General features: G+C 43.3%; 1 long non-coding RNA gene across 1 annotated transcript; it reads right to left on the reverse strand.

Moving 5' to 3' along the window:
• Positions 1–24244: 24244 nt before the first annotated feature.
• Positions 24245–32067, reverse strand: LOC126940356 (uncharacterized). The gene is made up of 3 exons (XR_007720724.1): positions 29703–32067; positions 25875–25969; positions 24245–24489 (listed from the first exon to the last, which is right to left on the reverse strand). It is a non-coding gene; the product is annotated as an uncharacterized LOC126940356 (long non-coding RNA).
• Positions 32068–72089: the final 40022 nt, after the last annotated feature.

Raw genomic sequence — 72089 nt, forward strand, 5'->3', positions numbered from 1 at the left:
GAGCTGGTGAACAGTCTCTAACCTTGGAGTTACCGTGCCTCCCCATTTCCATACAGATGTCCAAATCCTCCGCAGCCACTGTTAGGAACAGTGAGAGGTTCCTTTTTGAAGGAAAACCTGGCAGCAGCAGAATAGGCAAAAGGAAAACTTTAAGAACTAGGGTCTTCTAGGGCACATAACCCTGGTAGATAACTCTGTATTATAGTTTCTGTGCCTAAGGAACGAGACATAAGGCAAAGTTGTTATGTGATTTCTTTTTAGGAAGACTTCCACCCAGTATGACAGAAGGAGAATTAAAAGTGTCTGCGCTGAAAGAGGTGAGCATCAGCCGTTTGACAATGCATGCCTGGCAACCGCACTAGTGGGTTCATTGATGGTGCGCAAGTACTTGGTACCTTTCTGCAGGCCTCGTCAATGAAATGTGATGAATCTGCACACAATGCAATTTTGTCCTTCTGCCTATGGATTCATTACTGGCTTTATGAAAAGACACTCAGTATTTCTGAATTGTCAGGTCTTACCCCAGAAAAGGCTAAAGGAAAAGCTGTTCACAGGAGGTCCAGGGAAGGTGGTCGCTGCCAGTGAATAAAAAGGGTTTCTCCCGGAACCCAGAGAAGTGGTACATTTAACTCTTTCCATTAAAAAAAAAAAAAGAAAAAGAAAAAATCCTCCTGTCATTCAGCTCAGCAGAGCTTTGAAATCTATTCAGAAGAGTTTTTTTCCCAGGAGTTCTTCAAGCTTTTATCCAGTCCCCAATCTTTGAAAGATTTGAGTATGTTTCCTATTTTTCATTTTTAATGTCTGACCAAGATGCTACTGATGTTCCTGCCTCGAGTTTAGCTTGTCCTTTAGGTTATTACCATTTTCACTTTCATTGTCACTTTTTGAGAGGTAAATATTTGCAGAGGAAATCAAGAAACATCATAAAAATCTCTGGATCACTATTAAAAGGGAACCAAATCTCTGATAAAATTTGGTTTTTCTTACTGGAGAAGGAGACCTCTTGTGCCTTAGGCATCTTTTGATTTTTTCCTATGCATAAAGGTACTTAAAGCACCATTGAGGAGTGAGTTTACCCATTCCCCGTGCTCATGGTCAATGTCACAATTGAAACAATGCTGATGTAACAGCCCTCGCCCAGGGAATGGAAGACAATGTGGCTGATGGAGAGTGTGCCCACGGGTCCCAAGATGACTGCAAGAGACAGATGTGTGCCCATAGACGTTTCTCAATGTGATGTCTGTATTACTTGCAAGGCTAAATGTTACATGCCATTCTCTCAGTCTTGTAAAAAAAGAAAAAGAAAAAATTCCACTCTCCTCATCCCTCCCTGCTGGCCCATTTGGTTGGGACTATAGATTCCCAGCTGTCTGGCAGCTGCTATTCTGCTTGTTTACAAATGCATCAGCTTTTAAGCAAGGTTCCATGGCGCCAGAGCTTCCTATAAAGCCACTCTCGAGGCGCCCTCCAGAGCAGGGGCTGTGCAGCCATTCCCTGCTATGCCAAGAGATGGCCAGTGGAGCGTGGAAGCAGTATGGAAGGCTGCCATGGCTGCAGACCATTTCAAAACTGCATCCCTGATCCTGCTGCACCTCGATTAAAACGCGCTGCAGCCTTGGGACTTCCCTACCAGGCAGGAATCAGACTCTCAAGCCCCAGCTCTGCCAAGCATTTGATTTGCAGTCATGGACTGTTACGTGCCTGTCATACCACTAAATCTTACTTAGCTTGTCTCTATCACGGAGGTAAAAGTAGCAGAGGGCTACACGGGGAACGGCTCCTTTAAGCGTTTGCGATTGTGTTTGGTGGTTTGTTGGTTTGTCTTTACGCAAAGTTCCCAAGGCAGAGAGGTGTGACGGGAAGATAAAGCGGCTACAGGGAAGGAGAATGGGCTTTGGGATCAGCTGAAGGTGGGCTAGAATCCCTGCTCTCTCAGTTACTGGCCGTGGAAGCTTGAATTCCATCCTTAACCTTCACCTGTAAATTCAAAGATGAGTTCTTCTGAGAATGTAATTAGAAAGCACATGTAAGGCAATGGTTCTTCACACATGATCCCTGGACCAGCAGCTTCAGCCTACCTGGTAACATGCTGGAAATGCAAATTCTCAGGTCCCACTCCAGACCTGTTGAATCTAAAACTGTGAGGATGGAGCCCAGTGATCTGCATTTTAACAAGCCCTCCCAGTGATTCTGACATAGTTTGAGAAGCACTAATATAAGGCCTCTAGAACGGTGCCTGGAGAACAATCATTGTTAGTTCATCCTTGTAGAGATTTTGAGCATATGTGAGGGATTATTGACTTGGAGCCTTATATGTCAACTGAGCACATTGCTGGGCCCCGATAGCATCTCCACTCTCAGGCTTAGAATTCAGCCATGACTGTGCGTGCCCCCCTGTCAATTTGTACTTGGTATAAATCAGATGATGCACAGGTCTGAAGTATACCTAAGTGTATAGCAGTATGGGTGAAAGGACCTAAAGGAGCAGCTTTCCAGACCCTGCCCACACTCCCCCTCCTATCCCCACTCAAACCTTCTCTATGCCAAGCGCAGGAAAGTTCTCCTGGCCCTGGGGAGACACAGGGGATGCAGCCAGCACCTCTGAAGCAGCAAATGTGAAAATTCCAAGGTTCTATGGGAAGCTGTATGACCTCCTGCTTCTCTTTGAGTTGGAAGGAAAGACGAAGCCTCAGATGAAGCCGCCAATGCTTGCCATTTTTTTGTTGGTTATTTGGTTTTTTCTTTTCTTTCCTTTTTTTGTTTTTGGCCGTAAGTTGTAAAATAATTTTTTTATTCTTTGGATGAGACTGATATCCATGTTTTGTCATGGATGCCTGGAGTGCAGAGAACATTATGTGACAAATCTATGATATGCTAACTCCAGTGAAACATTCTCTGGGCTGGGGACTCATCCAGACACTGGGGGTGCTGGACCCTGCCTGGGTCAATGGGTGTGGAAGGAAGCCTTCTTGATAAGTTATCTCAGGGTGTATGAAACCTGTTTATCCTGGAAAAAAAATTAAAAAGAAGATACCAAGTTCCTCCAGACAAGGGATATCCAAGACTTTTGTTAATGGGGAAAAAACAGGTCTGCTTGGAGGTGATAAAGGCAGAAAATCACATGTGGCAAATATGAAAACGTCAAGTACCAGGTGTTATTTGTCTGGTCTCATGCTGCTAATAAAGACATACCAAGACTGGGTAATTTATGAAGGAAAGAGGTTTAACTGACTCACAGTTCAGCATGGCTGGGGAGGCCTCAGGAAATTTACAGACACATCCTTCTTCACGTGGCAACAGCAAAGTGCCAAGCAAAAGGGGGAAAAGCCCCTTATAAAACCATCAGATCTCATGAGAACTCACTCACTATCACAAGAACAGCATGAGTGTAACCGCCCCCACGATTAAATTACCTCCCACTAGGTCCCTCCCACGACACGTGGGGATTATGGGAACTGCAATTCAAAATGAGATTTGGGTGGGGACACAGCCAAACCACATCACCAGGCCAGAAGGAAGACAGTGAATACCACAGATGTGGCCTGGAACCATGAGCCAGGAAATATCATCCAGTAGAGTAACAAAATAATCCATTTAACACAAACTGAACACCAAACAGCAGTCATCCATTCACTACACAAATATTAATTCAGCACACACTCTGTCTTAGGCCTGTGCTGTGCCCTGGGCACACATGCAGCTGGAGAAACACTGTGGACAGTCAGCAAGGAGCATGAGAGCACAGCTGTCAGCAGGGGAGCCCAGAGGAGGTGAAGAAAGCTGTGGTCTGAAAGATCAGGGTCCCTTAACCAGGGAGACAGACAGGCTGGACAGACAGGTGTCCTCATGCAGATCTGGACCCCAAAGGGAAACAGAGCAAGGCACCTCGGGGATGTTGAGAGAAGTGAATGGCCGTGGAGTTGATGGACGAAGTGAGAGGGACCAAGCCTGTGAAATATGCAGGGACCAGCCTGGAGGGCTCCCAGGCGTGCTCAGGTGCTAGCAATGTGTCCCAGGGGCTCTGGGAAGGCACTGGAGCTCTGAGCCAACTGTATCAGCACAGGTCAGCACAGGGGTGACAGACCGAGGCCACGGATTCAGAACCGGGTCTGAACCTCGGTTCTATCACTTCTTAGCTTATATCCTTAGGCAAATTTCTCAATGTCTTTATGCTTCAACTTCCTCGTCTCTAAAAGGGCACTTTCATTATCTCACAGGGTTTCAGTAAGGAATAAATGACATAAACGTACATAAAAGGCCTAGTGGCCAGGTGCGGTGGCTCACACCTGTAATCCCAGCACTTTGGGAGGCCGAGGCAGGTGGATCAACTGAGGTCCGGAGTTCGAGACCCGCCTGGCCAACATGGTGAAACCCCATCTCTACTAAAAATACAAAAATTAGCCTGGCATGGTGGCACACGCTTGTAATCCCAGCTGCTCGGAAAGCTGAGGCAGTAGAATCACTTGAACCCGGGAGGCGGAAGTTGCAGTGAGCCGAGATCGTGCCATTGCATTCCAGCCTGGGCAACACAGCAAGACTCCATCTCAAAAAAAAAAAAAAAAAAAAAGGCTTAGCATAGTGTTTGGAACATAAATGCATAATAAATATTAGCGACTATTATTACTACTGTAACGGTAAATATTAACGTGGGGTTGACACAGCCTTTGCCCCTCCCTCCCACTGCCCATCAGTGAGAATTCTACCAGCCTGATTTCCCCTCTTCTTTCTTATTTCAGCAGAAGATTCTTGCTTGCTGGGATCAGAGCTGACCAAGTCATCTAGTCTGTCCTAGGAGATGTTGGGGGCTGGACCCTAGTGCAGTGGTGTGGAACGGAGGCTCTTCGGGGGGTGCAAAACCTGCCTATCCTGAAAACCAGCAGATATTGAGTTCTCCAGAGAAGGAGTATCCAAGCTCTTTGTAAATGGAAAAAAAAAAAAAATGGTCTGCTTTGGTGAGGGAAGGAGAGAAAAGCAATAAGGAGCTCAGACAGGGGAGAAGTCGGGGACATTTGTGTCAGGCTGGGGAGCAGCTGGGGGTGAAAGAAAAGTGGTTGGGAGGGCAGAGGGAATTCAATTGAGAGCTACATTTGGACTCTTTTTTCTAAAGATGTAAGAATAAAATTCCCTTGTAATTAGTTTGGCTCTTGTCCTGTGTTTCTTTAAAGTTGACTCTACATACAGGCTGAGCCGCACAGACTCCTCCTCCAGGATTTAGAAGAGTTATAGTATTAATGTTGAAAATGGGTATATGAATACCTGCCCTCCAGGGTTATTCTTAGGATTAGATGTGGTAATGCAGGTTGTATCCACCAGCTTTTGATAGATTATGCTGCAAACAACCCTCAAATCATAGTGGCTTACAACAACAAAGGTTGATGTCCTGCTCCCGTTCCATGTTCGGTGCGGCTTGGCTGCCTGTCTGTACTCTGGGAACCAGACAGAGGAACCCGCCCCTATCAGCGCCAGGCGGGGCTGATGTGGAGGGAAGACAGGCAGAACTGCAGTGGCTCTTGGAACTTCTACCCAGAAGCATGTCACTTCCAATTCCATTCCATTTGCCAAACAAGTCACACATGTTGTCAACAGGGTGGAGCGCATGATGGCCCCACTGGGAGGGGGAGCAAAGGCTCGGGAACAAGAACACAATCTGTCACAGATATAAAGTGCTTAGGACAGTGCCTGGCACGTGGAAAACCCTCAACAAATGATTGCAATCATTCGTATCCATGTGCAAAATGGGAAAAATAACAGTATCAGTCTCACAGGGAGTTTGATGGTGAAGGGCAGAGATAGGCAGGAATCCCTTAGCACAGGGCCTGGCACCTTGGAAGCTGCTCAACAAAAAGCAGCTATCGGTGAGTTGTTAAGGGAACGGCACTCCCAGGGACCAGGATAGGCAGTGAGAGAAGGCTGCGGCAAGGAAGCATGTGGTGATCTGAAGCTATAAAAGCTCTTAGGGTCCTCATGGGAAAAGATGCTCCTGTCTCAGGGGTTGTGGGGGGTCAGAAGCCAGACCATGACCCCAGAGAGCCAAGACCTGCATGGGAGCAGGAAGCCAGTTAAACTCCCATCTGGCTGAGCAACCCACGGCCCAACTGCAGAGCAACCTCTAGAGACCTCACCTTTTATCCAGTCTTTCCCAGGCTGCAAGGCCAAGCTGTGGCTCTAGCAGGAAGCTTCTGCTGCCTGTGTCAAGGCCCAGCTGCCAAGGCACCTGCTCCCTGGTCTTGGGCATTGCAGCTGGCAACTGTCTTCCCTCCCTTTCTGCACACCAGAGAGGCAACCCCAGGCCCCCCAAACCCCAAACCCATGCCGTCCTCCACCCAGGCCAGCAAGGCTGCTCTCCCGGTCAGGAAAGCAGGGCCAGAGTAGAAGGAGGGTCTGGGGACTTCAATAGGCTTTCAATAAAAATAGATTAAGATCAGGTTTGTTTGGAGAGGGTCCCTCTCATCCTTTTACCCCCTGTCTCTACCACCCCCTACCATGCTGCTCTCCATGGAGATCCTTACCCCCCTCCCCAGTGCCCCTTCCTTCTTCATCATTCCACCAGCAAATGCTTATTGGAGGCCCTCCACATGGCAGGCATGTGCTAGGTGCTGGGGATAGAGCAGCGAACACGTCTTACCTCTGTCCAGTTTATGCTCCAACACAGGAGAAAGCGAGAATCAAGAGGGAGACATAAAGTACTTCCTATGTTGGGCAATGGTGAGCGCTAAGTGGCATAGGAGGGGGTGCAACTGTAGTGTGCGGCACAGAAGGTCTCTCTGGAACGATGCAGTAAGGAACAAGCAAGCCTAAAGGCAAGTGTAAGGAATTAGAAAAAGAGCCAGGGACCATGTTGGCTGCTGCAAAGCAGTTTTTTCAAGGTTTCCTCTTCCCCTCAGTTAATCCTCCCCTTCTCAAAACGATTCAGACTAGGAAAGCAGCCAGGGAACTCCCTCTTGGACTCAGTTTCCAGAGCCATGCTCTGCACTCCTCAGATGGGTCGGTGGATGATGACGCAAGAGATTCTTGAGTTCAAATCTTGATTCTGCTCCATTTATCAACTTTAATGGTCGTCTACATCCCTGTGACCCACTGCCGGCAGTCCCAGGACAAGCTAGCAGCTTCCTGCACCTCTGCCTGGGGTTTTCTTTGGCCCCAGAAATGCATCTGGTCCTCCCCCAGGACAAACTAGAAGTGTTGAGGAGAGCCCCTCGTGCAATCATGAAGACCCCCCGCCCCAGCCCTCGGTGGTCTGTTCTGCATTGTCTCAGCAGGTCCTCAGCAGGACAAAGCCCAGGTCCCACAGTATAGCTGTCCTCAACACACGTGACTGGCTTTCCTCCCATCTTGCACTAATGCTCACACCCCCATTCCCTCCCGAATAAGCCACCTGCAACTAAATCCTTGTTCATCTGCTCTGGGGGAATCCCAAATTGAGATGCCAGCCATGAGAATCTGAGAAAATGCTGTAAAGTCTCTGAGCCTGTTTCTTCATCTGTGTCATGGAGACCATGAAGAGTAATGAACAGTCGTCAGTGGGCATGGTGGAGGGAATGAGTCATGGGGGGTGAACAGTTCAGCGTGAACGGGCTGAACTGTAAGGCAGTTAGCCTTGGGCTGGGCACAGAGGGGCAGACAGTAACCCCTCTGAGAAACAAATGTGATGATGTATGTGAATCTGCTCTGTAAACTACAGGCAATGCCACCATTGCACACAGGCTGCACTGAATGGGGTTAAGAGCATGAGCCCCACAGTCAGAACACCTGGGTTAGATTCCCTATTCTGCCTCATAGCAGCAGTGTGACCTTAGGCAATGATGTACTTTGGATATTTGTCCCCACCCAAATCTCCTGTTGACTTGGAATGCCCAATGCTGGGCAGAGGGGTGTCCTGGTGGAAGGTGTTTGGATCATGGGGGAGGATCCCTCATGGCTTGGTGCTGGCTTCATGATAGTGAGTTCCCCTGCAATCTGGTCATTTAAAAATGTGTGGCACCTCCTCCCCACCCTGTCTCTCTTGCTCCTGCTCTGGCCAGGTGATGTGCCTGCTCCCCTTCCACCCCTGCCATGATTGGAAGCTTCCTGAGGCCTTCCCAGAAGCTGAGCAGATGCCAGCACCATGCTTCCTGTACAGCCTGCAGAACCATGAGCCAATTAAACCTCTTTTCTTTATACATTACTCGCTCTCAGGTATTTCTTTATAGCAATGCAAAAACAGCCTAAAACAGGCAACTTACTTCACCTCCCTGTTCCTTGGTTCCTTAATTTGTCAAAGAGAAATAAAAATATTTAATAATAACATGAATCTCATTGAGTTATCATGAAGATTAAATAAATGAATGTATGTAGTGTGTCTAGAACTGTCCATCTTCATAACAAGAACTACATAAGTTTGCTGTGTCATTTATGTTATTATTATAGGTTTATTGACATTCATTTTAGTATTACATTATTTTTATGCTGTACTGAAAATGCAACAGTCTTTTACCTACCACTCCCGATGTGTCTCTCCAGCTGCCTGCTCCAACAGACTCTACAGTTTGTCAACATGAGTTTTTTAATTGCATAAATAATTCATGAATACATTTTGATTGAAAGAGTTAAGCAGTATATAGAACAAAGCTTCTAAGTTCCTTCAACATTCGCCCCTACTACCTTCCCACTGTCAACAATGTGAGGTTCTCTCCTAGTTCCCTTTTATATACTGGCATATATATGTATACACATTTTTTTTACAGTAATATACTAAATTTGCATTCCAATTGTTATTCAATTTGCATATTTTCCTTCAACTATATTTTGTAGATTTTTTTCCTGTGATGATACAATAAGCCTGCTTCATTCTTTTAATTCTTCAGAATGGATATATCCTAATTTGGTTCAACAAATCCCCTACTGATAGATATTCATGTGGTTTCTAATTTTCCCCCTTTTAAAACCGCACTACAATCAACATCTTTGTGCTCACATCTTCACACAGGCAAATGAATATTTCTTAGGGTAGACTCCAGGAAGTGGATTTGCTGGGTCAAACAGTGTGTGAATTTTCTGTTTTGCTGAATACTGCCAAATTGCCTTCCAATTTAAACTTCTACCAGCTTTGGGGGAAGGTTTCGTTTTTATTTTATTTATCTATTCTTGTTCTAAACAGGGGTTTGTTTTTATTTAAAGGAGGGGTTTTCTTAAGGCAGTTGGTCTCAGCAGAGGGAAGTGTCATGTTTTTCCCCAACAACCAGAAATAGGAATCTGTTCCTTCTTTTCTTTCTGGAGATCCAACATCCCAACTGTATAACCCCTGCCACTCCATCCACCCTTCTCCTTCCCAAACCCCACACACACACACACACACACACACACACACACACACACACATACAGTCAGCTACTATAATGGGGAAGAAGAATTATCTTCCCCCAATATGTTGCTGACTTAATTTGAGATGTTATTCACACTAAAGTGTGAGAGGTTGAGCCTCTTCCACTGTAGCTACCATAGAGTTTGCTCTTCTGAGAAGGGGCCAATGATCGCCTGCTCAACACCCCTGCTTCCTTAGAGAAAGAACCTTAAATGGTTGGAAATATAGGACACCTTATTAGCACAGAACTACATTTCCCAGCTTGCATTGCAGGTGTGGCAGTCAAAGAACCTTAAATGAAAGCTGGTGGAGGTCTTCTAGGAAAGGCTCCGCCAAGGAGACCAACTCCCCTGGGAAGTGAGCCTTTTGCTTGCCCCTCCTGCCTCCCTAGCTGGATATGGGGGTGATTTTGATCAGGTTCAACCATTCCAATGGACATCAGCCTTAGGGCTGAGCAATCTTGGAGGGTCCTGCTGGAGCCTATGTTAACTCTTTAGTTGCTGGATCTTCGAGATGATCAGGCATGCCAAGAGGCAGTGGCTTTTTGCCCAGCTGTTCAGAAGTACCTTGATGTTAAAACAACTAATTGGCCAAACCTATGCATTCTGTGTGAATACCAGCACTGCCTGAGACAAAGATGTGATGGCTAGGGATGTCTGGAGCCCAGCTGTCACATAGGACCATGAGGTAATCATCAAGATGGAAGCCAGGCACTAAGGATGATGGACAAGACAAAGCCTTGGACTGTGATGAACATGGGGTCATCACACTTGCCCTCTAGAGTTCTTTTACAGAAAGCTGCAGGGCTTCAACCGAATCAGTTGCTGGCATTCCATCTTCAACGTTTTGGTCCGTTATGACTGAAAAAGCTCAAATCCACACATTTTGTGGCCAAATGGGTACCCCCAAGTCTACAAACTTGGAAGTGCTCTGAGGGCTCCCTCGAAGAACCCTCCACCACCCTGTGTCCTTCTCTAGACAAACTCCCATTTGCCAATTCCCCTGTTATAGTTATCATCAGACCTTTTCACAGTTCTCCAGTCAGGGCCTGACACTTTCTCTTCTGGACATTGTTTTATTAATCCAAATAAAAGTTTGGTTAATTTGCGAAGTTGCCATGTCACTCCATTGGCTCCGAGATCCCAGCCCTGACTCCTGCAGGCAGCGAAGCTCCCACATGCAAATCATAATTCTTCCAACCTATGATTCAGAAATTCAAAGGTCCCCCCACAACTAACTTTGCACCCGTTATAAAACAGAATGTGGAGAGGTTTTCTATAAGCATGTACAGTTCAGGCTTGTTTCTAATAGTGAAAAAGTGGAGACAATCTATGTCCCACAATAGTGAATTAATTTTTAAAATTACTGTCCATCCATCCATCCAATGGACTACTAAGCAGCCATTTAAACATAACGATATAAAATAAAAACTTAGCAATGTTCAAAATATATTAAGAGAAGTTTGTATTGTACAACTCCTTTTGTAAAAATAACGTATAAATATGTGTTCATGTATTTATATGTATTTGCACAAATGCATAAAGTTCATCCCAGAGGGCTAAATACCAAAAATCTTTCTGGTGGTTCTCTCTAAATTTATGGGTGATTCTAAATTTTCCCCTCTGTGACTTTGTATATCTTTGTAATTTTCTAAAATACATATTATTTTTATAATCAGAAAAATAATACCAATATCTATCTCTATGTCTATTGATCTCATGATCACACCTATTAATCTATGTATCTTAATAAGTTGGGAATAAGCAAAGGATTAGCTAATGAGGAAACCCCAGCCTGGAGCTTCAAGTGTTTTGAGTGATTTTTTTTTTTTTTTTTTTTTTTTTTTTTTTTTTTGAGACGGAGTTTCACTCTCTTGCAAAGGATGGCGTGCAGTGGCACAATCTCGGCCCACTGCAACCTCCGCCTCCCGGGTTCAAATGATTCTCTTGCCTCAACCTCCCGAGTAGCTGGGATTACAGGCATGCGTCACCACGCCCGGCTCATTTTTTGTATTTTTAGTAGAGACGGGGTTTCGCCATATTGGCCAGGCTGGTCTCGAACTCCTGACCTAGTGATCTGCCCGCCTCGGTGTCCCAAAGTGCTGGATTAAGTGCTCGGTGTCCCAGACTTAAATCTATTATGCAAAGCTCAGGCTGCCTGGATTTTGGAAACCTAAACTTGTTGAACTTCCCTGTTTCCTGAGTTGTGTCACATGCTCCAGTGATGTGCCCCGAGTGACAAGCTGTCGAGTTCTTAGTTCTTCACAAACAAAGGCTAGAAAAGTCCACTGGATGACCTTCCACATCTGGGACTGTCGGTGGCCAGGCCTGGAGTGGCTCCTCCCCTCCTACTCCCCTCAGCAGCAGCTTCCCTCCCACGAACTTGGCATCAGCCGCCACCTCTGACCCAGATCCTTCCGCTCCCCTCCCCAGGGAGAATGTGTCCTGCCAGCTCTTGCCCCACCAAATGAGGAACGGGGACTTTGCCGCTGTCCCATTCTGAGAGGTTTGCTCATGCAACCAACCCTCCCCTGGGGCCTCAGACCAAGGCTGTCTCGGCCCAGCCCTGGACCTCAGCCCCAGCTAGGACACAGGAGCGGGCCGCCTGCTCTGTCGGTCCTCGCAGCTGCCTCCGAGTCCAGCACCCCAGTTCTCAGGCCCAGCCCCGTCTCCTCTTGTCCTTTTGGGTTCTGTGGGTGGCAGAGGCCAGGCAGCGTTTTGGGTTGGGAGCACTGGAGGAGTCCAGGTGAAGTAGGATCTGCCCATCTGTTCTGAGCTCTGGGCTAAGCAGGTTGTCTCCGAGCAGCCCGCCCTGGGCTGGGAGGCCTTAGCCCAACCCTCCTACCTGACCCAGGGCCGCGGTGACTGCCTGCCGCTCTCCCCGCCTCGCCTACGCCTGTTAGGCCTGGGAGAAACCGAAACCCTCCTCTGCAGACCATCAATCGGGGTGATGGCAGCAATCTCACCGCCTAGGGTCTAACACATTTAAAACATTAAAGCACCTGCCTCTCCCCCTGCCTTTTCTACCAACAGCCCCGAGTTATGTTGTTGTTGGTTGTTGTTGTTGTTGTTGTTTTTGAGACAGAGTTTCACTCTTGTCACCCAGGCTGGAGTGCAATGGTGCGATCTTGGCTCACTGCAACCTCTGCCTCCCGGGTTCAAGCGATTCTCCTGCCTCAGCCTCCTGAGTAGCTGAGATCACAGGAATGTGCCACCAGGCCTGGCTAAATTTTTATTTTTGGTAGAGATGAGGTTTCTCCATGTTGATCAGGGTGGTCTTGAACTCCCAACTTCAGGTGATCCGCCCGCCTCGGCCTCCCAAAGTGCTGGGATTACAGGTGTGAGCCTCCATGCCCAACAAGTTATGCCTTTTCTTTCTTTCTTTCTTTCTTTCTTTCTTTTCTTTCTTTCTTTCTTTCTTTCTTTCTTTCTTTCTTTCTTTCTTTTCTTTTCTTTTCTTTTCTTTTCTTTTCTTTTCTTTTTTTGAGTGAATAAAACCAGAAAAATGGTTCACTTGTGTAGTTACAAGTAAACCAAGTTACTCACTTGGAGATTAACATACTTGTGCCTGCCCTCTCCTGCCCTGGCCGGCACATGGGTCTCCCTGAGGGAATCGGGCAGAAGGCACAAGAGCAGCCCCTAGACAGTGACTCTTCCAGGGAGGCCTTGGCCAAACCACCGGACAGCCCTTGCCCAGGATCTTGATGAGCAGGCAGGGCTCTAGGCTGAGCAGGGAGTCCCACAGGAGAGCCGACCGGGCTGTGCTTCCAGGAGAGGGCTGCAGCCTACAGAGCTATGCTCCCGTGGAGGGCCAGACCAACCAGCCTGCCCCAGAGGTGGGGAAGGGAAGGCCTTTGTCTTACCAGATGCTCTAGTTTTGCTATTTATTTGCTGAGTGACTGTCAGTAGCTTAGTCTTTAAGGAGAGACACCTCAGACCCTTCTCTGTAAAACGGGCATAATATCCGTAGTTACCTAATAAACAGGTTGTACAGATTAAATGAGTTAATGCTTTCCAGCTGCTTATCACAGTGCACAACACAGAGCAAGTGCCTAGAAAACCGTTAGGGGTGCAGCGACAGCAGTGGGAGTCACTGTGACCACCACTAGCGCCTTCTAGAACTCCCACAAAAAAGCACTAAGTCATCCACAAGCCGATCCCCCACCCCACAATGTCGTCCCTGTCACCCAGGCTACACAGTGATCACAGCCGAAAAAGGAACACTTCTGAGGACAAGCGGAAAGTGTGCCTGGAACATAAACGTTTGCTGAACGCATGCTGGAATCAAGAGATTGCAAATAAATCAGGGCTCATACGCTCCTCACAAAAAGAAACTGAAACTCACAGCCCACTCACAGAGGGCAGTTCAGTCCCCTCAGTAGCTGACAGCACCAGAGGGCTTAGCTATGCTGGCTGAGTGTGATGCTGGCTCCTCTCTCCCTCTGCCTAAGGGAGCATGTGTTCAGCGAACATTAACTTCTCTGTGCCTCTGTTTGCTCATCTCTAAGCTGGGTAGCATACAAATAGCAACTACTTTGTAGGATTGCTGTAAGAATTAGATGTGACACTGTACATGTAAAGCACCTAAGTCGGTGCATTTGCACACTGTAAGTGTTCAATGATACTAGTTTTTATCATTTGTTTTCAGAAGATAAGAATTTGATCCCTGCTTATACTATACTCTCCTAATACTCTGAGCAAATTTTAGTCATCTCTGAAGTTTGTTCACCTCCTATAAAATGGGAGTATTATCCATTCAAACTCATTAGACTGTTGTGATGAGTAAATGAAAGAAAATCAGTGAAAGTGCTCTCTGCCCCCTCCCATCTTGTTTTGTTGTTGTTTTTTCATTGCGTGTGTGTGTGTGTGTGTGTGTGTGTGTGTGTGTGTGTGTTTAAGATGGAGTCTCTCTCTGTTACTAGGCTGGAGTGCTGTGGCACAATAGGCTCACTGCAACCTCCGCCTCCCAGGTTCAAGTGACCCTCCTGCCTCAGCCTCCCAAATAGCTGGGACTGCAGGTGCACACCACCATGCCCAGCTAATTTTTTGTATTTTTTAGTAGAGATGGGGTTTCACCATGTTGGCCAGGATGGTCTCGATCTCTTGACCTCGTGATTCACCTGCCTTGGCCTCCCAAAGTGCTGGGATTACAGGCATGAGCCTCTGCGCCTGGCCTCCCATCTTTATATGACTTACATCTCTTCCAGTGCCTGGTATATAAATGCCTGTCAAATGAATGAATATAAAACTCTAGGATATGGCGGCTATTTAACTGTTCGCTGAACATTTGAATTAAAATGGAAGTACTTTTATGTGGCTTTAGCAATGGTGGCTCAACAGATGGGATGGTTTCAAGAGAGATTACAGACCAGCAACCACCCTTGGTTCTGTCTGTTGCTTCCTTTTTTTCCTTTTTTAGGAACATGGGCTGTTACAATCAAGTCAAACACATCCCAGCAACTTTGATCCTTTGGGTCCTGCCTCCCAAAGGGAGGACCAAAGGTCACCTTCTTTGTTCATCTAACAGATGAGTAAAAGATACACTGCAGCCACCAGATGATCTCTGCCTCATTCCAGAATCAAGATCAACTTTGAAACAATTAACAAATTGTTGTCTCTTAGTCCTAGAGGACTTGGAGTCTACTCCAGTTCTAGTTTAGCTTTTTCCAAGGTCGTGCCCTAATTTTATGCCTGCAGTTCTTCTTCTTAACCAATCTCATTCTAAAGAGTTGTCCATTTTAATGGCCCTGGGCCAACAGCCTGCCAAAGAAATAAAAATAAAATAGCAGAAGGAAGAGAGAAAAGAGAGGGAAAAGAAGAGGAAAAGGGAGAGGAGGAAAAGAAACAGAAGAAGGGGAAGGAAGAGGAGGAGAAAGGATGGAAGGGAAGGAGGAGGAGGAGAAAGGATGGAAAGGAAGGAGGAGGAGGAGAAAGAGGAAGAGGAGAAGGAGGAAAAAGAGGGAGAAGAGAAGGAGGAGGAGAAGGAAAAGCAAAAGGAGCAGGAAAGAAAAACAATAGTTTTTTGATTCCGTGGATTAGTCAGAAACCATTAACACTGAGTAGGCATTTCTCAACTTGCCCTCTTGGAACTCTGGAATGAAGCAAATCCCCTCGTGGGCTCTACTAGAGCACGTTAATTCTAACAAGATGAAGTTGCTGTTCCAGTAATTCATTTCAAGAAAACTTTCCTGGAAAGCTGTACTTTCCCCATAAGAAACCACTGCTTTATTAAGGTGCTTAAGATTACGGGGACTTGGCATGCAGGCATGCTGAAGGCATCACTTAGTTTCTGGCCAGGCCCTGATTGCTATGTGGGCTCACAAAACAGTACCGAGCAGGGAACAGAGGGAGCATAGAGACCAGGTATGTCTCTAGTCCTTCCCAGGTCTCCGTCCCCTTTTGAAAATGGAGATTCCAGTGTCTGCCCAGGGATTCCACCAGGGTCGATGAGATCATGTGTGTAAAACTTGTTTGAACTCCTTGGAGAAATAGTGTTCTTTAAATATCATTTCATTATCTGGTATGATTTTTAAATCTGTGCTTGTGTAACCAAGCAACAATACTTGAGGGGCATCTCCAACCCCATTAGCCAGTGTTCCCTAGAAAGTCACCCACTCTCAGTTCTTGCTCTCACCCCTTTTATCCTTTCCCTCTGACCAGCCTGAAAAGAAAAACAAGAAAAAGACCAAAAAAAAGTAAAGGACACAAACATCCATGGTACACCTCCTGTGTGTCAGGTATGAGGCTAGGCGCTTTGTGAAAATCTGCACAGCACCCGGTAAGAAAGGGATTATCATCATCATATCCCTGAAGAAATAGGCTCAGAAAGGTTAAGTAATTTGTAGAACCAAGATGCTAACCAAGGTGTTCCTGGCTTACTCTTTCTATTCGACAGTGCCATCGTCCCTCAAAGAGCTCTAAAAAGATTCTCCTACCCCATCACATTTGAGAGCTGCTGGCATGGACCTGGTTAATGAGCTCAACTCATAAATAAATACTGGGGGCTCATTATTATGAAAGATGACCACTGCTAATCGGATTACAATCTCATTTAAACAGAAGTCCTGAACCCATTTTTTTCAATAGAGTTCAGTCTAGCTGAGTTAATGACTTGTCTACCAGCCCCTCTTAACCTAGTTCTGACCTGCCTCCCACTGATTGGCAATAAGCCCATCTAATCCTTCCATCTAATCCTTCGTACCCTGTGGATAGGTAGATAGAGTGAGACAGTGGAGGAATGCAACCAGTGATGGAAAATTGTTTTGACACCTTGCCTCTCTCCTCCCTCATCTCACACACTACTTCTTTCGTGTTCCACCAACCTTCGATCTCTTTTTTACCCCACACATTCTACAAACATCAAGGATCCTTGCTAAAGCTCAGACAGATCTATGTTTAAATCCAAGACCCTGATCCTTGGGCATGTCCTTAACTTCTCTCAATCTCACTTTCTCCAACTGAAAACTGTGGGAGAATAGGGTTGCTGTGAAGATTCAATAAGATAATATATCCATAAAAGGTACTTAGCATAGCACCTGCACATGTAAATAGTAGCTGCATATTATTATTTCTTTTTTCAAAAGTCTATCCCTTTTAATTTGAGGGATCATAGTCATTGTCCCACAATGACTATGACCAAAAGGGATCACAGTCATTGAGTCATAGTCAAATTAAAACTCCTTAATTGTGGTTTAAGCTCCTCAATAGTTATACCTATTTTTCATATTTATTTATTCTTTCATACATCAAATATTTACTGAAGATCTACCACATACCCAGCCAGGACAATGTACATCACAGATGCAAACACCTGCCTCCCTGTTATGTATTAGTCTGTTTTCACGCTGCTATAAAGACACTACCCAAGACTGGGCGATTTATAAACAAAGGAGGTTTAATTGACTCAGTTCCGTATGACTGGGGAGGCCTCAGGCAACTTACAATCATGGTGGAAGGGGAAGCAGGCACCTTCTTCACAAGGCAGCAGGAACGAGTGTGAGCCCAGGGGGAAGAGCCTCTTATAAACCATCAGATCTCATAAGAACTCAGTCACTATCAGGAGAATAGCAAGGGGAAACTGCCTCCATGATCCAATCACCTCCCTCCCTCAACACATGGGGATTACAATTTGAGATGAGATTTGGTGGGGACACAGAGCCAAATCATAGTATTTACACTATAGAGGACAGAAAAAAAAGCAGCCAATTAACCAACCAAGACTTAAAGGAGATTTGAGAAGGAGCCACACAAATATGAGAAAGGGAGAGCCAGGAAAAGAGTGTGGCTTGTGCAAAGGCCCTGAGGCTAACAGGTAGCTGGCAGGCTTCAACCACAAGGGCAGTGGACATTCTGGCTGGAGGAGGGAGGCAGGGGTGGAGGGACATGAGGTCAGGCAGAGCAGACATTTGCCATGGGTACAAAATTAAGGGGCAGGCTGGGAGCCATGGCTCACGCCTGTAATCCCAACACTTTGGGAGGCCGAGATAGGCAGATCACCTGAGGTCAGGAGTTCAAGACCAGCCTGGTCAACATGGAAAAACCCTGTCTCTACTAAAAATACAAAAAATTGGCCGGGCATGGTGGCACATGCCTGTAGCCTTCCTAGCGACTCGGAAGGCTGAGGCAAGAGAATCACTTGAACCCGGGAGGCGGAGGTTGCAGTGAGCCAAGATCATGCCACTGCACTCCAACCTGGGTGACAGAATGAGACTCTGTCTCAAAAAAAGAAAAAAAAAACACAACAAAATTAAAGGGCAGCAAAAAGCTCAGTAATCAAGATGAATAATATTTTAATTAATCGTATTTAATACAAAAAATCATGATAAAACATCAATATTTTAGATAAAGACAGGATCAGTATGAGTGATTCTCCATTTTGCCTCAGGCTCTGCCACGGCCCAGCACAGTGTCCATCTTGAGAATGGAGAGCCCCCTTACATTTTGCTCCTGGAGCCAGTGCCTCACTTGCCTCACCCTCCTCCCAGCCCTGAGTCCGAGAGGAGCAGGGACAGGCAATGCAGGGCCCTGAGGCCACTGCATTTTTGGAACATGACCTGACGTGCACCCGACTCCTCCAACCACTGTCCTCTGTGTGCCGCGTCCTCTCCGCTGCAGTCATGCACATGCCATCATGGCCCGTGGCCACCATCCTCCTCCTTGACACTCTAGAAGCTGCTCTGTCTGAGCGAGGCGGCAGAATTTACAACAGGATGTGGTTATTGGCGCTGCACAGATATGTGAGGGGAGCCTAGACGTCCGGTGTATTCATTCAGCAGGGTGGCTAAGGACCTTCTCTGTGCCAGTCACCAGGCTAGATGAGAGGATGTGACAGGGAGCAAGAAGCCCGTGGAGCCTGGGCTGCCAGCCCACTCATGACCCTAGGAGTCCTCGCACAAGATCAAGGAGACCTGAAATAAACAGCCAGAAACAAACCCTCAGATGATACAGTCAGCCAGCAGCCTCAGCTTCAGAGGCAAGGTAGGAAACGGCCATGAAGATGTTCTTCAGCCCAGACAGATGTGGGTAGGAGGCTGGCTGTATCACCTCGAAGCTGTGGGATCTTGGACAGTTTACGGGGTCGTTCCAAGGGTCAATTTTCTCATCTGTGGAGTGGAAACAGACTCCCTTCAGAGGCCCCCTGTGAGCAGCAGAGAATGACTGTGAGGTGTGTGACGCGCTTGACGAGCACCGTCTGTCAGGATTATGATGGCAGCACTGAAGTGCTTTCTGTTTCTATTCTGACCTACAACGGTGCCTCCTTCTGTCACCAAGTATAGGTAAGAGTTGGGAGAAGAATGGCAGACTCCTCCGGTGGCTCCCATGGGGTTCCCGCAGGGAGGCAGCCGGCAGCAGATGTAAGGAAGCCCTGCCGGTCAGACGCTTGGAGAAGGAACGAGATGTTGCCAGCACCACTCACGGGGTTTGCAAATAAACTGTCACCTCTCAGCTCTCACCAGTGTGCGGCTGTGACAGACAGGTTCATGTGTGTGCAACACCCTCTTCCCTGCCACCCCCAACTTGAACACTTTCTGTTGAAAAATGCCAGGCTGCGCAGCTTTCAAGTAGATGGAGGAATCTGTGAGCATCAGGCCTTCCCGGCAGGGGAGTGAGGACAGCCGGTGCCTGCGTCCTTAGCCTGATTGTCGGCTGAATTGCGGAATTTGCAGCAAGGTTTCTAAGGATCGCCAGCCTGGGTGGTTCAAACTGGCAAGGTCCAGTGCCCATGCATGGAGCCCAAGCTACCTGCCAGTTTGATGACAGTCAGGTTTGTAGGGCTCCATCTTGGAATTTTAGGCCAGAGAGAAAAGGTCGGAGCCCCTCTCTGTGGTACCTTTGGGGAAAGCCAGAAACAAGGATGTCAAGAAGAGTTCGGAGTTTTGAGCTGGAAGGTATCTCAAAAATCGGGTAGTCCAGTCATTTTCACATGTCCACTTTTACAGGAAAAACTTTGTTTATCTCAAATATAATCATATTATAAACTTAATATGTATTTTTAAAAGAAAAAAATATGCTCTTCTGTGTTGCTCGACAGGGATGCTATTGAACATTCCAGAAAGAATTTGTTTTGTGGAACAGTCCTGTTGTACAAAATATTTAGTATTCCTGGCCCCCATCCCCAATATCAGTGGTGCCCCCTCCGCCACCTCAAGTGACTGAAACTAAAAAGCGCCACATATTCCTCCATGCCCTCTGTGGTTACCATTCCCACTGGGAACTCATCTAATTAAGTGGGGTTGCAAGGGAGAGGGCAGCCACTGAGCCTGAGATGGCGCCCTTGAACCTGGCCTTTGCAGAGCATCCCCTCTAAAAACCACCGTGGAGTTGCCTGACAACACCGGAAGCAGCACATTCTCACTGTATTGCCTGGAATAAGCCCTTTAGCCTCTGGGGGCCTCCATTTTCTCCTCTGCAAAACAGAAATGATAATCCTTGCCTATTCCATAGCACTTTTGTGGAGACCAAATGAGGCCTTGCGCACAGCATACTTTGTAAACTCCCGAGCCCTTGCTGATGTACAGCATCCTTCATCATATTACTCTCCTGTGTATATAAAGACACTGTTATCCAAGTCTTTTGAAAAGACTTACCATGGAAACCAAATAATAAAAGCAAAAAGCTCAGTCATAAGGCTTTCACTGAAACCTGCTTCTATTCGCGTCCGTTGCACACACAGCCCCTGGAGACGACGGCTGTGCTCCACTCCCACTGAGACACCTACTTCGGCTTTTGTTAGCTGCCAAGACAGTCAACCAACCTCGACCTGCAGCAGAGGCTCAGCCGGCACGACTGGGAAGCCCACAACTTAGAGAAAACTGCTTAGTGGGCCTCAGTCCTTTCCCTGCTACCCAAATGGTGCTTTTGACTTGAAAATATATCAGGAAAAAAGTTATGAACAGACATTTCACCCAACTTCACACCTGTACCAGATCCAGATGTCACCATTTTGACAATGTCTGCATCATTTTCAGTGTTTTGACAGGTTGGAACCTAATTCGTTAACAAAAGTTGAGATTTTCATTGAAAGGAGAATCAAGATGACATCACATCATTGAGGTCTCTCTTTCCCCTGGATTATTTGAAAAGTAGTCCTCAAGTCATAAAAGAAAAGGCTGTGCAGGTATGTTTTTCAGAATGAATGCAGGCAAAAAAGTCCATTTTAACTTCACTGTAAGCTACAGCCAATGTTTTTCCAAGTTCCAAATCTTAGTAGGTGAAATAGCTGGGTTTATTTCTTTCTTTTCCTCTGTTCCTCATTCCTGTGTTCGTGGTATGCATTACCCTGAAATGAGAGTCCTTCTAACATTCCCAAGTAAGCCCCAGGAGCCAGGTGGAATTGCTTTAGTAGGCTTAGGATCAGCTTTGCAGGATAAAATCTCACAATATGTCCACTTACTCCCAACCCTTGGCCATTGTTTTCTCTAGTTTGGCTAAATACAACTTATGGTTCAAAGAGAAAATGCATGGCGTGGTTTTGCTGGCTTCCTCAAAATATCCAAGGGATTCCACATGGGTAAATCTAATATAAATAAGAAGGAGATGATTCCATTTCTCCGTAAACATGCCTGGGCTAAAGATACATGGAAAGGGTGCCTGGCTTGAAACATTCTACTTTCTCCACTTCAGAAAAAAATAGCATGAACAAATAAAGCGGATCCAAAACACTAGCCCAGGATCACCAAACACAAAGGAGGAAAATACTGAAATGGCAAAAGAAAACGTAAGTGAAACTTTCCATCTTCATTCACACTGGGGAGCACAGAGAAGCTAAACCAGTAACTGAATTTTTAAGGATCATGTGTGGCTTTATTGTCATCCCTGGCAGTAGAGGTCAGGCCATCTTACCCACTGACCTGGAGCAGCTGCACTTTGGCTGTGTTCGTCTTTGCTGGTGTATCTCAGTTTGTTGCCAAGGAAAAATGAAATAGAAGCCCAGGAGCAAAAGGTCAATAATGGCAGCAGAAGAAAGGAAACCTGTTAAATTGTCTCTGCCTCTCCATCACCTTTGCTTCTTTTTGAACACTTACTCTTCTAGACCAGACGCTTGTGCGAATAAAGGCCTATTATATAAGCAATTCAAAAACGATACAGGGGCAAGTTTTCCCATGATAAATGTCGATTAACCCATAATGGGCAGTGCACCTTCAAACGGAGGATCTGGGTGCTAAGCAGCAATACAGCTAGTTAGTAAGCACATGACTCCTCATTCAGTCGAACCAGCTTTGCCACTTGCTTTCTGTGTGACATGGGACAAGTCAATCTCTTTAATTTTCAGATTTGGCATTCGTCTAATGGGATTAATAACTATGACTATCTCATGATTTTTGTGTGCCTTAAAGAAATGATCCAGATAAACTCTTAACACATTGCCTGGTACAAAATTCTTACAAATGTTAGTCATTGTTATTGTTTTTGTTAGAGATTTGAAAATATGCCATATGAGAGGCAAGTGAAATACCTTCTCTAAACCGCTTCACTCCACAATTCTGCATTACTCACAGCTACGCAGCGCTCACCAGTTACAGTGCTTAATTCAAATTTTAAAATTTCTGTTCCCATTGCTTAGGCACCATTAAATCTGACAGAGTTGGAATTCCTCTGGGTACCTCGCCAGGCCCCTGCCTGCATCCAGACCCACCTGGATATTGCATGGATATAAAGAGCACAGCCTGGAGTTTTCACCTGCAAAGAAACAGTCTCACTCCGGCCAGTACTGCCTATGCGAAAAGCTGGCCAGTCTCTAAGAGAAATACTTTGTCTCAGAGAGCAGGCACAAGGCTGTTCCACAGACTCCCTATCCAAGAGGAACTTCCTGGTGGTGAACCATACAGTGTGCTCAGATTTACACATTAGGCGTACCTGATGTCCAAATTAAAGGCAGCCTGTAGCATTCAGGATGACACCAATAAAGGGGGTGGCAGCAGCATCCCAGAGCATTGAAACTGCCAAAGGATTATAAATCATTCTACTGTAAAGACACACGCACACATATGTTTATTGCAGCACTATTCACAATAGCAAAGACTTGGAACCAACCCAAATGCCCATCAATGACAGACTGGAAAAAGAAAATGTGGCACATATACACCATGGAATACTATGCAGCCATAAAAAAGAATGAGTTCATGTCCTTTGCAGGGACATGGATGAAGCTGGAAACCATCATTCTCAGCAGATTAAAACAAAACCAGAAAACCAAGCACCACATGTGGGAGTTGAATAATGAGAATACATAGACACAGGGAGGGGAACATCACACACCGGGGCCTATTGAGGGGTGGGGGGCAAGGGGAGGGAGAGAATTAGGATAAATACCTAATGTATGCAGGGCTTAAAACCTAGGTGATGGGTTGATGTTGCAGCAAACCATATGGCACATGTATACCTATGCAACAAACCTGCACATTCTGCACATGTATCCCAGAACTTAAACTAAAATAAAAAATAAAAAATATACACATATGCAAACCAGTACAGGAGAAAGAAAGAAAGAAAGAAAGAAAGAAAGAAAGAAAGAAAGAAAGAAAGAAAGAAAGAAAGAAAGAAAGGAAGGAAGGAAGGAAGGAAGGAAGGAAGGAAGGAAGGAAGGAAGGAAGGAAGGAAGGAAGGAAGGAAGGAAGGAAGGAAGGAAAAAGAAAGGAAAGGAAAGGAAAAGAAAAGAAAAGAAAAGAAAGAGAAAGAGAAAGAAAGAAAGAAGGAGAGAGAGAGAGGAAGGAAGGAAGGAAGGAAGGAAGGAAGGAAGGAAGGAAGGAAGGAAGGAAGGAAGGAAGGAAGGAAGAGAAAGGAAAGAAGGAAAGAAGGAAGGAAGGAAAGAGAGAGAGAAAGAAAGAAAGAGAGAGAGAGAAAGAAAGAAAGAAAGAAAGAAAGAAAGAAAGAAAGAAAGAAAGAAAGAAAGAAAGAAAGAAAGAAAGAAAGAAAGAAAGAAAGAAAGAAAGAAAGAAAGAGAGAGAGAGAATGCCATCCATGGGCTAAGGGACGTATGCAAGTCTGAAGAGAAGCACTCACTGATGTAGGGTACCAGGACAGTGCCCAAGTAGCGCTGATGGAGGCAGGCACAAAACAAGATGCCTTGCCTTCCTCCATCTCCCACAGATGGAATCTCTTTGCTCTAACAGGGTTGTTGTGGGTCTGCTACATTATCCAGTTTTTACATTTACTTTTATTTGTGAGACTGAGTTGGTAGTGTCATTTACCCACTCAGAATAAGGAAATGTGAAATTCCCACTTACAACCAAAACTTTTTGGCTGGGTATAGAGCAAGAAATCTGTCCATCCATCAGCAACTCCATCCAATCAGTCAGTGCATCAAAGCAGGAGAGTAGTTGAAAAAGCTCCAATAAGATGATGAGTTAATGAATGCACTTTGCTGCTTCTTACCCTGAACCAAATTCTGAGATACCCAGGAGCAAAAAGAAATGTGGTGAACCCCAAAACCCAGTGTTACTGCTGTGAGACTCACCTGAGAACACAGAAGGTAGCTGGGTTGCTATGCGGACACGGCATCCTAGGCTGGAGGAGGGTCAGGCTACCGATGAGCATGGAGGCCAGGGAGAGCTGTCAGTCTCTGCCCTTTTCTTTCCTCAGCATGAACCTGGGAAGATCCATATCCGCCCATCATCTAAATGCAGCAATGCCAGCCCAGCCCAGTGCCTGCTGGAAATGAAGGGACACATTGGAGCAGCTCAAAGCAGAGTTAAGAAGGTCTCTGAGAAGCAAAGTCACCCTGTTATGGAAAAGGTACAAACAGAGAAAGGGTCCCTAATACAGTTCCAAGGCAATATGATTCAGGAGGAAAAATGAGTCATTAAACAAGAACAGCAGCTCATTTAACAATGTCTGCCAGAGGGAGCAGATATCATGGACACAGAAAAAGAACCTAAAAGAAAAGAAGCCCTATAGTCCCAATGATTTTGGAGGCTGAGGCAGGAGGATTGCTTGAGGCTAGGAGTTTGAGACCAGCCTGGGCAATATAGGGAGACTCCATCTCTACAAAAAATAAAGAATATAACAGGAATTGTACAAATGTAAATGAGTTGAACTCACCAATCAGATTAGATTTTTTTTTAGATTTTTTTATTTATACAGCATTATGCATTTGCAGGGCACCCTTTTAATAATCATTAAAAATGTAATAAAGATAATCAGAAAAAACTGAACCAAAAATAAGCCAACATAATTAATTGTCACACAAAGATTTGTAAGAAACATAATAATAGACAAAGAGGAATATGAAAAATTGGTAAAACACTCAAGAAGAATATGAAGATAAATGAATATCTATGTACTTAACAATGTGGTCTCAAAACATAAAACAAATCTGAAGAGAATGCAACAAGACAACTGTGGTTAGATTTTAATAAGCCCCTTTCAGGAACTGATGGAGCAAAGAGACAAATAAAAGTAGAGAAATATAAATAGTTGTTAAGCTCAAGTGTTAGGTATATACACTTCTGCATGAAAGAAATAAAACATTCTTTTAAAACAATCATGAAATCATGAAATGTTCACCAAAATCTGCCATTTACAATCTTACAAAGGAACCTCAATAAATTTCCTAAAGTCATACACACTGTGCTCTTTGAATATCAGGAATAATTTATGCCAGAAAATTAGATAACCTAGAACAGTGGCTCCCAACATTTTTGGCACCATGGAAGACAATTTTTCCATGAACCAGGGTTGGGGGATGGTTTCAGGATGATTCAAGGGCATTACATTTATTGAGTACTTCATTTCTATTATGATTACATTGTAATATATAATGAAATAATTATACAATTCACCATAATGTAGAACAAGTGGGAGCCCTGAGCTTGTTTTCGTGCAACTAGACGGTGCCATCTGGGGATGATGGGAGACAGTGACAGATCATCAGGCATTAGATTCTCATAAGGAGTGCCCAGCCTAGATGCCTGGCATGCACTGTTCACAAAAGAGTTCGCGCTCCTAATCTAATGCTGCCACTGATCTGACAGGAGGTGGAGCTCAGGCAGTAAGGCGAGAGATGGGAGCAGCTGTAAATACAGATGAAACTTTACCTGCTCTCCCAGCACTCATTTCCTGCTGTGTGGTCCAGTTCCTAACAGGCGATAGTCCAGTACTGGTCCATGGCCCAGGGGTTGGGACCCCTGACCTAGAAGAAATGGGCAAATTATTTGAAACACACAAATTACCTAAACTAACTCAAGAGGACAGAAAATATCAGCAGACCCATAACAAGAAATTGAATCAGTAATCAAAAAAATATCCAACAAAAAAAAAATGTTCTACACCAGAAGGCTTACTGGTGAATTCTACTGAACATTTTAAAAAGAATTAACATCAGTCTTTTTCAAACTCTTCCAAATGCTTGAAGAGGAAGAACACTCCCTAAGCCATTGTATAAGGCCAGCATTACTCTAATACCAAAGTCAAAGACACTACAAGAAAAGAAAACTACAGACCAATAATCCTTTATGAATATAAATACAAAACTCCTCAACAAATTAAACAGTCTTCACTTAAGGTCATGGATAGGTTATTGGAAACTGTGACTTTTAAGCAAAATGACATACAGCAAGTCCTTCAATAATGCTTCCTGTTCTATTTCATTTTATGTTAATTTTAATGAAAAAAACCTGTTTTTGTTTTAGGTAATTTTGCTTAAAGTCACGGTTTCCAAGGACGTGTTGATGATGTTGAGAAGTTACTGTACTAGCAAGCAGAGTTCAGCAGCATGTTGAAAGGATTACACACAATGACTAAATGGGATTTATCCCAGGAATGGAAGGGTGGTCCAACATATAAAAAACTAACCAATAATAAATAATTATCAAAATCCCAATGGCATTTGTTGCATAAACAGAAAAACTCATTCTAAAATTCATATGGAATTTCAAGGGACCCCAATTAGCTGAAAGTATGCTGAAAAAGAAGAACAAAGTTGAAGAACTCATACTTCTCAATATAAAAACTTGATTGACATAGCTTCAGTAATCCAAACAATTTGGTACTAGCATAAGGATAGACATGTAGACAAATGGAGTAGAACTGAGAGCCTAGAAATAAACTCTCACATCTATGGCCAATTTATTGTTGATCATCCAATGGGGAAAGAACAGGTTCTTCAAAAAATGCTACTCCAAAAACTGGATATTCACATGCAAAAGAATAAAGTTGGACCCTTCCCTTACACCATATACAGACATTAACTGAAAATGGACCAAGCACCTAAACGTAAGAGCTAAAACGATAAAACTCTTAGGAAAAAAAAAAAAAAAAACATAGGGACAAATCTTCATGGCCTTGGATTTGGCAATGATTTCTTAAATATGACACTAAAAGTATAAGTAACAAAAGAAAAAGAATGACAAACTGGATTTGATGAAAATTTAAAACTTTTGTTCATCAAAGGACACTATCAACAGAATGAAAAGACAATCCACTGATGGGAGAAAATATTTACAAATCACATATTTAAAAGGTCTAATATCTAGAATATATAAAGAACTCCTATAACTCAACAACTAATAGACAACCCATTGTAAAAAAAAAAAAAAAAAAAAAAAAAAAAAAAGGAAAAAGACCTGAGTAGACATCTCTGCAAAGAAGACATACAAATAGCCAGTAAGCACATGAAAAGATCTTTAACATCATTAGCCATTACGGAAATGCAAATCATAACCACAATGAGATACCACTTAATACCTACTAGGATGGCTATAATTGAAAACACACACACACACACACACAGAAAGAGAGAGAAAATAGCATGTGGACAATAATGTGAAGAAATTGGAACCCTCCTACATTTCTGGTAGGAATGTAAAACTGTGTAGGCATTGCAGAAAACAGTTGGCAATTCCTACAAAAAAAAAAAATGTAGAATTATCATGTGGCCCAGCAATTGAACTCTTAAATATATACCCCAAAAAACTGAAAACAGGAATTCAAACAAATATGTGAACACCAATGTTCAAGGCAACATTATTCACAGTAGTCCAAAGGTGGAAACAACCAAGGTATCCATCAACAGATGAATAGATAAACAAAACGTGATATACACATACAATGGAATATTATTTCATCATGAAAAGATATGAAGTTCCGATACATGCTACAACATGGATGAACCTTGTAAACATTATTCCAAGTGAAATAGGCCAGACACAAGAGAACAAATATTGTATGATACCACTTATATGAAATATCTACAATAAGCCAATACGTAGAGACAGAAAGTATATTAGAGGTTACCTGGGGCCAAGGGAAAGCAAGAATAGAGGGTAATTGCTCAACAGGGGTAGAATTTCTGGTTGGGTGATGAAAATGTTTTGATGATGGTTGCACAACATTTTGAATGTAAATAATGCCACCGAATTGTACACTTAAAATGGTTAAGATGGCAAATGTTGTCTTATCTGTTTTAGCACACACACAAACACACCTTCAAATAACCAAGCAAATGAGAAGAAAATACTTATTAGGAAGCCAAGAAGTGGGAAAAAAGAAATAACTAGAGGAAATTCAGACAATGGAATTGTCAGTCATTGAATTTAAATTAACTATTTAACTATGCTTAATATGTTTGCAGACATTTTTTTTTCTTTTTCTTCTTTTTTTTTTTTTTTTTTTTTTTTGAGACAGAGTCTCACTCTATTGCCCAAGCTGGAGTGCAGTGGCGCAATCTTGGCTCACTGCAACTTCTGCCTCCTGGGTTCAAGAAATTCTCATGCCTCAGCCTCTCAAGTAACTGGGACTACAGGCTCCTGCCACCATGCCCAGCTAATTTTTGTATTTTTAGTACAGATGAACCGAAATATACCTGTAATGACAATAAATGCAAACCAATTAAACACTCCATTTGAAAGACTGAGAAATCAAGCCAAACTCAACTATACACTGCTGACAAAAGACTCACCTTAAATATAAAGAAATAGAAATGCTGCAAGTAAAAGGATGACAAAGATATATCATACAAATCCTAACCCAAAGAAAGCTGATGTAGCTATACTAATATTAGATAGTGTAGACTTTAAGGCAAGAAGCACTCCTAGAAATAGAGACACTTCATAAGTGTAAAAGCTTCTACCAAGAAGATATAGCAATTTTAAATTTCTAAGCACTTAACATCATAGACTCAAAACATATAAAACAAAAAGACAAAACTAAAAAAAAGTAAAAATGCATAATCTTTGTGGAGTATTTTAATACATTAATATATTTAATATATTTCTCAAAGCAGACATAAAGTCAATATATAAAATATATGAACCACACAATAACCTAACTGAGATATATTAGTCACTACAGCCCAAAATTAAATAATATGCACTCTTTTGAAATTTGCATGAGAAACTTACCAAAACAGAACATATCCTAGTCCATACCCTGGGAACATTTCAAAAGGCTGAAATCTTACAGTGTCTATTCTTTAATCAATAACAGAAAGGTAATTAGAAAATCTGTCAATGCTTGGAAATTAAGCACCACAAATGCTTGGACATTAAGCACTACACGTACACAGTCCAAACACTATACAGCCTCCAAAGATATACATATCTAAGGACTCATACAATGAATTAGAGTGGCTGTCAGTGGAGAGAGAATAGTAAATAAGGAAATTAAAAAAAATAAAATGTAACCAACAGACAGGCCATGCACAGCATGATAATTTTGGTGACTCATGACCCCAAAAGTATGTTGAATTCAACCCTGTACACCTGAGGTCAAAAATTAAATAAATAAATAATTTTATAAAGAACTTCTAGAAATCAGAAAATCTAAATTCTAGCATATTCCAAATATACTGTCAATTCCACGTCTTTGGGCTTCATGTTTGGTATCTACAGAGAATGCATACTAATATTAACGAACAGTCTTTGTACCTCATACGTCAATTCAACAAGCAGCCATTGAATTTGTTATGTGGCAGACACTGCACCAGTTGGTGGGGACACAGTTCCAGCTCTCAAGAGTCTTATTCCTCAAGGGCGCTGACGTCATACAAAGCAAAAGGAGGAAATTTTGTAAGAACCACCACAAAGCAAAATTGCACAGAAGCCACGGGTTACACAACGAAGTTCCAGGTATTTGATAACTGATTTTGACCTGGCTGAGGAGGACCTACCTTTTTTTTTGAGACAGGCTCTCACCTTGTCACCCAGGTTGGAATGCAGTGGTGCAGTCATGATTCACTGCAGCCTCCACCTCCCTGGGCTAAGTTGATCCTCCTACCTCAGCCCCCCAAGTAGCTGAGACTACAGGCACACACCACCATGCCCAGCTAACTACAGGCACACATCACCATGCCCGGCCAATTCAGTATTGTAACTTTTGCATTTTTGTTTCACCATGTTGCCTAGGCTGCTCTCAAACTCCTGGTCTCAGGCGATTCACCGGCCTTGGCCTCCCAAAGTGCTGGGATTACAGGCATGAGCCACCGCGACCAGCCAGGACCTATCTTTTGATCCTGGGAATGCTATGCAACATGTGAGCTCCTTCAGGGCAGGGGCAAAGGATTTTCGATTCTGCAATTCCAGTGTTTAGCCAAACAAGAGCGTATTACATTTTTGTTGAGTGAATGAATGTAGAATGGATGTCAGTTTGAGCTAGTATTCCATGTTCTATATTTCTACATCAAGACCCAGGTATAGAAAGAACTGGGACCTGTGACTGGAGGCAGACTTTACTGCATCCACAAGCAGGTAAACATCCTTCAGTGCTGAACTCGAGACAATGTCCAACCCCACACGCAGTCATAATTCCAGGGCTTACATCAGAGTACTGGAAAATTTCATTATCTGTCGGCCAACTGTGAATCAAATGCACACAATGCTGAGAAAGAACCACCCATCATAAAACCTTAAAGAATAACCTGCTTTCCAATGCATATGCAGGAATAAATGAGCACCTACCAGAGTGCTCACTGACAATATGAGCAGGACGATACCCTCCCAGTAAGGTTCTTGGAAGAATGACATGAAATGTTCAAAGGCCCAACAATTAGAGGTGCTCAATAAATATTTGCTATTAAATACACAGTGGGTATTCTGTAAATATGAGTTTTTCTTCTCCCTCCTTTCTCCCACTCTTCCACCTTTCCAAGAGAGGTAGGTAACCATGAAATAGAGAAATACTTTGAGGAATTTTCCTGCACAATTCTAGGTATACTGAACTGCAGAAAAACATAGCCACTGTTGTAGCATCGAAAGGCCAGGGATACTGGGTGCCACAGGGGGATTCTGGAAGAAGGAAATACTAGATATGGGGAAAGAACCATCTGTCTCTGCAAAAGGCCCCAACTTACCTTCAAAAACTTATTTTCCATTAGTCCTTTGCCCAAACTTAACAACAGATATTTATATAAAACTGCCTACGTGCTAGGCACTCTTCTAAGTGCTTTACACGGATTCCTAACAACAGTCCAATTAAATAAGTACCATTATCATCCCCATTTTATAGATGCAGATGCTAAGAACTAGAAGGATGAAGAAGTCCAGAGGGTCTCAAAACTGCTCGGGATTTATATCAGTACCTCTAGGAAATCCTCCAGGATTAGGCAAAGTAGCTAAGAAAAAAAAGAAAATTGAGGACTGACAAGAAGACCAAAGGTGGAACCCTGAGAAACAACAGCTACATTTATGGGACAGAAGGAGGAGGAATTGACCTCAGGGTGTGGTGTGAGAGGTAGTAGGAGAGCCAAGGCAGGGTGCTGTCTTGGCCATTCAGGGAAGGGTGTTCAAATAACGAGGTCACATCAACCATTTCAGGAAGGTATTGGGAAGTGTTTGCTGGGATTGGCAATTAGCAGGTCACTGACAACTTGGTTGAGAAGAGTTTTAGTGTTGTGCTGGGGAAAGAATAATGGCCTCATCCTCAAATCCCTTGAAAGAATCTCTCTCTCTCTCTCTCTCTCTCTCTCTCTCGCACGCGCATGCTCTCTTTCTCTCTCTCTCTCTGCATCTGTTACCTTTGACCAGGCTTATACATAGTAAGTGCTCATTTTGCTGGTTTTGCCATTGCTGATAAAGATAATGACATGCTACTATTGCTGTTATGAAGTCAAGAGCAAAAGATGGTGTGTATGTGAGTTGAGATTTCGAAAATATGGGTGCAGGAGGCAATTACCCCTCAATTTCAGTTAGGTAGGAAAGGGGTCAGGAAGACAGAGCTTCCTTCATTGCAGAGAGATGACCACAGGATGCCCCATAGTCAGTGACCAACTCTACTTAGCCAGAGAGAGAAACTGCAGTTCTCAGACAGTAAATGCAGTTGCCCCTTCTTATGGAGACTCAGCTGCCAGAAACAAAGGTGAGTGTTCAAGGTCACTGTGAACCCCGGGCCCACCCTTGAAATACTGTCCATTTGTCTGCCTCTAGTCCTTTTTTGGCTCCTGAAGTCCAATCATTCTTTGCCCTTTTAACCACTCTGGTGTGTCTTGGAGAAAACACAGTTCTTCGTGGTCTGCCAGTAGTCGAGGGAGGAATCTGAAAGCTGACTGTTTCTCCCACAGCTTCAGGAGCATTAAAACTTCAAAAGAGGAACTATTTATGCTGTCATTACCACAGCGGTCACTTCTGCAGGATTTCTTTCTCTGATGCAGCACTGGTTGGACAGGCTTGGCTCACGGCCCGCCGAGAGGGGAGAGGAGGGCGTTGCAGAGACACTGAGTCATCCTACCTCCTCCACGCCCTCCGCAGCTGCCCCTCACTGCACTTCCTCCTCCTCCTCAAGCTAAAGGTCAGCTCTCATGCTCATGCCAAGTTTTGAGAAACACACATACGCCAAAAAAAAAAAAAAAAAAAAGGCTTCAGAGAGGGTACATTTTTTAACATGAAAAGAAATAAGGAAAGCCTCCTTCAAAAATAAATGTAAAAATAAGTAACTCTTCCCCCACACTACTTAATAACTCCAGAATGATAAAAATTTTCCAATTGTGAATATGTAAGGAATAAAATAAAAGGAATGAATGCCCCACTGTGTTAATGCAGGCCTCTTTAAAATGATTCTAATTTCTTCCAGAAGGCTCTGGAGGGTAGATTGCAAGGTTTGTCTTAATATAGAATTATTCCCTTCTCTCTACATGTCTTTAGAACCAGTGTGAACATCGTGATATTTTACAGTTGGCAACCTGTACATCGCTGCTCAAAAATCCTGCATTCCAAGGGCTACAATCATGCATTGTGCATTTGAAATGCCTGTTGCTAAGAACAAATATCAACCCCAGGACGACCCCACTCAGCAGATCCAGCCAACTCCCGCACAGAGCTGTTTCCCGACCTCTGGTCAGAGACAGGAAGCCCATTGGACCTCAGGCCCAGGCAAGTGCGGAGGGTTCCTAGGCAGGTGACGTGGTAAAACATTGACGACTAGCTCTCTGTCTCTCTTCAGGATAACGTCTGCCTCCCACCCTTCCTGGTTCCAGCTTAGGAATCTATGCAACCCTTTTATATGCATTGCCAGGAGGCCTGGGAAGTAGATTCGACAGAGGTTTTACAGCATTGTTCCTATTTAACTGATCAAGGACTGAGCCTCGTAGTTTAACAACATGAAGTTGTACCGGAACGACTAAGCAGTTGCTGGAGTAAAACCCTCAGCTTCCAAATCGCACCCCCATTAAATTCACTTCCAGCCCCGTTGTACCCTCTTTCCCCATGAGGCCTCCCCAGTGGTGCTGAAAACAGGGACTGACCTGGTTGCGGCTGGAGGCTGGGGTCCTGTTCTTCACATGTTGCCACGCTGCCCTCGAAGGCCAACTGCCCCGTGGGCACTGTCCGTCTGCAGATCACTCGCTGTCGACACTCAGACCTCCATCTCACGGCAGGGTTGCCCGTGTCCACACCTCCCGCTTCTCCCATGCCACTTACAGCCTGTTTCAGATTAGTTTTAATTTTCTGGAGATTTTCCAAACTCTCCTCAGCCAAACAATCAGGGAGAGGGAGAGGCCTGGCGCCGGGCAAAGGAACAGAGCCCTTCCCGCCCTGGAGCTGCCTCCAGCAGAGGCAACTCCGTGTAGGGTGAACATGGCCACAACGGGGGAAAGCGATGATGTTCAATTATGTTATACGTTATGTGCTTTTGTTTTACGCACTTCTCCGTAAATGACCTCCTTCCTAGTGAGTGGAGGAGTGTTGGGGGTGGAGTGCTAGGATGTGAAAGTAAACACCAAGAGAAAGGTACAGGTTCAACGTGAGCATCTACAATAGGATTATCAAAGCTACAGAAAGGCTTTGTTAGGAGAGAAAGCGTTTTCCTCAATCCCTCTTCCTACCTTTCTTTAGCATTTCAGAAGGCAAGTCTGGCAAACCTGCTCCCGGAGTCCTGCCTGAAAGAGGTCTCACCCATTCGCCTGATGAATGGAGAGAAGAAGGAAGACAGAGAGAGGGAGAAATTTGGGGGCAAGGAGTATGATCCCCACCGCCTAAGTCCCGCATCTCTCAAAGCGGGCCTCAGGGGCTTTAGAGGCACTGGGTTAGGTATGGAGAGCCCAAACCATCAGCTGAGCGCACGCTGCTGGGACCTTTCAGGGCAGTCTGCCATCTGCAACATGAAGCAGGAACAGTGGTGCCCAGGAGGCATGGGATGCAAGGAGTTGGATCATTGGAGGACATGGCCTGGGTCTCCATGGCCGGTGGGCTGCAGGTCGGGGCCCAGAAGTTCCCCCATGGCTCCGTGAAGACAAGTAAAGTGGTGAGAGGCAGCTGGGTTGGCATCGACCTGGACGGGAGCGAAGAGGCCATGGGGCAGGCTGTGAGATCAAACACGTGGCCACCACGTTACTGGAAAATCACAGTATTAACTACAATCACCTTTGGGCGCTAACTTCAAGTAATAAGCAGAATCACACCGCTCCCCCACCTCCACCAATATCACACTGGCCCAAGTCAATTGCGTCTCCAATCCTGACTTCCTTTCTCGCTACATCGGCCTCCTTACTGGCCATCTTGTTTCCACTCTTGGCCCTTGCGGTCTATTTTTCACCTAGGAGCCAGAGTGACTCCTTTAAAAATGTAGCAAAGACCGTGACACTTCTCAAGTCAAAACTCTCCAATGACTTCCCAATTGATTTGAACTATAAAGTCCTCACCATAGCCAATAGGATGATACATGATCTGGCCTCTGTCTCCCTCTCAAACTCCATTTCCTACTGGCTCATCCTCTCCCACTCCACTGCAGTCCAGGACGACCTGGCTGGCCCACAGACATGCCAAGCATGCTCCCAGCTCAGGCTCTTTGCCTGGAATGTTCTCTCAAGATCCTTCTTCTCTCAAGATCCTCTTGGCTTGCACCCTCATTTCACTCAGGTCTCTTCTGTCACCTCCTAGGCCAGGCTGTGCTTAAACCACTCTTCCCAAAGTAGCACCCTGCCTGGGTCACTCCCTATTTCTTTATACTGCTTCATCTTCCTAATGCTTACCACCAATAACATTTATATTTATTTGCTCCCTCTCTGTCTCTCCAAACTAGAAAGGAGGCTTTGTGGGGACAAAGACTGTTGTTCACTGCCTGTCTCCAGCACCAGTACACTGTCTGGTGCATAGCACATGCTCAATGAACGTTTGTTGAATGAATAAAAGTGGCACCCCCCAGGATCTGTAAACTTCAGAGCTCATGCTCTCAACCACTTTTCTATGCTACTCCCCGGTATTGGGACGTGTTGATCAATCTGAAGAGCAGCTGTAAGCAATGGACACACACAGGTGTGATTGGTAGTCCTCATTAAATATCTGTTCAACTGAAGGCACATCCTAGATGAAATCCTCAGTTATTCAGCTTCTAAGGATGGGGAATGTATGAATTATAGAAAGGTCAGTCAGCTAACGAAGTGTGAAACTATTAAACGTCTAATTCACTATCATGATACCTGTTCTACACTGCTTATACCACTAAATGCCACTTGAGATTACCATGCGTATTTGTTGTTTCTTTATCATCTGTTTCCTTTATTGCCTTGTAAGCCTTATGAGAGGAGACACCTTGCCTTCAATGTGGAATAATCGGAACAATAAATAAATGAATGAATTCAGGCAACTGATTTGTTTAGTTCTGTTTCCACAACTCCCAAACAACTTCCAAATTATAATTTTACTTCACAGAAAGATGACGTCCAGGTCAAACTAATGCAAATATAATACTCACTGAGTAACTAATATAGTGGTGTTTTCATCTATACATCAATTTCTTAAAGCCTGATTAGTGTGAATCTGTCTTTGAAAATCAACCTTAGTCTCAACATGAAAAAAAAAAAAAAAAAAAAAATCAGAAGACCAGTCTCTGAAATAGAACGAAGTCACCAAAATAAACTCTTTAAGAGGCTTCATGACTGTTGTGATACATTAGAAAAAAGGTAGAATGAAATCCTTTGACTAAAATATCAGTCACTTGTCTCATGATTCTAATTTATTCCAACCAATAGGACAAAGGGAGAGTTCACACAGAGGGAGGTGATCTTTGTGATTTTTCGATCTTAAAATGCAGTATTGAGGAGTTTAGGAGAAAAAAGTGTCATGATTGATTGGTGATGTCTGCCATGGCACAGGAAGAAGGAGGATGGCATTTACACCACAAATCTGACATCCCTCACCTAGACAGTCTTTAGTCTTCCCATTTCCTTTGAAAGTTAAAACATCTTTTCAGAGTCCCTGATTACAGAGCACCACAAAAATCTAATCAAGGGAGTCATCCATCAGGGGATTTTCTACTTCCCTTTCCTTGTTGTTTCCTGGATGATTCACGTAGGAAAAGTTACTTTTCATCCTTCAATTCCTACCAAGTTTGTTTCCTTGTTCACAGGGAGCCAGCTAGACTTTCTTAGACCCTCCAGTAGAAAATGATAATCTATAGGCAATTATTTGTATGCAAAATCCTGTGCACTTTGATTCCACACCCCAGCATTCAAGTTGAGAACAAGAACATTCCATCTCAACTTTTTATTGGTATTACTCATGTATGCTTCAACTCATCTCCTTACATTCTGCTTCTAAAATTAGGCATTGGAACAAATGCCATTCCTGCCTCAGATGGGTTTGTTTTTCTTATCTCATAGGTCAAGAAGACATCCTCCACTCCTGCTTCCTGACTCGCCTGGACTACCTGGAAAAAAAAAATCGTAAGCATCTTATCAGTAGCCAAGTTTTCTCATTGGGGGCTATAACCCTTATGTGACTAAAGAGAAGCCCAAAGCATGCTGCAGCTTGAAGAGCAGAAGGCCTTTCAGAAACAATCACTAAATACAACTTGGCCGGGCGCGGTGGCTCACGCCTGTAATCCCAGCACTCTGGGAGGCCGAGGCGGGCAGATCATGAGGTCAGGAGATCGAGACCATCCTGGCTAACACGGTGAAACCCCATCTCTACTAAAAAATACAAAAAATTAGCCGGGCGAGGTGGCAGGCGCCTGTAGTCCCAGCTACTTGGGAGGCTGAGGCAGGAGAATGGCGTGAACCCGGGAGGCGGAGCTTTCAGTGAGCCGAGATGGCGCCACCGCACTCCAGCCTGGGCGACAGAGCGAGACTCTGTCTGAGAAAAAAAAAAAAAAAAATCACTAAATACAACTCAAGACTCAAAGCTCAACTTTTGGAGTATGATTCTATTTCACTTCTCATTATGCTACAACTGGACCCTCAGGGCTTATTGGAAATTTCTGGTGGGGGACCCAGCCATGTGTGTACCCATAACAAAGAATGATCTTTGTCTGGAAAGGTTGCCCTCTCAAACCCAACATGCAGCTGCAGGAGATCTGGGCCATGGAAGGGCAAGGACAGGTCTATCCAGGGAACATGATTAGCAAGCAATGCAGTGACAAAAGTAGCAGCTGCATTGCCTGTGGGTCTGTATCCAATTCTTAGGGAACAAAAGCTTTTCTCACGATATTATTTATTTTTCACTTTCATCTCTACGGCGAGACAATCAATTATATGAAGGTAGGGGCCATGTCTTTTTTTGTGTATTTATTGCTAAAATTATCTTCCAATAAATATTTATACTCTGACAGTAGGGTGGGCATGATAACCATTTTATAGATGGAGACAGGAGACAGCTAAGGTTGTGTCTGGCTACTAACTAGAAGCTTGATGACTGAATTAACAAATTACTAGTGAAGAACAAAGAGTACACAAAGAGATGACCTGACTTCTAACCTCAAAGCAAACATTTAAAACATGACTTCATATCCTGGTAAAAGGTAATATCTCCTTTCCTTACAGTACTAGAACATTCCATCTTACTCTAGTCTTCCCAACTTCACACAACTTCTACCCCTATGAGGTTATATCATATTCGGGTTATCCACAGCTGGTATGGTCTCAATAGCCAATGGATGGAAAGAAATGAAATATTAAGAATCCTTTGGAAAGTGAAGAAAACACAATTTCTGAATATAGTATGAGTTAGAATCATCAAATTAAGACACCAGTAGATAGCTGGGCATGGTGGCTCACACCTGTAATCCCAGCACTTTGGGAGGCATAGGTGGTCAGATTGCTTGAGTCTAGGAGTTCAATACTAGCCTGAGCAACATGGTAAAACCCCATCTCTCTGGAAAAAAAAAAATGCAAAAATTAGCTGGGTGTGTTGTCACGTGCCTGTGGTCCCAGCTACTTGGGAGACTGAGCAGGGAGGATCACTTGAGCCCAGGAGGCGGAGGATGCAGTGAGCTGTGACTGCACCACTGTGCTCCAGCCTAGAGGACAGAGTGAGACCCTGTCTCAAAAAAAAAGAAAAAGAGAAAGACAAGACACCAGTAAATATTCAAAAGGAACTAATATTTACTGATGTGACCTATGAGTCAACCACTGTGTGAGCATTTTATATAAAATGTCTCACTTAAATATGTTGTTTTTGACTCCTAATCATATAGATATTTTCATGTTTTTGTTCTCATGGAGTTCCAGATCTAGAAACTTTGTGAGACGGTCTATAAATAGAAATGGGGAAATCCACAGATTGATCAATTATTCCCTCATTTCCTTTAAAAACATATCATTTTAGCCTTGATTATGTGTAAATTATGTTAAAATAAACACAAATATTTATGATAAAAGGAAGAACAGAATAAAATTTCAGTGACACCACTAAATCTAATGGCACATGAGCTATTTAGAATAACGTTTATGAGCATTTTTACAATCGGGAATTATTTTAACGTAACTCATTAGGTTGACAGGCTTCTCTTAAGAGGAAGTCATGTTGAATCTATGGATTTTTGAAGTGTGCATCCAGGCCTTGATCAGGCTGTGGGCAGACACCTCAGATCAGAGTCAGCCAGGCCAACACCAATTGTTTGGCTGTTGTTTGTTTTGTTTTACACCAGATGGTAAGTGGTTGAGAGTACATCTTGCCCTTGCCATCTCAAAAATCAACACTTCATTTATAAGAAACAGGACTATTTACATGAGTTTAAAACGGAGTTTCTTTGTGGAAAATCTGTTCTGATCAATTAAAAAATACACTTTGATTCTCACTTGTTTTCTCACCAGCTTCCCCAAGTAGGAGAATGCATTGACTCCATGTTGAGTGTTTATAGCTAATAGCATAGATACCATATTTTAAGCATCTGCCTTAAAATGTTTTAGATAGATAGCTCAATTATCCGCATTCCACCCATGTGAGGTAGTATTATTTCCCCTTGTTTTTGAGATGAAGAAACATCTCTAAAAGAGATGAGGCACATCAAGGTTAAGGAATTTGGCCAGAATCACCTTGACAGAAGAAAGCTGTGGAACTGGAATCTCAAACCAGGTCTTCTAGATCCCAGACTTACTGTCAAGCTGAGGTGGGCCAGTACTCATCAGCACAGTCCCAGAACAAAACTCAGGAGATACGAGTCTATAGCCAGAGTGTGAGTTAACTCACATGGAAAAGGCAGGTGTCTGTGTCGCCTCCAAGACTTGCAGCCTGGCTGAGCTGTCTGGGATTTGCTGGGGCAGAAAGAAGCATTCACCTTCACTATCGAATGAAGTTCATCATAGATTAAAAAAAAAAAGGTGAGCAGGAATGACCAACTAGGGAGAAGCAATGTTACACTTTGGGCAGCTTTAAATCTGCTCACCTACCTTTAAGTGCTAGCAGCAGACAAACAGCCACCACCAACAGCACCAGGACTGCTACCATCACTGCCACTGCCAGCACCGTGAAAATGCTAATGCCACCCAGCTCTGCCACCCCTAGTACCAACTCATTCCCACGCCCCTTAATCTCTTTTGTTCACTGGCTTTTTGGTCTTTCCCATCCCGTCTTCCTCGACTGTCTCCCACTAACCAACAGAAAATCGGGGAGGCTGTTATCACCAGCATAGGAAAAAAGAAATCATTCTGTTTCTTGTTCAACTCCCACTCAATCCTTGGCAGGATTATAGACCTAAACTAGGATGTTTGCCGAATAACTGCATTTGTGCATTTCTTTTTTTTTTTTTTTTCTTTTTTTTTTTTTTTTTTTTTTTTTTGAGACAGAATCTCACTCTGTCGCCCAGGCTGGAGTGCAATGGTGCAATCTCGGCTCACTGCAACCTCTGCCTCCCAGGTTCAAGCAATTCTCCTGTCTCAGCCTCCCGAGTATCTGGGACTACAGCCACACGCCACGATTCCTAGCTAATATTTGTATTTTTAGTAGAGATCGGATTTCACCATGCTAGTCAGGCTGGTCTCAAACTCCTGACCTCAGGTGATCCACCCACCTCAACCTCCCAAAGTGCTAGGATTACAGGCATGAGCCACTGTGCCCAGCCCATTTGTGCATTTTCAAAAGCTCACTCAATAATCAGATAACACCGGTGTCCAAACTTGGATCTGCCACTTAAGCACCATGTGACATTGGACAAGGTATTTAAAGTCTCTGAGCTTTGGGTGCCCCGTCTTGAATAGGGATAAAAGCTCTACATGTTAGGATTCTTGTGATAACAGATGTTATGGGGAGGGAGAATTTAGCATAGTTCCAAGATAGTTGCATCTGTATCCGAACCTAGAGGCAATCAAGTGTGGGGCAACCTAGCATCTTCTCTCCAGCTGGCCACTCTCAAATCTAGGTCCCTTCCTGACTGCTGATACCTGGCAATATGGGGACCACTGGCAAGAAAGAGTAAGCGAATTGAAAGAACAGGACATGGGGATCACAGGGAAGATGTGAGTGGCATTGGTGATTGTGTGTGGGGAAGGGAAGGTGAATTTCAACAAGCATTTCATTTGTGAAGGCCGAAAACAAATTAAACACTGCTTGTTTCTATCAGAGTACAGTACAGGAAGCAAAATTATTTCAGGTACACTAAGCAGAAAGATATTTAATACAGGGAATTGGGTGCTTACAAAGTCTTTAGAAGGGCTGAAAGACAAGTTGTGGATGACCCTTACAGCAATGACTCCCAGAACAACAGATTGTCCCAGTGGGTGAGCTGTTTACTCTGAGGCTTCTATTGAAGCTATGGCTTCAAGACTCTCTCCCATAGCTGTGATCCAGAGATCAACAGGCCACAATCAGGAAGCCACCACACCTGCTTCTGCCTCTGCAACTATGTCTCAATACCCAGGAAGCTGAAGAAGGCATACTGCAATGCTGCTGCAGGACAATCTCACTGAAAAAGAAAAAAGGAAGAAAGATGGCTTCTACTTCACTTCTGCCTTCCAGATCCAAAGCCTAGGAGTACACAATTATCAGAACCTAATTCTCATTCAGAATCCTAGCTGCAAAGGAATCTGGCATATGTCAATTTTAGATTTCCAGTGTCTCCAACTAGAAGGAAAGCAGAATGGAGCTTGAGCAAGCAATCCACAGCACCCACTGCTTCTAAGACCTTTGAACTCCACAAGTTAAGGCTCCCTGAATTTGCCAAATTTCTTCTTCCTGCCAACCTCTATATTTATTTTTCATTCTCCAAAATCTAACACTTTATATAATCAAGACATGTTGTCTTTTATAGCTCCTACTATTTTGATTTTTAAAATCCTTCTCATCTTGTTCTAATACATCTTAAAGCTCACCTACATGGATGCTTATCTTTTCTCTTTTGTAATATGTGATTTGACTTATTTTTTACATATGAATTTGTCTAACTCCGATAAACTTTGAGTTTATCCTTGGAAACTAATTTAGGATGAAGATTACATAAAAGACACTGGACAGTCTTTTCTTTGGCCAATCACATACCTTCAATTGATATAGAGGGAGAAAATGAGGCAGAGGAATTCTCTATTTTATTTTAAGATTGCTACCAAGAAGATTCTCTAACATCACTAGATTCATATTTCTATTCATTTTGCCTTAAATGGATTCATGTTAAGCTTTTGCGATGGGTTTCTTTGGTTTTTGTTTTGTTTTTTGTTTGTTTGACACGGAGTCTCGCTCTGTACCCCAAGCTGGAGTGCCCTGGCGCGACCTTGGCTTACTGCAACCTCTGCCTCCCGGGTTCAAGCAATTCTCCTGCCTCAGCCTCCTGAATAGCTGGGATTACAGGCATGTGCCACAATGTCCGGCTAATTTTTATATTTTTAGTAGAGACAGGGTTTCATCACCTTGGCCAGGCTGGTCTCAAACTCTTGACCTCAGGTGATCCATCTGCCTCGGCCTCCCAAAGTGCTGGGATATCAAGCATGAGCCACTTCGCCCAGCCAAGGATTTGTTTTTAATGACCAAAAACTTTAGCATGAGAAATGTTAATAATAAAAATAAACGCTTGGCTTTCATTCAATTTAGTCATAAATACAAGGCATTTTTACATTCATTATTCTTTGCTGCAATCCTAATTTTTTTCTTCAATTGCAGCCTGGCCTCTTTTTTGTATGTTACCTTAAATTTGGGAAATTTTCAAACGTATACAAAAGTAGCTACTTTTATTTCAATTTTACCCCCCAAGCACTAATTATTTTGAAGTAAACTTTAGAAATCATTTTATATTTTTAAATATGTAAATCTAAATTACCACTAACATGCTTAAAAAATAACATTAACTACTCAATACAATTAAACATGAGTCGGCATTCACATGTCCATATCTTTCTTTCTTAACTTTTATTATGCAGAATTTCGAACCTACACCAAAGTAGATAAAATAGCACAATAGTCTCTTATATGTACATCATTTGACCCCAACAACCATCAATTTTGGTCTTTCTGGCCTCATCCCCATCCCTCTACACTTCCAAAGCAAATCCCAGACCCTATGTCATTTCTGTAAATATTTTAAACGTATCTGTGAAAGATAAAGACTCTGACATAACTACAGTACCAGTATCACAGGCAACACAGTAATAATTCCTTACACAATGTTTAAATTTTCTTAACTCATAAATGTCAAAAATATTTTCACGGTTTAAAAAAATGAGGATACTTTTTGAAAATGGAATTTAAAGATCTATACATTGCAATTGATTGATGTCCTTTAGGTCTGCTGTGATTTTAATGGTTCCTTTTCCACTTCTTACTTTTTTCCTTGCTATACATTTTGAAGAAACTGGGTTATTTGCCCTATTAAGGTCCCTACAGTCTGGATTCTGGCGATTGTAGCCCCGTGGTGTAGTTTAGCATGTTTCCCTGTCATCCGTATTTCCTATACATTGGTAGGTAGAGCTTGAGGCTTAATCATATTCAGGTATTCTTGTCAAGCCTATGTCATACAGGATTTCCATTTTTCCACTGGGAGATGCACAGCATCTGGTTATGGCTAGCTTTGTGATATTACTATTCATTCATGTTCAATGCCTAGATCCATCAATTCATTAGGGATTACAAAATGGTAATATTCCTCGCTTCAGTTATTAGTTGGAATACTTCTATAATGAGAAACTTTCTTCATCTTCTACTTAGCTATCTCATGGTACAGTTCATATTAGAAAGGCAGAGTAGATGCTTGATTCTTTCTCCTCAATTGGTTTCAAATAATAAGCTGGTTCCCTGGCATCCTCCTATGGTGATCAATTCATTTTTACTTTTAAGAGTATTATTATGAACTCATAAATTTAAACATATTTGAACCATTTTTATTCACCACAGTAATTCTTTATGATGCTCAGATTTCCCCATCTTTAGCCAAGTTAGCTCTCAGTTTTTCTAATATGACCCTAGTAGTCTTTGATGCCTTCCTTGCTATCTGATAGGACAAGATTTTCTATATGCACACTGTAAATCATGCCCGAAATTGGCCACTTTTCCTAGGAACCCTGGTTCCTTTTAGTGGGAAGTGATATTAGAGCCCAGATCTGTTATTAGGGGTGTTCATTGGTACTTCATTGTCCTAAAATTATCTTTATAATCTTTTATGTAGTTTACTGTATGAATTGGGATACAACTAAGTTCCATACATTAGTATTGGTTATTGTATCACTTAAGATTGTTTTAAATTACAGGTTCCCTCATTCATTTTTCTCGTGTGGTGGTGGGGTTGAAGAAGAAGAAAAAGAAGGAGGAGGAGAAAGAGGAAGAACTTTCCAGTTTCCTATATCTGGATTTTGCTAACCTCATCCCATGGTCTTTTACCATGTTCCTCTGTTTCTTGTTTTCCTGTATATTCGTTGTTGGATCTAGAGGCTTGATTAATCCAAGGCTTTACTGATTTTATTTTCTCTCCTAGCTTTCAATTTGTTCCAATTTTATATAAGTGAAATATATTTGATTTACTTACCCAAATGCATAAAGAGTCTCAGAGAGAGAAATGCTAGTCAAAAGTACCCCAATTATTAATCATCTCTATACATTGCAGTATAAATGGCCTACCTTTAATTCCCACAAAAATAAAAATAAAGGCCAAGAGATAAACAAGACTGAAAAAGACACAGCATCATATGCAAAAGATTCCTCTGGCCTTCCAATGTGCCACTTTTCTTTGCTTCTCTCTAAATCACTACAAGAACAGGACTCCTTACCTTACAGCAAGTCCTACATGGCCTATCCCACTCCATCACCCGCAGTATCTTCTAATTCAGAGCAATATAAACATTCATTTTTAAGAGAAAGAATTTGAGCCAGGCCTATGCCTTCTATGGTTATTCTTTGCCAGACTGTAAGTAAACTTGGTTATCCAAAGCTCAGCTCAAAAAAAACAAACTTTTCTCTTTGCAAAAACATTTTGTTATCAGTCTTCCAGAAGCTTCTAGATATTAGTCTGAGGCTGAAGGGCTGGGATGGGGGAGAGGAGATAGGGAAACTCTCAGTTAACCAATCAACTGGTCATGAGTATGATCCAAGATCATGGTTCTGTATCAAGAGCCTTAGTGTAATTGGATTCTTGGAGACTATAATGAAGAAAATGTGCTATATACAAATGATTTTGCAGAATAAATAGCACTATGAGCAGAGGTTAAATTTGAAGGGGGCTGAAATCATGCAGCAGCTTAATCTCAGCTCAGAAATTTCCTCAGAAACAGAAGTCTACCACTTGAACAGTGCACATTTCAACAATGAACTGATTGAGTGCAACATGAAAGGAGAGAACTGAGTGAAGTGGACTCAGAGCACGTTCATGGAGCCTGGCACAGTTTGGTCTTACTGGCATTGCTCACTGCACTCAATCAGTGGTGCATAGATCAAGCAAGGAAGGCAGAGGAGCATCTTGAGCAGGGCCAGTTTGTGGAGCAAACTGTGAACCCCGCGTGCAGTCTCTGCCGCTCACGGCCCCTCTAACCTGGAACTATGATGCCTCTTTCCCCTGAGCCTCTGCCTTGCCTGTACACAAACAAACCCTGAAGAAACAGTATGTTAAGAGCCTCCAGCTTCTCCCAGAATATCTCAGGATGGGTGAAGTTACTGGTATCTCCGAGGTGAGCCCTGAGCATCTTGATACCCTTGAAATCCTTCCACCTCTGGCTTCAGCCATCCCTTCCACTGAACTGGCCTCTCCCCAAGTTCCAATCTGGTTTCCGCTAAAACATCTTCCCTCTGAGCTTCATGCAACTGGATCCTGACACTGTGCTGTGGATACTGTGTCTGGGCCTCCTGCATTTGTAGCCCAGTGACACAGTCTTTCAGGTGCTGCCACCATCCCAGGCCCCACCCCCAGCCCCCAGTGGAGAGGGCACTGGACCACAAGTTTTAGGATCAAGCCCAAGCTCTACAAATTTCCTGCAATTTAGTCATCCTGTCAGTTCCCATTTCCTCATCAGAAAGTTGGGGATACTATTAACTAGCCTCCGTACCATTGAGAGTGGTTAAATAAAAGCAGGGTATGCACTACAGAAACACCCAGATTCATAAAGCAAGTCCTTAGAGACCTACAAAGAGACTTAGACTCCCAAGCAATAATAATGGGAGACTTTAACAGCCCACTGTCAATATTAGACAGATCAACAAGACAGAAGGTTAGCAAGGATATCCAGGACTTGAACTCAGCTCTGCACAAGCAGACCTAATAGACATCTACAGAACTCTCCACCCCAAATCAACAGAATATACATTCTTCTCAGCACCATATCACACTTATTCTAAAATTGACCACATAATTGGTATTAAAATACTCCTCAGCAAATGTAAAAGAACAGAAATCACAACAAAATGTCTCTCAGACTACAGTGCAATCAAATTAGAACTCAGGATTAAGAAACTCACTCAAAACCACTCAACTATATAGAAAGTGAACAACCTGCTCCTGAATGACTACTGGGTAAATAACAAAATGAAGGTAGAAATAAAGATGTTCTTTGCAATTAATGAGAACAAAGACACAACATACCAGAATCTCTGGGACACATTTAAAGCAGTGTGTAGAGGGAAATTTATAGCACTAAATGCCCACAAGAGAAAGCAGGAAAGACCTAAAATCAACACCTTAACATCACAATTAAAAGAACTAGAGAAGCAAGAGCAGACAAAGCTAGCAGAAGGCAAGAAATAACTAAGATCAGAGCAGAACTGAAGGAGATAGAGACACAAAAAACCCTTCAAAAAATCAATGAATCCAGGAGCTGGTTTTTTGAAAAGATTAACAAAATGCATAGACCACTAGCAAGACTAATAAAGAAGAAAAGATAGAATAATCAAATAGAGGCAATAAAAAATGATAAAGGGGATATAACTACTGATCGCACAGAAATTCAAACTACCATCAGAGAATACTATAAACACCTCTACACAAATAAACTAGAAAAATCTAGAAGAAATGGATAAATTCCTGGATGCATGCACCCTCCCAAGACTAAACAGGAAGAAGTTGAATATCTGAATAGACCAATAACAGGTTCTGAAATTGAGGCAATAATTATTAGCCTACCAACCAAAAAAAGTCCAGGACCAGACGAATTCACAGCCAAATTCTACCAACGGTACAAAGAGCAGCCAGTACCATTCCTTCTGAAACTATTTCAATAAATAGAAAAAGAAGGAATCCTCCCTAACTCATTTTATGAAGTTAGCATCATCCTGATACCAAAGCCTAGTAGAGACACACACAAAAAAAGAGAATTTTAGGCCAATATCCCTGATGATCATCAATGCGAAAATCCTCAATAAAATACTGGCAAACCGAATCCAGCAGCACATCAAAAAGCTTATCCACCATGATCAAGTGGGCTTCATCCCTGGGATGCAAGGCTGGTTTAACATATGCAAATCAATAAACATAATCCAGCATATAAACAGAACCAAAGACAAAAACCACATGATTATCTCAATAGATGCAGAAAAGGCCTTTGACAAAAATTCAGCAGCCCTTCATGCTAAAAACTCTCAATAAATTAGGTATTGATGGAATGTATCTCAAAATAATAAGAGCTATTTATGACAAACCCACAGCCAATATCATACTGAATGGGCAAAACCTGGAAGCATTCCCTTTGCAAACCGGCACAAGACAAGATGCCCTCTCTCACCACTCCTATTCAACACAGTGTTGGAAGTTCTGGCCAGGGCAATCAGGCAAGAAAAAGAAATAAAGGGTATTCAATTAGGAAAAGAGGAAGTCAAATTGTCTCTGTTTCCAGATGACATGATTGTATTTTTATAAAACCCCATCGTCAAACCCCATTGTCTCAGACAAAAATCCCCTTAAGCTGATAAGCAACTTCAGCAAAGTCTCAGGATACAAAATCAATGTGCAAAAATCACAAGCATTCCTATATACCAATAACAGACAAACAGAAAGCCAAATCATGAGTGAACTCCCATTCATAATTACCAAGAGAATAAAATACCTAGGAATCCAACTTACAAGGGATGTGAAGGACCTCTTCAAGGAGAACTACAAACCACTGCTCAACGAAATAAAAGAGGACACAAACAAATGGAAGAACATTCCATGCTCATGGATAGGAAGAATCAATATCAGGAAAATGGCCATATTGCCCAAGGTAATTTATAGATTCAATGCTATCCCCATCAAGCTACCACTGACTTTCTTCACAGAATTGGAAAAAACTACTTTAAAGTTCATATGGAACCAAAAAAGAGCCCATATAGCCAAGACAATCCTAAGCAAAAAGAACAAAGCTGGAGGCATCATGCTACCTAACTTCAAACTATACTACAAAGCTACAGTATCCAAAACAGCATGGTACTCATACCAAAACAGATATATAGACCAATGGAACAGAACAGAGGCCTCACAAATAACACCACACATCTACAACCATCTGATCTTTGACAAACCTGACCAAAACAAGCAATGGGGAAAGGATTCCCTATTTAATAAATGGTGCTGGGACAACAAGTTAGCCATATGTAGAAAGCTGAAACTGGATCCCTTCCTTACACCATATACAAAAATTAACTCAAGATATATTAAAGACTTAAATGTAAGACCTAACACCATAAAAACCCTAGAAGAAAACCTAGGCAATACCATTCAGGACATAGGAATAGGCAAGGACTTCATGACTAAAACACCAAAAGCAGTGGCAACAAAAGCCAAAAGAGACAAATGAGATCTAATTAAACTAAAGAGCTTCTGCACAGCAAAAGAAACTATCATCAGAGTGAACAAGCAACCTACAGAATGGGAGAAAATCTTTGCCATCTACCCATCTGACAAAGGACTAATTTCTAGAATCTACGAAGAACTTAAACAAATTTACAAGAAAAAAAAAAAAAAACATCTAAAAGTGGACAAAGGATATGAATAGACACTTCTCAAAAGAAGATGTTTATGCAGTCAACAGACATATGAAAAAATGCTCATCATCACTGGTCATCAGAGAAATGCAAATCAAAACCGCAATGAGATACTGTCTCATACCAGTTAGAATGGCGATCATTAAAAAGTCAGGAAACAACAGGTGCTGGAGAGGATGTGGAGAAACAGGAATGCTTTTACAATGTTGGTGGGAGTGTAAATTAGTTCAACCATTGTGGAAGACAGTATAGCAATTCCTCAAGGATCTAGAACTAGAAGTACTATTTGACCCAGCCATCCCATTACTGGGTATATACCCAAAGAATTATAAATCATGCTACTATAAAGACACATGCACACCTATGTTTATTGCAGCACTATTCACAATAGCAAAGACTTGGAACTAACCCAAATGTCCATCAATGATAGACTGGATAAAGAAAATGTGGCACATATACACCACGGAATACTATGCAGCCATAAAAAAGGATGAGTTCATGTCCTTTGCAGGGACATGGATGAAGTTGGAAACCATCATTCTCAGCAAACTATCACAAGGACAGAAAACCAAACACCACATGTTCTCACTTATAGGTGGGAATTGAACAAGGAGAACACATGGACACAGGGCGGGGAACATCACACACTGGGGCCTATTGGGGGTTGAGGAGCTGGGGGAGGGATAGCACTAGGAGAAATACCTAACGTAAATGACGAGTTGATGGGTGCAGCAAACCAACATGGCACATGCATACCTATGTAACAAACCTGCACGTTGTGCACATGTACCCTAGAACTTAAAGTATAATAATAATTTTTTTTAAAAAAAAAAAGCAGGGTATGATGAGTAGGTTGTGCTGCCTCACTTCTGTCTAGGGCTTGTCTTCACACCAGCTTTCTGTGTGATAGGTATTTCTCTAGGAATGACCTTTGGGAAACCTGATGCCTTTATCTCTATAGAGTCAGCTTAGTGAGAATTCTGAGTAATGTCACACTCAGGACACTGGTGTCCCTCTGCAGCTGCCTCCTACATATTCATCAGGACCCTTCTGGTTCTTCCAGATAGTAAGCAATATAGTTTGGAGCACCCTGAAGTAGGTCAAATGGTCCATAGTATAGCAAGAGCCTGGCCAGACCACCAGGCAGCTACCAAAAGAAGAAAGATGGATTCTTTAAATCTCGGAGCAGCTCACCTAGGAAGCAGTTTCACAGGAGCACAGTGTGAAAAGCCTTATAGAACCAGCACTGTATCACTGGGCTAAAGTCAATCCCATTGGAATCACTGTCAACAGAGCTACCTTTGAAAACAATAGGTAGATTTAAACATAATTAACTAGGTCTCTGTAATGTGGCCAAACAGTAGCGTGACCTATTTCACGATGCACATGGCAAAACCAAATGTATATGGTTAGAATAGTTAGAGAAATTTGCTCTAAACAAACACATACTGTTCAACAATATAATTTAATGTCCAATATATTGCAAACAAGTCAAGAGGAATAGAAGATTCCAAAAACTAAATACCCTTCTCTAGGAAAGAGGTTAAAACTGGAGGTGTTTGTCACAGTGATGTTTGGTCCCTGTGTTAGTCCATTTTCATACTGCTATGAAGAAATACCCAAGACTGGGTAATTTATAAAGAAAAAGAGGTTTAATGAACTCACAGTTCCACATGGCTGGCGAGGCCTCACAATCACGGCAGAAGGCAAGGGAGGAGCACAGGCACATCTTACATAGAGGCAGGAAGGACAAGTGTCGAGCAAAAGGGGGAAAAGCCCCTTAAAAAACCATCAGATCTCATGAGAACTCACTCACTATCACGAGAACAGCATGAGGTTAACCGCACCCATGATTCAATTACCTTCCATCAGGTCTCTCCCACAACATGTAGGGATTATGGGAACTACAATTCAAAATGAGATTCGGGTGGGGACAGAGTCAAGCCATATCCATACTTGAACGAAAGCTCTTCTGTCCACAGAGGAAGAATGCTTAGCTGATAAAGATTGTCAGAAGAGGGTTAATTCACGCCAGAAACCTCTATGCAGCAAATACTGCGTGTCAGGCATTGTGGAAAGGAGTTGCATGTACTGTCACAGTTAATTCTCACAGGACGCCATTTGCCCGATGAGGAAATCAGCTCAGAGAATGAGTGACACACCCAAGGGTACAGAGCCTGCAAGTATGGAAGTTAAGGATCTTTCTATTTTAACCCCACAGACTTCTTTACAAAAGGCAGGCTTGCAATAAAGAACTTCCCACTCCAGCCAGCGTAGCAAACCTCCTTGTACATGTGCAGTGGTCATAGTGTGTGTGTGTAGTCAGCGGATGAGACTTTTTGAAAGCCTCTGGCCAGCCATTTAGGCAGCTGCCAGATAACAGGTCTACCCTAGGCATCACCACTCAGCATGGGAAGCACTGTTACTGTCTTGTCCCTATGAAACCACAATTAAAATGGAGCTCTATGGAGTAATAGTTATATTTTAGTAAGTCAAAAATGATGCCTTGCAGAGTGGACACTAGTCCTGAGGCTTCTATTACATAACATTATCAAAATGCAAATCCAACCAAGATGCTAGCATGGTGGTGATGAGGGTGTAAACTGGCACAAACTTTTTGGTAAAAGCTATTAAAATTTAAAATACAGAAATCTTTTGATACAATATTTTCTTACCAGAAATTTAACTATAGTAATACCATATAGTACCTAAGGAGATATATATACACACACACAAGAACATTCCTTTCAGTATTGCTTATAAAAGTGAAAAATTAAGAGCAACCCACATATCCACCAATGGAAACTGGCTAAATAAATTATAGTACACACATAAAATGTAATATTCTGCAGCCACTAAAAAATGCAAATGTGCGTTGACATGAAAAAGATGCCCAAGACATGTTGCTGAAAGGAAAGAAAAGCAAACTGCAAGACAGCATGCATAAAATTATCCCATTCGTGTAAATAATAACACATATGGCTGTATACGTGTAGGGAGAAGATCTGGAAGGATATTCACCAAAATATTCACAGCGGCTATTTCTGGGGGATGGAAGTAGGAAGGTTTCCACTTTCTATTTTTTATATTTCTACTCTTTTAGAAACTCATATCATATATATATATTGTTTTTACAATTAAAAAAGTAACAAAGATTTTTGTTCTGTTTTTAGTTTGGAACTTGGTGTTTGGGATATGAGAACCTAACTCAGTATGTTCAAATCTGAAACTAGAAAGATAAAAAGAGAACTGAAAATCTCCAAGTTGTGATTCTCATACTTGAGAAATAACTATATATGAGTATGGATTTGTTGGTAGCCTTCAAACACATAGCTGCCAATATACCTATTGTTGGTGATCCAAATTTTTCTTGAGATTTTTGTGGAAAACAGCAGAGTTATAGTATGTTTGCGTGACTCTCCTCCCTAAAATTCACTTAAATGAACAAAACTGGAGTCTGTTTTTGGTTGGGTCTATAAGTTTTTCAATTAAACAGTCAAATTTATTTTCAAGGAGAATATTCTGTGCAACTGTGTTTGGGGGCCTCCAGCCTTAATGTAAAGGCTCATGAGATCGTATCTACAAAGCTGAACATTTCCCAACCAATTCTGTCCCTGGACACATCTAAAGTTTGCATATGCTGTACAATGCACAACCCCATGCAGCAATGTTAAGTGACGGTGACTGGGGTGGACCTGTGACCTGGTGACAAGGGCCAGTACAAATAACAGATTGCTAGAAAATTAATTCACAATGAGAATGATCTATCAATTAAGTCAGCTAATACATGGGATAGCACATGAGGACCTTCTCTCCTTTGAACTAACTAATGGCAAGTTGAGAATTATCAAAGCTTAAAAGCAGGCATGGATTCACAGCAAGAGCAGGAAGTTATGAAACCTGGGTGTGTTGTGTTATTGGCCAAAACAGCCTGGTATGTCCATCTCCACGTACAATTACATCTTCTCAAGGGCTCAGATGCTGTTCTCCCATTCAGCCAGGAGACACCCTGTCTCAAGGAAATAACTAACTACTGGCTCTTCATCTCTGTTTTTACATCCCCCTTCTGAAACACAGTTCCTTACAATTGATTAGATTTCTGCTGTTGCTTTGTTTACAATCATATTCTACTTCTGCCTCCATGAGCTCCTTCTCTGAATCACCTGGAATCTGATGTCTGACGTCTGCAAATTCTATGGATAGACCAATTCTTACATGACTTTCTCAGGTAGCTAATCATGGTGTGAGATTTTACTAGCTTTACTTTGAGAAGATATAGTTGTCAGAATAGGCTATAATGATGTAACAAGTACATCAAAATCACAGTGGTTTGGCAAACAATTGATTTCATGTTCTTGCAAAGTCTGACAGGAGATGGCAGAGCCCTCGTCCCTCTGGGGAGTCTGCATCCATGCCCCACTCATTCTGTGATCTACCTAGCACCACGTGGCTGCAGGATCACTGCAGCAGGGCACAATAGAGATGAGAGACGGCACTGGCTCCCAAGCACCTCAGGCAGAAGTGACACATCTGATTTCCCAGTCACAGTTCTTTGACCAGAGCTAGTTATGTGACCAATCTGATTGCAAAGGATGCTGGGGAATATGGTGGACCACTAGATTATTTGGAAAGCGATGGCTGCATCTGAAACTTAGCTGCCCTATTTACAGGTTTTTAAAAGCACTTGACGTTCACCTCCTTCTACCAGCAATAGTCAGAGGGCATTGATGCTCCAGAACTGCTCTCTTGGCCCCTTCCTAACTTTACTGATCAATATGCTTCAAATCCTCTACTGGAAGTCTAAAAATCTGGCTTCAACTTGGATATAGAGTAAGACGCGGCTTCATCCTTGAGAGCGCCTAATCTAATACCAGAGACAGTATGTTAATAAAAATAATATGATCATGCTACTTGACTATAACACAATACATACAAAGATACAATATAAATATATATAAAATACCGTTGGCCCTTTGCATCTAAGGGTTCTGCATCTGTGGATTCAACCCACTACAGATGGAAAAATAGTAAAATAAATAAATAAAAATAATTTAAAAATATAAATTTCAAAAATACAGAATATACTGTTTCCATAGCCTTTCCATTGTGTTAGGTACTATAAGTAATCTAGAGATGATTTAAAGTATGTGAGAGGAAGTGCATAGGTTACCTGAAATGACTATACCATTTCATGTAAAGGACTTAAGCATCCTCAGATCTTGGTATGTGCAGGGGGTCCTGGAACCAATCCCCCAAGGATACCAAGGGACAGCTGTATATATTTAAAGAGATCTAACTGTGTTACAAGGAAGAATTAGATGAAGACTAGACTAAATGTACAAGTCAAGTTTTATTAGAGAAAAAATTCCATTGTGAAGAATTGGGGAGGTGAACTTGGAGAAGGCAGAATTTTAATCATATTTCAAAAGGCTCTTGAAAAGTAGGGAAGCATGAAAGAGCATGAACCCAGTCAGAGGATGTGAGATTTGTGGTATCATGGGGTGGATGAATGGGGAAGACTGGTTTGACGTGTCTGGGCCGTAGATTAACAAGCAGGGAAGGAAATGGCTGGAGATGGACGGGTAAGGTAAGTTGAGGCCTTGAGGGCCACCGGCTGGCTTGGATTTTAGTCTAAAGACAATGGGACATATTGCTGGTCTGGGACAAAGGAAAATAACTAAACCTCCTTTAGAAAGATAACTCAGGTAGCAGAGTCAAGACCTATTGCAGAGGCTGTAGAGAAGACATTTATTCCTGACATCCATCTCCTGCCAGGAACTTCCCCAGGTTGAACCTCCTGAAGTATCCATAGCCACTGAACTTTTCCAGATGTCCACATCCTGGACAGAGCAGTTACTCATCCAAACAACTCCTTCTTCCTCTACCACACTCAATGCATCGGCAAATGCTGTTGGCTCTGCCTTCAGAACAAATTCCGAATCTGACCACTCACTCCCAGCTCCTCCACTACATCCTAGTCAAAGCTGCCACCCTCCCTCAGGGTGATCCTTGAAGAACCTAAGTCATTTGTGTACCTTCTTTTGTTTGTTATTTACTTTTCAAACATACATTTTAGGTTAAAAAAATAAATAAAACTGTTGGGAGTGGCATAGTATTTTTTCAAGGATTTTTTAAAGTTTATTTTTTATTTCAATGGGGTTTTAGGGAGCAGGTGGTGTTTGGTTATATGAATAGGTTCTTTAGTGGTGATTTCTGAGATTTTGGTGTATACCTGTTTTTGAAAAATGTCTGTACACAAAAAGCCCAGAATTCATCACTACGCAAATATTCATGTAACGAAACTACACTTGTACCCCTTAAATGTACACGCCAAAAAAGACCTGTCAGAGCTCCAAGCCCCCAGTAGCTTTCCATCACACTCGGAATGAAATGCAGAGTAGCTGCCTGATCTCTGTCTTTGCAGCCTGGCTGACCCTGGCTGGCCCACCCCACCCTCCGCTCACCCTGCTCCAGCCACACTGACCCCGCAGCTGCTCCTTCCATTCCTAGCCTGCTGTCACCTCAAGGCTTCAGAATGAGCTGTTTCCCTGTCCCTTTGGTCGGCCCACATCAGAGAGGTCCTCGGCTGAGCCTCCTGGTAAAGAGCAGCCCTTCCCATGCACCGCTGACCGTACAGGGCCCCCAGCGCCTTCCACTCTCTAAGCCCTCAGCCCTGCCTGCATCTTCAGGCCTCCACCATGCCTGGCGCACAGCAAGCCTGCAGTAAACATGATGCATGATGCATGTTCCATTATGCAGTTAATGAAGGGCAAATTCGGACCACCAAATGGAATTAAAACGAATCTAATCTGCTAAGAGCCAGACAGCTGCTATTCCTCCGTCATAGACCCTAACATATCTCTCAGACCATGTTATCGTCGGACACTTCTACTAAAGTTAATTCAGGCCCAGGGTTGAGGCCCCAGCCTACTAGGTAGGACACGAGCATTTAACAAGAGCAGTCAGAGGCCAAAGGGACCTGGGAGTCCACAAAGCCGTATCAGTTACACGGCAGGTACCAGCCCTGTTTCAGGGCCGGTGGGGTGGGAGGTGGCGGAGAAGACCCCAGCGCCCCTGCCAGACAGCTGGGCGTTGAGGCCTGTGTGCTCCCTGCAGCAAGTCAGGCACCTCTCAGACCTCATCAGTTTTTCCCATAAGTAAAACGAGTAGGGTGCAGCACCTGCGCCCAGTGTTCTGACAGCTGTAGAACTAAGTAATGGGCGGCCAGCGTGCGGTGAAGGGGTAGGACGGGCCCACCGAGGGGTAGGCCAGTCCCTCCTCGCGCCGGGCTCCCCTTCTCAGGAGTGCGGTGGCTCATGTTTCTGGGAATGTGCTGGGGAAAGACTCACTTGAAATCACTTTGAGAGCCACGGAACGGTTCCTAGGAAGACGTGGAAATTCGCATCTGTGATCCTCATCTTGCTTTGACAAGTTCTTTCAGTTTAACAAGGGTAATGGAGGGATATGTAGCCATTAACCCCGTAAATTAGGAACAGTGCCTTTTGTCAGCGCCGTTTTATACTAAGCCATTTCTTCAGAAGCTGAACTCTTAACCTCAATACTTCATTCCTTCTCTTGTTAAGATATTAGGACAAAAGATGGAGATCAAATACAGCTAGCAGATGCCTTAGAGTGAGCTCTAGCCAAGATGCCTGCCAACCGTCATGGTTTTTTGAAAACTGAAGGGGGGAATTTGCTACATTTGATAGAAATCAGCACAAATGAGCTAAAACCTGGTCGTTTTTTTCAAAGCATTCCTCCCACGCCCCGGCCTAGAGCTTAGAGCATAGGTCTCCATTCTGACTATGTATGAGAGTCACCTGGAACGCTTTGGCATCAGCAGAGATTCATGATTTAATTGGTGTAGGGTGTGGTCTCACACCTGGCTAGAAAATGCAGCCCTGATAAACGTGCCCCTACGTTCACACCTGTGTTGGGACAGCCAAGACCACTCCTCTTCCCCATTCTTAGGGCTATTCCCCAACCTTCAACCCCCAACGCCCCACACCATGCTCCATCAAAGGGTTTGTGTGCTGGCTTCCCTGGGCACACTCGTCTTCTTCCAGCTGCCCTGACGGAAACTTTGTCATAGTGATTCTGAAAGAACACAGCCAAGCTCCCTGGCTGCCATTCATTTGGGCGACTGGAAGCTGAGAAGGAAATGCTAACCAAGAAAACAATAGGGCAAGAGGAGAAAGTTTTACTTCTGCCCCACCATCCTGACTATCCACACAACTCATTTTAACAATAATGACATTGCCACATTTATTCTGCCATTTGTCTCCTATAAAGGATATGTCATTTTCAGCTACAAAGAACAGTGACCTACATTAGCCTATGAGAAGTGTATGACCATGCTGGGAGATATGGAACCCAGGTTAGCCTATGCCCATTCCATAAATAAATAAATAAGATTCCAAAGATTAGGTGACTTAAATCAGGCCTCCCAGACTTTGGGACTTTATACACTGGGAAAAGAGAAAAATGTAGCAATGAGACGGACATATTTAATTCGTCCATTGGCGTTTTTAAATACCACCTACTATCACTATAATTTCAAAATGAAGATTTTAACAATGACAAAAAGAAAAGAAAGACCCTTATCTCAGAATTAAGAAAGTCCTTACGATTGAATAAACGCAGCCTTAGAGAAAACTAAATCCACTGTTTTTCTTTTTCTGCATTTTAATACACATGGTAAAAACTTTGTCATAGACTAGCATGGTCCAAGGACCTGCATCTGGAAACTATTGAATTAGAGCACAGAATTTCAGAATTACAAAACATCTTATAAATAACCATGTTCAACCACCCCGTGATGCTTGAGTTCCGTGTGCAATACACTTGACTAACGTGTGTCCAACTAGTTGTAAGAACAACATTTTGATGAGGCCATTTTGACACATGGACATCTTGACATGTAAAGCATAAAATTATAAATGAGGTTTTCTGGTTACAGCAGAAAATATCAATTACGCTAAAATACAAATAAATAGAAATAACTATTTTTGTATTTTGAGCTCTAACCCCAGCTCCACCCTAGACATCTGTCACACATCTTCAGGGTCATCGTATCTCCACCCTTGGGATACTCAAAAGGGACAAGGGAAGGGTAGGTGGGTCCCAGGGATGGAGCCTGGGTCACAGAAGACAGGAGGCAGGCTGAAAGAGGGTGTAAGGAGATGTGCCAATGACATCTGGTTCCCACTTAATTTTAAAAAGAGGAGCAAGTTTAATAGCAGGAATGAAACCATTTGCTATGTTCTGCTCTTGCCCAAAGGGTTTGATTCTATCCTAAAAGGCATATGGTGTCAAAATGGCCACCTCAATGCATGGCATCAAAATTTCCACAGAATTGCAGAATTTGGTATAATTATCCCCAATAGCCACAATCTGGAGTATCTTCAGACACTTGCAACTATTAGAAAGATTCTTCTGACACGCAATTAAAAGGCATTTCTGCATGGCTTCTGCCGGAGTCCCAGACTTCACTTCTAAGGCCTCACAGAAAGAATCTAATTCCTCTTCCCCATGACAGCTCTTGCCGGTTAGTCACGCCTTCCCCCAAATCACTTCTTCAGGACAGTGGCCTCAGTTCCTCCTAGAGTTCCTGACGTGACATGGTTTCATATCCCCTCTCTGTCCTGGATACTGCCCTCTGAATGTGTTTTGACCTATCTATATTGCTCATCGAGTGTGGCACGCAGAACTGAATTTAGTTCTCCAGGCATGACCTTTCTGGTGGACCCATCACCCACTCCATTCTAGATGGTGTCCTCTGTTCACGCACCCTAAGAGCGCCCTAGGGTTTTGCCAACCACATCACACCACTGAGGTTACAACTACGTTGTCAGCACATGGATTCCAACCTGGGTATTCTAGCTTCTAAGTGGGACCCCTTTGCATTGAGTCACACACCCTGGAGGCTTCCAGGGCACCTGCCTAGTAGTAAAGATAGGTGTAAGCACATCTTTGCTGCTAACAGCTCCAGAGTGAGCCACAGAAGTTCAACTGAAGATGCTCTCCTTTCCTGTGCCCCAGAGAGTACTGGTGAAACATTCCATCCTCCATGTGTAACCAGCAAGGCCTTCAGCTGACGGACCACATTTGATTCCTTTCTGCTACCAGCCATAATCCCCGCAGCACAGTTATTGCTTGCAGGAATAGAAAAACCAGCAGTTCTCAAGGGACTATGTACTCGCCCTGGCCTCCCAACCCCCATACTGTCCTTGCAGTTTGCCTACCTGGGGACAACACGCAGGTATCTAAACCCCTCCCAGAGTCACAGACAGCCCTGAGAACAGTAGGGGAACTTGACATAGTGACATTCAATGCTTGAATAAGCAGCAAAAATTAGAGAAATTTCCAAGAGGAACGGAATCAGTAGGAGATACATCATTCACCACTTTGACTTTCCCACAGCATGAAAATTTCTCTTCTGCTGTGAAAGAAAGTTTCCCTGACTCTTCCCCCACTTCCTTCACTGTATTTCCCTTTAAAATATCTCACAGGGTAGGTGAAACAGTCGTTACAACATTAAAACTGTGAAATGTTCATGGATACACATTAAACAATGGATCCCTGTAGCAAACTTACTCATGGTGAAAAATCCTGATTAATCTGGCCTTTGACTATAGATGCATGAATATAAGCATGCACACATAAAACACACACACACACACACACACACACACATGGACACACATCAACTGTAAAACATCCAGGATAGGTTTTCTCTAGAACTAGGGCTTTTGCTGTGAGCAATCCCCCATTAGTGGTAACCACTGCAAGATGACAGCGATGCACCATATACCTCATTTAGAACAAAATAACTCTGATGAGGGTCCCAGAAGAATGCAGTTCACCCACTATCAAAGTGAATCTAAACTCCTCAAGCATTCATCTTCCCCCCACCCCCATTAATTCTGGTTTCTGCCCGAAGCCAGCCTGCCTAATTCTCTTTATTGCCGTTAATATTAATAAAGATGGTGGGGCTAATGAGAATAAAATGTGTTTCCGCACAGGGGAGACCATCCCCTGCTGCAGAACAGGGCTTCGGCATTCAGATTTCATTAGCATTAATGTGACTTCTGCCAGCGAAAGATTTGCACGTGGAGGCAGGACTCTGCTTAGACACACGCATTGTTTTTCTCTCATTACATGGACATTTTAAAGGATAGTCAAAATACAACACAAATTTGGCATGTCACGAGGCTACAGAACACACCGTTGACTGTGAAAAATGTCAGGTTGGCAGCGGATAAGGAATTCGTGGCATGGTAGGTTCCTTCCCTGAGTGGCAGAAGTTTGAGTTTAGACGCTCCCCAGGGATGTCCGCTTGGTTTCACGGCTTGGAACAAAGCTTGCCCATAAGCCCTTGGCCTGAAAGAGACCAGATGGCCAGAAGGCACTTCTCTGTTCTTCGCCTCCGCAGACAGGAGAGGGAGAGGGATACTGGTCAGGAAGCCCATTCCAGGCCTGTGTTAGGGCTGGGAACAGCCACAGGTGCCAGGCTCTCTGAGCACACGGCCAGAAATATCTCCCCAGGAAGCTCAGCCAGGGCTCTGTAGCATCACACAGGCATAGTGAGATGAAAGCATGCTGCCTATGGTAGAGTTCTTAAGGTCCACTGACGATGGTGCAGCTCTTGTATGTTGCGCCCTGCAATAGCATGCCTTTCTCAGAAAGAAAAGTAGTCAAGGCCTGCTTAGGCGGTGCCAGTGAGTGTGCGCATGAGATAGAATCTGCTTCGCTTCCTTCTTGGTGAGTTGCTGTGCTTCTCCACGTGTGTATGTGTGTGTGTGTGTGTGTGTGTGTGTGAGAGAGAGAGAGAGAGAGAGAGAGAGAGAGAGCGAGAGCACATCAGTGGAGCTTAGTGATGGCAAGGGCTGGCTGAAGTGGTCAAGCCCCAAACCAATGAACCTGGGTTTACCATTCACATCACTCCCTGAGTATCTCAGACTGGCCATAACGTTGTTACATACATGCAGGTGCACACACGCTTAAATGCACACACACGTAGAAACTGGGTAAGAAATAGGGTCACTGTCATACTCTCTTGATCTTGGGGAGGATAGGGAAGTTTAGGATAGGAATGAACAGAGCATAAGGATCCCCGGCCTCTTAGGCCCATTCTCTTTCACTTAAGGCTGACCTGGTACACGCTCCGCAAGCTCACACGGACAAACAGCATCACTAGCACACCACAGGCAACAACAATGTCCACTCCTTGGGTCTTTGGGTGCTAGTAAGGTAACTCATTGATCAGAAGTCCCATATCACCTACATCTCGTAGTCCTAGATTCGTGAACTGCTAAACATCAATTCTGCCCCTATATCTGGAGACCTAAGAAAGCTGGGAGGAAAAAGCAGCATTGAATCCATCCCTTTTCTTGAGTAAACAATTATTTCACACACAAAAAGAAGACAAAATCTTCTCCAGCAGCATTCTGCCAAGCTGTGCAGTTTTGCCATTGACCGAGATAACCTGAGTTTCCTGGAAAATTCCAGAAGGACTATACCAAATAATACAAAAACACATTCACATTATCCCAAGAGATAGATTTCGTGAAATAAAAGTGTACTCGTTTTTCTTTAACATCATTAAAATATTAATTTAAATTTCAGTTCTTCTCTACTCATTGTTAAAAGCTGACACAAGTATACTGGATGAACTGTATTTCAGCTCTATTCTCACAAAGTAAGAGGCACAGGGAAATCAAAGTAAAGAGGACTCTGTTTTTCTGCTTGTGCCTGTTTCAGCAAAGTCAGCATTTAAAACAGTTGTCTGGAAAATCCAGTCCTGAGACCAGGAAGGTATCTCTCTATGAGTCTAGTTTAGTATCAAGACAGGCCCTACGAGCAGAAAATAAGTTAAACATCCAAAAAAAATACAAGTCAATTTGCCATCTTTTTACCAGTTGATATTTTTTATGACATTCACAATTTAAACCAGTCTCTGTAAGTCAACATCTACTCAAGGTAGAATCTAAAATCTTAAGTGTCAGTGCTCAGAGCTAGTTGAGTTCTTCTCAACACAGAAAGTGAATTCCCTACTCCTCGGTTCTCCCTTCCCAAAATGGGCCACTTAATTGCGTCCTTCGGAGACATCACAGTGCAAGCAACTCCCCAAAGAAAAAAATGCCCAACGGCTTGAAAAGAGAAAGAATTTCACACTTGTAGCCCAGCATAACCACCCACCCTTGAGTGTCAGTAAAGGAAGAAGCCAAAAATGGCTCTTTAACAGACATCCCCAGGGAGGGTGAGGTTGTGTCTGCAGCCACAAATGTTGCTTCCTTTGGTCTAAGTCAGTAATATTCAGATCACAGCTCTCCAGCTGCAAGCAGATCTGTTCAGATGCAAACTGTGGCTGGTGAAGCCCCCGCTCCCTTTCTCTTCTGAAATATGTTTCACCTCTTTTTCCAGGGCAGGACCAAATGACGCTTTCATTCAATGATAATTATACATATGACTCCTGGCACATTTAACTGTAAGAGTCATTGCTGTGAGATGAGCTTTAGCTACTCTAATATAAGAATGACTCTCACTCTCATCTTCTTCGGGCCTCTTAGCAAACCAGAACCTAAGCTAGTTATTGAACCATCAGTCATGATGGGGTGAGGGAATAAAATGTCTTACTCCCTTGCTAACCTGTCCATACCAACTTCCCCAGAGAATGAGATTTTTAAGAAGGGAATACTCTCACACGAGCTACTATAGACCAGGTAGCTCAGGACTTTCTGGCCATCTGCATTCACACTGTCCCAGCTGAGATTCAGAGCAGTTAAGTAACATATCAGAGGTCATTCAGCAATAAATACCAAAGCCATGACTTCAACCCGGTTCTGTTGTGCTCCAAAGTGCATGACCTTTACACTATGTCGTGCTGCCTGACGTTTTGCTTAAGGTTCTCAGGGTCTATGGCAGTTAAGGTAACATGAACTACTATAACAAAAAGCCCAAAACTATGTAACAGCTCAAACAGATAGAAGTTTGTTTCTTGTACACGTGAAGTCTGAAATGAATATTCCTAATAGGAAGCCTCTTAAGTAGTGATTTGGGACCCAGGCTCGTCTTTCCACCCAGTAGCTCTGCCGTGTCAAATCAGGGCTTTCATGGCGGTCGTACCCATCTACATCAAGAAGTTGGGAGGGGAAGAGCGTGGAGGGCCACTCGCAGATCGTTCCTTCATGGAAACCACACACATCATTTCTGCTCACATCCCTTTATCTAGAAGTCAATCTCACGGGCTCTGTCTTTTGAGAAATGTACTTCATCCATGTGCCTGAGAAAAAGAGGAACATGGTTTGGTGAAAAGCAAATCAATCATGGTCACAGAAGCTAAAGAATTCAGTATTTGACAAAAATTAGCCGGGCATGGTGGCACACACCTGCAGTCCCAGCTACTTGGGAGGCTGAGGCAGGAGAATCACTTGAACCTCGGAGATGGAGGTTGCAGTGAGCCGAGATTGTGCCACTGCACTCCAGCCTGGGTGACAGAGTGAGACTGCATCTCAAAGAAAAAAAAAAAGAAACAGTATTTGAGGACTAAAGAATACACATCTCAACAAAAGCTGTGGCATAAATTATTTGTGTTTTAAATGAAAATATATAGAGTGTGTACATTAACTAAAATTAAGATATGAAAACATTTTTAAGCCAGGTCCTATGATCAGTAAGTGTTTTAAATATTCAAAAGAAGATACAAATTAATATTCAAAAAGAGATACAGTCTTTCTATTAGTGCAGGAGGCCCCAACCCCCAGGCCACAGATGGGTACTGGTCCGTGGCCTGTTAGGAACCAGGCGGCACAGCAGGAAGTGAGCAGCAGAGGAGGGAGCATTACTGCCTGAGCTCTGCCTCCTGTCAGATCAGCCGTGGTGTTAGATTGTCACAGGAGCATGAACCCCATTGTGAACTGCGCATGTGAGGGATCTAGGTTCCACGCTCCTTATGAGAATCTAATGCCTGATGATCTGAGGTGAAAAGTTTCATCCTGAAACCAATCCCCTCACCCTCCCCTCGGTTCATGGAAAAATTGTCTTCCATGAAACCAGTCCCTAGTGCCAAAATGGTTGGAGACCACTGTATTAGTGGATATGTTTTGACATGTAGCAATATAGTCAGCCTCCAAAAGTCAACAACTACTGAAGACGGAATCCTTACAACAACTACTAAAGACCAGGTGCAGCGGCTTATGCCTGTAATCCCAGCACTTTGGGAGATCGAGGTGGGTGGATCACAAGGTCAGGAGTTCAAGACCAGCCTGGCCAAGATGGTGAAACCCCATCTCTACTAAAAACACAAAAATTAGCCGGGCACAGTGGCAGGCACCTGTAAACCCAGCTACTCGGGAGGCTAGGTCAAGAGAATTGCTTGAACCTTGGGGAAGGAGGTTGCAGTGAGCTGAGATCATGCCACTGCACTCCAGCCGGGGCAACAGAATAAGACTCTGTCTCAAAAAAATAAATAAATAAAATAAAACAAAAAACAAACAAAAAAAACTACTAAAGCTATGAAAGTGTCAGGCTCCCCTCAGCATTGTACTATCAACAAGAAACTGAGGCTGACCCTGAAAAGTACCTTCCCACTTAGATAGACCTTGTTGTTTCAACAGAAGAGATGTGCATCCCTGAACCCACAAGACCAAAAGCTTGCCCTGTGGACAAGGTAAACTCTGGTTCTTTAATGTTACTGGCAGCAAAGTACACAACTAACCGAGTAACCCTTGGCCATCCTTGGAGCATAAATATCTGAGATGTTATCTACGTCTGCCCACACCCATTTAGCCAACGATGACTTCTCCCTTGATACCCTCTTCAGCAGCAAGAGAAGGAAAAAGTTCAAATGATGACAGTGGCAATGCCCCAAGCACGCTTCTCCAGGCATGAGCTGGGCAGTGACCAAGGAAGAACAAACTGCATCCCCTCCAGGCCCGAGCCACTGTGACCTGTTCACCAGCTCTGTTCAAAATATCCAGGTACATTCAGCAGTGTTTGGAAACTGAAGCTCTGAGCACTCTAAAAATTAACTACACTAGCCATTTGCATTCTAAAATACATTTTGAGCAGATGAAAGTGAGTTGCCTGAAGCAGGAAAACATTGATTTTCTTTTTCTGGTTTGCTAGATATGTTTCAAGAAAATGTCTGTTTTCCTCTGTTAGCAACCCTTCTTCTCCTCACCCCTATTTTAGCTTTCTTCTTGACCTGCAGGAAATCAGAAGGAGGTGAAGCAGAACTTAGTACAGAGCCTGCATATGTTAAGTGCTTGTTTCGATCCCACACATATGTATTCAGCACCACATATACAGAGCACTGTACGCAGTGTTGGGACCACAACATGGTCCTACTGTCAAGGAGATGCTGCTCTTTCTGGGAAAACCAAGGTGTGTATTCTTCTCCCACATATAGCAGAAACTCAGAAACTGTTTGCTGCGTCAATGAATAAATTACCAGGTCCTGTAGTGGGATTGTACAATAAGGAGAGGCCCCCAGCCTTTTCTAAAAGTAAAGAGCAGATCAATTTTGCTTGATTGTTGACCTATTTCCTTTAGTATAATACGTAGATTGACTCTAGTAGGGCGATGGATAGATTTCCTTAAAGAGCGGAATTTTTATTTAGCCCCATCCAGTCAAAATTGCTCTTGAACGAATTCCTGCTTTTCTTGAAAGAAAGAAAAATCCTACACAGAAGCAAGTTAGAATAGAATTCAGGATAAACAAGAAGACCCCCAAGGTCAGCATTTCCCAAAGAGCGTTCCAGGGAACATGGTACCAAGGTGTTCCGTGAAAGAAAAGTTCAGTTGCCTATTAAGTTTGGGAAACAGTGCATATTCTGTTTCTCTTTTAGAAAGTCACAAAGCAAATCGATATATTCAAAATTCTTGAGAGACCCACAGTAAAGAATCCTTTTAACTGTGTAACCTAGTTTTCTCCAAATATACTGGAACACAGAAAACTTTGTTGTACATAATACTTATCAACATTTCTTTAACGTGTATACGATGAAGTCGACTTTGGCAAAAATTCTCCTCGATCCATAAGGCCTGTGCCCACCTGGCACACAGGTGTGGAAGAGGTAGCTGGGGCTGAGAGAACTCCACAGAGCCTTTATGAAAGGCGATGAGGGACTGCGGAGACCCCGTCAAGACAAGAGACCAGAAACCAAAGATGAGCTTGGAGTGAGACTCGCTGGACACACACAGTGGCACAAAAGGGGCAGCCTGATGACCTCTGACGGTCGGCACCTATAGGTTAATCCTGTTTCAGATTTTGGCTTCTGAGGGTTTCACCTCCCCAGTTCGCCAATGTTATTCATATCATTGACATGTTTTTCAGAAGCTTTGCCGTCCCAAGAAGGAAGTCATCAGAAATTTAAAATACAAATAAATTGTGAAGGACCCAGCCCAGAGTATGCGAACAGAAAGTGAAGCCGCGCTGTGTTGGGCGGATGGAACTTTAAGCCAGTTGTTGTTCTAGCTTGCCCACAGCTCTGGAACAGGGAAAAAGTAATTTAACTCCGTGGACCTCATTGATCACACTGGGAAGGTGGGGGAAGTCGGACTTGTGCACATGAGCTCCAGTGAGGCCAGGAACCGAGCCCAGTACTGCATAGAAATTCTCCTAGTTACTCCTTACAACTCTGTGGTCCTGTGTTGGCTCACAAAAACATGAAGACCCTGCAGCTCAGAACGCCACAGCTCCACCCTCACCCCAAGGCCACCCAAAAATTAAGAGCAGAAATGGAAGCCTGTGTCTGTCCAACTCTAAAACTCAAACTCCTAACCCCTAGAACTCTGTTCTGTCTCTCTCTCTCTTTTTTTTTTTTTTTTTTTTTTTTTTTTTTTTTTTTTTTTTGAGACAGGGTCTCACTCTTTCACCCAGGCTGGAGTGCCCCAGCACCATCTTGGCTCACTGCAACCTCCACCTCCCGGGTTCAAGCGATTCTCCCGCCTCAACCTCCCAAGTAGCTGGGAGTACAGGAGCACGCCACCATGCCCAGCTAATTTTTGTATTTTTAGTAGAGACAGGGTTTCACCATGTTGGCCAGGCTGGTCTTAATACTCCTGGCCTCAGGTGATCTACCCTCCTCGGCCTCCCAAAGTGCTGGGATTACAGGTGTGAGCCACTGCGCCTGGCCTGTCTCTTTTATCTCTGATAGTCTCACCTTAAAATGATGAGAGGTTTTGAGAATTTTCACTGAAAAGGGTGGGTGGGAACAATATTACAAGAATTTCCCCAATAGAAAATCTGATACAATGCTGATCAAAAGCACACACACACAAAAATAGGAAAAACTGTTGCATATTCACTAATATTTGGCTTTCTTTAGTTCATTCCTGTAAAGTGTAAATACAACGTAAAGAAAACACAGTTTTTAAAATTCCTACTCTATTTCAAGCCTGTGAAAATTAGTAGATGGTTTTTAGGTTACTGTAAACAGTCAATAAAAATATTATTGTCAAATAAAAATTCATTTCGTATCTCATCATACATTTCAATACCTTTTGTAATAGCGCTAAATCATTATACAATGCATGAAATTCATTTCCCTTCAAATACATCCTACTATAAAATTAAACAGGAGGCTGGGCGAGGTGACTCACGCTTGTAATCTCAGAGCTTTGCGAGGCTGACGTGGCAGGCTTGTTTGAGGACAGGAGTTCAAGACCAATCTGGGCATCATAGTAAAACCACCATCTCTACAAAAAGTTTCAAATTAGCTAGATGTGGTGGCATTCATCTGTAATCCTAGCTACTTAGGAGGCTGAGGTGGGAGGATTGCTGGAGCCCAGGAGTTTGAGGTTACAGTGAGCTATGAATGTGACACCGCACTCCAGCCTGGGAAACAGAGCAAGACCCTTCTCTTAAAAAAAAAGTTAAACTGGGAAAAACAGTGGCAAATCAGACCTGGAGAACCCATGATGCATGAAAAGTTGGTCAGTCCAGAACAAAGGGCAAACACATATGGTAGCTGGTCTGGTTGTAGTGCTCAGTTTATTGATCAGCATCATTTTGAACCGTCACTGGGTTCCTCTGAAACCTAAAGATACCCAGTGAGTCCCCTTGACCAAGAAGCCGTTCAGTCTACAGAGCAAGAGACTTTCTTAGACAGAGACACCCATTGTAAGTACGAAGGCTTTTACCCTGAACCGTATTGTATTCAAGATCCTTGCTAATTTACTTGGAGACTTTTCCCAGGGTTTATTGCCTAAACCTGTGTGTGTGTGTGTGTGTGTGTGTGTGTGTGTGTTTTTGTACTAATGTGTATGGGTGTATATGGATGTGACAGCTCTTTACAATTTTGGGGTTTCTCCCCCATTGCACAAATTCATTGTGGAAATGCCTTTGGCTACTTCATTTTCATACCATGAAATGTAAGTACACCAAGACTTCTGACTCTAATACCCTTAACCCATTTGACACATCATCCAGCACCCTCTGAGCCTTCTGTCCTATTTCCTGTTCTTTTTTTTTTAAGTATAGAAGGTTTTTAAAGGGACATCAAACATCTCTGTTCGGTGGATGGCATTATTACCAGTTCTTCATCCTCGCCTCATAAAGAACAGAGGTCACATTGTGTCGTGCCCGCTCATGGCCCTGTTTGTCTTTGGCAAGTGGTGTCTTGTGAACTGCTTTTGCTAGTTTGACCTTAATTCTTCCACGTCTTTGTCACCGCAGTGTATGCTGCTTGGGAGTCTGCCCCAGTTTCCTTTTCTTTTTGCTGAATTCACATTTTTATTTCATCTTTCTCCTACATGAACTTGTTTTCTTCTTCCTCCTCTCTCGGCTTTCATTGAGCCCAAAGAAAGTGTCTTATTGTGTTCTTCTATTTTATTCTCCTTTAAAAAAAAAACAAAAACAAAAAACTCCAGGAATTCAGAACCCCGTTGCTGCTGATGCCTCCATGCTCCGGAGATTTTCCTGGAATTTAGATAAGCTTATTAAAGTCCATTTTGTTAACATACATTTGCTGAAATCAACAGTTAAATCTGTCAGCACTGAAGTCAATGATCTTCCAAAAGAAAGAAGTGAATATCACAGTTCCTTATGTCTAGAAAGGGATCACCTAAGACCTTCCTATACATTCTTCTTTTGCTGTACCTGCAGCTAAGCAACTGTAACAAACATTTAGAGATTACCAGCCTGGAACAGAGTTATAATTTTTTAAATCTGACTGCCCTCAAATCCATATTTCTAGTTTTCTTTTGTCGTTCTATTAAGCATTGATTTGAACTAGAATGATCTATCCTAGTTCAACAGGTTAAATTCTCTTGAGCCCTTTGGCAACGGCTCCCTGACCTCTGCTATTACTGACTTATACTCTAGAGAAAGCACCCCCGCTTCTGTTGAGCACCTACTGGCCCCAGAACAGTGGGCCCGAAAATCAGGCACATGTTTTCCAAGACAGCTCAGAAAACCACTTTCACTTTCAGGACGCAAGCTCCATAATTATACTCCCCGGAGCCGAGAGCCATGTGCAATTCATTACTTAACAAATACCTCCAAGGAGGATTTTAAAGATTCCTGGGCAGAAGGAAAGAGTGGAGCAAATGAAAGAGATTGGCAGAAGAGATGGCCCCATGATCAGGATGACAGAAACACACAGATAGAATCTTAGGCCCATTCCCCTAAAAAACGTAACAGCTACTAAGAGACATACCCTGTGCCGCAGACAGCCCTAAGCCGTGTATGTGGATCAGCTGCTCTCAGTGGCCCCATGAGCAAGGTAAGATTATTATTCCTTCTTTACAAAGGAGGAAGCAAAGACATAGTAAGGTTCATAACTAGCCTCACATGCAGCTAGAAGGTGGCTTTTAAACCGCAGAGCCGTAGTGCTTGCCACTGCAGCTCCTGAGGACACCTGTTCCATTAGGCCTGGAGCTCTCTCATAAGGAATCTTACCTGCGTGTTTTCCCCCCAACCGGCCCCTCCTCCAAGCCCTTTCCTGCTCCCAGGCCTTCTCTGTGTTCCTGACAGGCTTCAGCCCTGGATCTTAGACTTCCAGGCAGTCTACCACTTCTGGCAACACCTCTCCTTGTCCATCACAGGCCCCCTTTACTCTATGTTACTATTGGAGAAAAGCCACTATGCAGGATCCAGGGCCCTTTCCAGCTCTGAGGTCCTTCTTGGAACTCCAGCTCTCCAAGACACCTTGCTGAGGGTCAAAGCCATCCCTAGGGCGTACGGAATTAGGCAAGAAGCCACACACCAGCAGCTCAGTAACTAGAGGGACATGTTCACAGCAGCCAGCAGGAGCTGAATCCTCAGATTCAGATACAGCCAGTTCCACAAATTCAACTGCACCGAAACTGGACCATGAGGCACTGCTCAGTAGCACAAAATTGAAACCAATGCAATCAGCCCTTGACTGCCAGACCCCTGGAACTGACCAATTTGCTGTGTAGGCTCAGCCCTGTCATCTGCTCCACCTCCAAATAACTGACCCTGAACTTTACTGACTGGAGTATCTTGGACACTTCCCATGGGGCTATGGCAGCATTTTTTTTTTTCTTAATTTTTTTTTTTTTTTTTTTTTTTTTTTTTTTTTTTTTAGAGAGCTGGGGTATCACCATGTTGACCAGGCTGGTCTCAAACTCCTGGCCTCAAGCAATCCTCCCATCTTGGCCTCCCAAAGCACTGGGATTACAGGTGTGAGCCACCATGCCCAGCCCAATGGCAGCATTTTATTGTATGATTGTCATCAAGGAAACATGACTGAAAGCTACTTACACAAGCACACTCATGATTGCACAAACACAAACACATCTACGTGCACTTTGCTCCTCTTTTTCCTCCTTCATGTTCTTCCTTTAATGTTTATTTTAACTTGATTTCGTCTCCATAGAAACAATATTGTGATCATTTTAAGGCCTATCGTTTATTGAGCATTTCTTAGGGTTTGCCCTGTGCTAACTACTTTACATGAATTTTCACAACGTCTCCAGGAGAAGGGAATCATCACTTTCATTTGTTTTTTAGAGATGGGGTCTCACCATGTTGCCCAGGCTGGTCTTGAACTCCTGGCCTCAAGTGATCCCCCTGTCTCAGCCTCCCAAAGTGCTGGGATTACAGGTGTGAGCCACTGTGCCCGGCCCAGTCACTCACGTTTTAAAGGTGCTAAATAATGAAGATTAAAGAGGCTCAGAGACTAGCCCTGGTCACTCGGTGACAAGTAACTGGTTGACATGGGATTGAGACCCAGGGTCACCAGCCCCAAGAATCATGCTGGCAACATTTACTCGGGTGTTTTGGAGCATCTTTCTAACACATTCTGGTAATACGGGACAACACTATAGATGGAAATCTCTTGTTCTAATGGCTCCTTTTAATTGGAGTGTTTCAATTTTCTGTGGATAAAGGAGGCAATTGGCCATCCCAGGCTGTTTCCTGCTCCCATTTCCCCTCTTTGCCCCCATAAGCAACGTCAACTCCTCAAACAGCCTCCCAGCCCAGAAGGGCATCAGACCCCAACAAATTCCAAGGGAAGGAGAAGGCTGTAGGAAAGAAAATGAAAGTAGGAGAAGAGAACATGCTCATTTTATTGTGCGAAAGGGGAATTGCCAAGGTAACGTTCTGCTTTTCCTGAGTGAGCATTTTGATCATCTTAGATGGACTGGAGCAAGCCAGGTTTCATTGATAAAAATCACAGCAGACTCCTCCTGAGGGACATGGAAAATCACAAGCTATTTGTGAGATTCTATCACTATCAGATTTCTCTGTGCCCAGTGGGAATGAAAGTCTAAAACGCATTCCTGTCTCTGTCTCTCAAATCAACATTTTCCAAACATCCAAGAAACAAAGCACATTAAGATCTCAAACTAGAGAATCCCATGAATGCTGTCTGTCCAAGACTGAGGAACAAGATCTGTGTAAAAAGGGAGAAGGGGATTACTCCGAAAACAGGAGACTTTAGACATTATTAGAGGTCTTGAGGTATACCTAAACACATGAGCCAAACGGTGTCACAGGAAAAAGGGCTTCTGCTAGAAAGCACTTGCAGGCCATAACAAATTAGGTGATTCCCGTGAAAGAGATTAACCTTTGGTATCAAGTTGATTGAAGTCTCAGATAGCACTAGCCGCTGGCCATTCATCCCATCTCATACTCAGAGGGTGCCAGCGCTGACGGGCTCTGGAGGTCAGACCAGGGCAGGACACAGGAGGAAGCCTGCCAAGGCTTACCAAAGGGCTGGCAAGCAACACGATATGGGAACTGGAGCTTTCCTTTTGAGTTTCCTGAGCCCTGGGCCT

The sequence above is a fragment of the Macaca thibetana genome, chromosome 17 (genome assembly GCF_024542745.1).
Source record: "Macaca thibetana thibetana isolate TM-01 chromosome 17, ASM2454274v1, whole genome shotgun sequence".
Taxonomy (NCBI): domain Eukaryota; kingdom Metazoa; phylum Chordata; class Mammalia; order Primates; family Cercopithecidae; genus Macaca; species Macaca thibetana.